Below are 72,089 nucleotides of genomic sequence, written 5' to 3'. Positions count from 1 at the left end.
ATATACATACAATATTGCATTGCTGACTACTGTTTGCTTCAGTTACACAATTTTAAGTTGGAAATCACAGGTTGGGGACATTTTGAATTTTCATTTTTCAAGAATTAAAATGCTTTGTCAATTGCTCATTAATGAATATTTGAAAACAATTGTCATGGCAGCTTTCATTAGCTAAATTAAAATATGTTTATTAATGAATATGCCACTTTCATAACTAATCAAAGTAGCATAAAACTTAGTAGCCTCTAATGATCAATGTTCTATACAATGAAAGATGTCTAGCAGTAATTAAATCTGGAGTCCTATATTACCTTGTATTACAAAAATGTTATGCTAGCATAGGAAAACATATTTTTAACTAAATACAAGGCCCTCAAAGACAAGATACTTGTTCCTTAATTCTTTCTGACTACATAACGTATAGTAAAGGGGATTCCAGGGTGGCTCAGTGGTAAAGAAACCATCTGCCAATACAGGAGATGCAGAAGACACAGGTTCAATCTCTGGGTTGGGAAGATCCCCTGGAGGAGGAAATGAAAACCCACTTCAATATTCTTGCCTGGAAAATCTCATGGACAGAGTAGCCTGGTGGGCTAGAGTCCATGGAGTTGCAAAGGGTTAGACACGACTGAGCACAATGAATAATAAACTCTTACTTTTAGTAGACTGCTCAGTCTGTCTATGGAGCCAAAGATATTGAACTCTCTCCTGAAGCACAATCCAAAATAGATCGTTACACGGAACAGGGATTTGGAAATTTGCCCATCTGCATGGCAAAGACCCACCTCTCCCTGTCTCACCAACCTGACAAGAAAGGCGTACCCAAGGGTTTCATTCTACCCATTAGTGACTTCCGGGCCAGCATAGGCGCTGGATTCATTTACCCATTGGTTGGAACGATGAGCACCATGCCAGGACTGCCGACGCGGCCCTGCTTCTACGACATAGATCTTGATACAGAAACGAAGCAGGTTAAAGGCTTGTTCTGAATGAACAAGAATTTCACAGGACCCGATTTAGGCTCCACAAATGCAAACTAGTCCTTGACTTTTTGCTGCAGTTGGAGAAGAAAGTGAATTTGAAATATGCTGTTACGCAATGCTGGGGAAATGGTGAAATAGGCCAAAGATTTATTCTTCTTTCAAGACAGATTCTGTTTGCAACAGAGTCTAGCGTTCAGGCGGAGAAGGCAATGGCGACCCACTCCAGTACTCTTGCCTGGAGAATCCCATGGATGGAGGAGCCTGGTGGGCTGCAGTCCGTCAGGTCGCTAAGAGTCAGACACGACTGAGCAACTTCACTTTCACTTGATAAATTTTGCTGGAATTTAACAAATATCTTGAATTTTCACATGAACCTAAATAAGGCTTGTATTTGCCTCAATTTCTAATTAACATTTGTAAGAAAAATATTTTGAAATGAGAAAAAAAATCTCAAAACACTTTTTGCTAAGTTTTGAGTGCAAAAATAGCAATTTCATTGAGAATATGCATTTTTGGTGGATTAGATAATAGTGTAATTCGAGTTCTTTAATATTCCTTCACTTGTGACACTTTCTCTTTCACATACATTGACTGAACCTCCAACTCCAGCCAGATATTTAAAAGCAATTCAAGTTAAAAATGTGGATAGATGATCACCATCCTTCCCCACCGCTTAAATCATCAATTCAAAAGGCAGATTTCCTGAATGTATTTTTTTAAACTCATACCTTTCCCCAGATACAACCTACTTATCTCTTGGATCTTCTTGTATTACACCTAACTTTCATTCTGATTAAATTATTTGGGGAATGCATGACAATGTGACAGTGTAAACTGATTTGATATATGTGGTCAATATGCTTTCAGCAATAAGTTTAGTGAATATGGAATTAGACAGAACAGGAAAGCTAATTTTTATCAGTATGCCTTCTTGAATTCTTGTGGCTCAGCTGGTAAACAATCTGCACATAATGTGAGAGATCTGGGTTTGATCCCTGGGTTGAGAAGATCCCCTGGAGAAGGGAATGGCTACTGACTCTAGTATTCTGGCCTGGAGAATTCGAAGGACTTTACAGTCCATGGGGTTGCAAAAAGTCAACTGAGCGACTTTCATTTCACTTCACTTCTTGAACTCGGATCAGTGAAAATTTATGGTAGGTGAGAACTCCACATACATATTGTAAAGTATTTCTCCTCAGAATGGCAGATGGATATTCACATACCATCAAGTTATGAGAGACCATGGTGGGGAAAAACAGTGAAAACACAATCATCCTTAATTTAAGCATGGTGTATGTTGTAGAAAGTGCTTCCCAGCTAGTGGTAAAGAACCCGCCTGCCAGTGCAGGAGACCTAAGAGACACAGGTTCAATCTCTGGGTCAGGGAGATCCCCTGGAGAAGGGCATGGCTGTGACTCCAGTATTCTTGCCTGGAGAATCCTGTGGACAGAGGAGCCTGATGGTCTACAGTCAATATGGTCTCAAAGCGTGATTTAACACACATATGTTGTAAAAATTTCACGTTTTCTGTGTATGTTAGCTACCAATCCTAATCCAGGACAAAGTTGGATGGCCCTTAGACACTGTTTATATGGTAAATTTATATATACACAAGTTTTAAAAAAAAATCTTAATTGAATACGCTAATAGTTCATGTATACGCATGGAGGGCAATACAAATAAAAAGTATACAGCAGCAGATGTATCATGAAACTAAGGAAATACAGCCATTCAAGGCCTTACCCTGTCCTCTGACTTCCCTTCCATCACAATTCTCCTAGGATCTGATGAAATGGAGAGACTTGAAGGACTTTTTGGCAATCTAGCTGAGACTTAGCTGAGCTGGAACAATGCAATTTTTACAGTAAATCTGAAAAATGTCTTCTTATATTGATAAAACAAGTGAGGAACAGTTAAAATCCCCTAACATATAAGTATAGGAAGTGTACCTTCTTCTACTAACAAACATGCACATATAGGAAGTGTATCTTCTTTTACTAACATTAGACTTACGTACTTTAAAAAAGATCCTTGAGAGTCCCTTGGACTGCGAGGAGATCCAACCAGTTCATCCTAAAGGACATCAGTCCTGAGTGTTCATTGAAAGGACTGATGTTGTAGCTGAAACTCCAATATTTTGGCCCCCTGATATGAAGAGCTGACTCATCTGAAAATATCCTGATGCTGGGCAAGATTGAAGGCAGGAGGAGAAGGGGATGACAGAGGATGAGATGGTTGGATGGTATTACCGACTCAATGGACGTGAGTTTCTGTAAACTCAGGGAGTTGGTGATGGACAGGGAGGCCTGGTGTGCTGCGGTCAATTGGGTCACAAAGAGTCAGACACGACTGAGTGACTGAACTGAAGTGAACTGAATTGAAGCTGAAAGAGGTTTATAAACCATTGAAAAAGAAAATAAGTTTCTATACGCCGTTCTAGAAGAAATTTTATATGCTCTCTTTAGTCTATCCAAGAATCCATTAAATATCCCTTGTTTTAAAATATTGTGCTTTATAAAATACTGTTCTTTATAGAATTTAGCTGAAATTTGATAAGAGCAAACAAAATAACTAAATGTGATTATACAAGTTTATTTTAGTTAGTTTCTCCCTTCTCAATTTTAGACAAGATTTTAACGTCTATAGACTTGACGGAAGTGAAAACAGTGAAGGTATTAGTTGCTCAGGTGTGTCCAACTTCTTACAACCCTATGGACTATAACCCAGCAGGCTCCTCTGTCCATGTAATTTCCTAGGCAAGAATACTGGAGTGGGTAGTTATTCCCTTTCCCATGGGATCTTCCTGAACCATTATCAAACTTGGGTCTCCCTCACTACATGCAGATTAAAAGCAGTATCCTAAAATGCATAAGATTCTCTGAAACACAAACTTATTTGTAACTTCTTTCTCCAGTATTTTCATAAGATTTCATTTACTCAGGAACTCTTATGTTCTTATCTGCATAACAGGGTGTGTTATACAGATACTGATATTATACAGAACTATTAAACACTGCCCTCAAAACTATCAATCTAATGCCAGTAATATATGTAAGCAAATAATTAGTACAGTGTGATTTTATAGTATATGTATCAATGTAGTGCTTCTTAAAAACAAAAAATATTGGAAGTGACTTCCTAGAGAAGTCGTGGTTGACTTGAATCTTAATGAATGAGAAGGAAATCACTGTATGCGTGAATTTTATAGAATTTGCTGATAGCCAAGTGCAGAATTACACACAACGGACTCTGGGAGATCATGGCATTCAGGGAAGCATGTGAAATTCGATATCAGTGGTCTTCATGCCTATTTGGTTCCAAATAGATCCCTTAAATTTTGTAAAACCATAAGCCACATTGGTCACTTTTCAGTTGATATCTAGAACTCCATCATATCTTTTCAATGTAAACATTTTTAAGTTAAATTATATCACTCATTTAAATATGTATGATCAAATCTAAATACCTTATATTAATAAATTTGGCACCACTATCTTCCATTTAAAAAAATAAAACATAAACCATTTCACAGTAGGCATTATTCCATCACTCTTTTTACTGATTTACCAAACACATCTTTTCCATTTCTTCCATAGGCTGGTATCTTAAAGCAATACACATTTATGCTTTAAAGTCCTTTATTAGTTACCATGTTAAAATGACATTCAATATAATTTTCATATAAAGTAAAATTTAACTCAATTTTGTGTGATCACAGGAATCTAAGTTTTAAAATGTTCCATGGAATTGAGCTGTCATAATAATTATTAGTCCACTTCAGTTCAACCGTGTCCAATTCTTTGTGACCCCATGGAACTACAGCACGCCAGGCCTCCCTGTCCATTACCAACTCCTGGAGTTTACTCAAACTCATGTCCATTGAGTCAGTGATGCCATCTAACCACTCTCTGTCATCCCCTTCTCCTCCAGCCTTCAATCTTTCCCAGTATCAGGGTCTTTTCAAATGAGTCAGCTCTTCGCATCAGGTGGCCAAAATATTGGAGTTTCAGCTTCAACATCAGTCCTTCCAGTGAATATTCACGACTGATCTCCTTTAGGATGGACTGGTTGGATCTCCTTGCAGTCCAAGGGACTCTCAAGAGTCTTCTCCAACACCACAGTTCAAAAGCATCAATTTTTCGGCGCTCAGCTTTCTTTATAGTCCAACTCTCACATCCATGCATGACTACTGGAAAAACCACAGCCCTCTGGGGCAAGCCACCATAGACAGTGTGACCATATACTTTATCATCCAAATTGCATATACCCATGGGCAATACTAATAAGTAAGTAATATAAACAAGCATAATCCTGACACTGGCAAATCAGCATGTAACTGTCTGCTAATGATAAAAAATAAATATAAAAACCAGATGGGGGCATGTCATTCTCTGAATAAAAAGTTACAGAAATGATTCTGTAGAGGGAGAAATGAGAAACTGTGGACTTATTTTCTTAGGTACATATATTTTTAAATAGACATATTTTACTTTGAGAAATTTGCATATTTTAAAGTTGAGATTGTAAAACTTCTGGTCATATACATCTCTTTTGAGGACACAATCTAGTGTTTTAAGAATATAAGAAGGAGTAGAAAAACATGTGAATTCACTGCAAAGGACCTTTGCTATAATGCTGATCTATTTTGAACTTCTTTTACTAATATAAAATTATGTCCTAGAGCAACTGAGATCTCTCACTGTAGCTCTACATCATAAGCTAGGGTAGCATGTATTATTAAAGTGTCTGCAAGGATTGTACTGATCTCACACCTCAAATTAATGGAACAAGTTAATGCCCCAATCTTATTTTCACTCACAGAGAAAAGTTTGCACAAGCAGCTTATACAGTCCTAAATGTGTGTGATATACCTCTCATATATTGCTGTGCTCAGCACAAACTATCCACATGGCAAAGATAAAGTGAGGCAGGGGTAGGGAAAACCCTAGAGAAATAAGTGTATCTGAAGATGAATCTCCCTGTTGCAAATGCCTCCCCTATTTTTTTTTTCCTGGAAACTTTTTTCTTTTAAATCTTGGTTGATTTTTAATCTTTTTAATCATTTAATAATTTGTCCCATCATTTGGTATTTAAAGGAGAACATGAAAAATTTCTTTGATACCCACATGCATGCTAAGTCACTTAAGTCATGTCCTGACGCTTACTGACCCCATGGACTGACTGTAGCCCACCAGGCTTCCTGCCCATGGGATTTCCCAACAAGAATACTGGAGTGGGTTGCCACTTCCTTCTCTGGGGTATCTTCCAGACCCAGGGATCAAACCCATATCTCTTAAGTCTCCTGCATTTGCATGAGGGTTCCTTACCAATAGCACCATCTGGGAAGTGTTGTTAGCCAAATGCCAAACCAGAGGAATCTAGGTACTTACATTACTTAAATCCAAACATATAGTCTCCATTATTCTGATTTATCTATACCCTTCTTAACCAGTGTATTCAATAAATCTGTATCCAGATGTCAGCAGAAACATTCAATTCAGCTTGCTGAGAGGTAAATAGAAGAAAGAAAAATAAGGAAGCCAACTTTGGGAACTTTTAAAACATGCTGCTTAAAATGAAAGTCCTGTTCTCTTCCTCTCTTGCTGGGACTTCACTACACCTATCTACTGGATCACAATTTTACTCCTTTTCCTAGAATATTTCCTAGTACTCTCCATGTGTAAGAAGACATGAACTCCCCCTTGACCTTGTATTTCTGATCCAGAGAGAGTCATGTGATGGAATCTCTTCTATTTAGACAGCCTTTCCTTTCCCTGACTATTCATTCCTTTTCCATCTACTGTATTAATATATAGGGAGGGTACCAAGAATCTGCAAATTCAGTTTTCCTCCTCTCCTTTACTTGGCTTATGTATGTTGACAGATACTTTGGCCACTGTTTCTGCAAAAAAACTCATTGTTAGCTGGTATGTTTTCTTGTTAATTTGATTTTTATATTTGTCTGATGGATATATATTTGCTTTTTAACAGTTCATTTTCTGGATTTTTTTGATTTTATTTATTGTTTTGACTGTAAAGTTTCTTAAAGTAAGGACTATTTCTTGTTTTATATTCACTGGTGTAGAGGAGATAATAAATATTGAATGAATAACAGAAAAATATTCTTTATGAAATGGTTTCATTGAATACATAGAATCTGGAGATTTATACCTGATGCAATAACACAAGCTTAAGTGGTGGAGCTCACTTAAGCAATTGTCAGAAGGAAACAAGTTTAGGTTTTATTTTTCTCAATTGTAACTACCTTACCTGTTTTGCTGATCTTTGGCCTTTTCTTGATTATCACTCATTTATTTTGATTTATTTTGCTTCCCTTTTTAAAATAGAACAAGATTTGTTCTATTTTAAAATAAATGCACTTAAGTCTGTGTGTTTTTCCCTATGTTCTATCTACATGCAACATCTCCATCATATCACATTTTTATTATTATTTAGTTCAAAATGTACCTACTTCTTTGTGATTTTTCACAAACCTCTTAATAGAGGGATTATTTAGAAGTACATAGGAAATATCCAAACAAATGAACTTTTATTGTAATCTTTTTAAAATAATTGATTTGTAATTTAATTTATCGCGAGTCAAATAACATACTGGAGGTTTATATTTGTAATTCAATTTTGAAAAAAAGTGATTCATGTGTACATTTGGTATCACCTTTGTGTAACCTCAAGTCAGCAGCTGTAACTTCTTTTTGTTCCTATCCTTGCCCCTAGCATTACCCCTTACTGCCTCCAAATTGCAGCTTTTAATTTTCTGTGTGCTAGGAAATCAAAATAAGCAAGCACTTAAAAACAAAACAAAGCAAAAAAATTGTCTAAAATAAGCCTGTATAGGACTTGAGGGACTTTTCTATGAAGAAAGTGTTTGGCTTTTAGTTCACAATCCATGTCACATTTATATCTATTGAGACTACTAAGAAACACGTGTTTGTTGATTTTTCAGGTTCACGACTGTGTCATCTGATTAGCTGAGATTATCAAATTTATAATGAGTGTGCACTAAATGGCAAGCACTGGACTTGAACTGAGTCTACAGATGTGAAAAAGACAGTATTCACTCTCAAGAATACTTAAGTATTCGCTCTTAGGATTCAGTAAGGTAGAAAGTCACAGGAACATGCATGCACACACACACAAAACACACACAGAAAATGTTGATGCTGCTGCTGCTAAGTCACTTCAGTCATGTCCAACTCTGTGCAACCCCACAGACAGCAGCCCACCAGACTCCTCTGTCCCTGGGATTCTCCAGTCAATACTGGAGTGGGTTGCCATTTCCTTCTCCAATGTATGCATGCACGCTAAGTTGCTTCAGTTGTGTCCGACCCTGTGCGACCCTATGGACAGCAGCCCACCAGGCTCCTCCATCCACAGGATTCTCTAGGCAAGAATACTGGAGTGGGTTACCATTTCCTTCTCCAGAAAATGTCGATATATCCCAACAATTCCTATGTGAGAGGCTCATGTATGAGAGTCCAGGGTAGGCACTCAATCCATTCTGGAGTGTGTGTGGAGTTTGGGCTGGTGAGAGGGGATAAGAAAAGGCACTGTGGTAGAGAGGATGCTCAAAAGGCATTCCAAAACTCATAGGCAGACGGGAAAACAAACAAAGGAACAGCAGAGTAGGGAAGGTCACTACAGGGCACAATACTGGAATGTAAGGTGCACAGCAGAAAAGTATCAGAGACAGTGCTTTGGCTGAGATATGATCTGTGGTTAAAAGGTTTTGCATACATGGAAAAAAATAAGAGAGTTACTAATAGATATTATGATATAATTTAAATCATTTTGTTAAAACAACTTTTTTTTTTTTTTTTCGTCTGCCACTAAGCAAGTTCTGGTTATACCAAGTTTGTGGAGCTGTTCTCACCACAGCTTTCATCCATATGATCCTTAATAGGTTCAGAAAAATCAAATGAAATTGGAGGTTCATAGCTTTTTAGTTTAAATATGTATGAGTTTTATATTTTGTGGAGGATTGAACTAAAATACTATTGTGTATTTTTCATTCTCAGTAGCTAACTCATCTCAAACAATGCATTTTTTCCTCCAAGTTTGTATTTAATATCTCCAACTAATCATGAACATGTTTTCTTTCTTTTTTTGGTGTTTGGTGGTAATCTAAGTGCCATTATGGCCTTATGTCTGAATGATAGGCAATATTCACATCTGCTGCTGCTACTGCTGCTAAGTCGCTTCAGTCGTGTCCGACTCTGTGCGACCCCACAGACGGCAGCCCACCAAGCTCCGCCATCCCTGGGATTCTCCAGGCAAGAATACTGGAGTGGGTTGCCATTTCCTTCTCCAGTGCATGAAAGGGAAAAGTGAAAGTGAAGTCGCTCAGTCATGTCCGACTCTCAGCGACCCCATGGACTGTAGCCCACCAGGCTCCTCCATCCATGGGATTCTCCAGGCAAGAGTACTGGAGTGGGGTGCCATTGCATTCTCCATATTCACATCACTGCACCTCACATTTTGATGTGCTCAGTAATTGCCTTGTTAAGATACAGAATACCAGACTCCATTCTCAAAGATTCTGATCCCATTGGCCTGGAGTAGAGTCAGATAACATAATTAACAAGTTCCCAAATGATGCTAACGCTATGGCCCATGGTTCACTTGACATAACACTGCTTCACACCATAATTTCAACAAAAAGCTGACATGCTTGTAAAAGCACGTTAGTAGTAACAGTCTTGCCTGGAAAATCCCATGGACGGAGGAGCCTGGTAGGCTGCAGTCCATGGGGTCGCAAGAGTTGGACATGACTGAGCAACTTCACTTTCAATTTTCCCTTTCATGCATTGGAGAAGGAAATGGCAACCCACTCCAGTGTTCTTGCCTGGAGAATCCCAGGGACAGGGGAGTCTGGTGGGCTGCCACCTATGGGGTTGCTCTGAGTCAGACACGACTGAAGTGACTTAGCAGCAGCAGCAGCAGTAACTGTCGTATAAGGCTTTCAAGTCCCTAAAGCTTGTACCAGAGGTTCTCCTGGCTACATGTGGCTAGCTTAGTGTGTGGAAATAACTTGGTGTAGGGTACTGAATCATAGGTAAAAAAAATCTAAGAACCACCCCTTCAGCATTCCACCTTGAGCCCAACTCTTCCTCTCTCTCTCTCTCTCTCTCTCTCTCGTGTGTGTGTGTGTGTGTGTGTGTGTGTGTGTGTGTATGTGTATGCGCTAAGTTGCTTCAGTCATGTCCAACCCTTTGCGATCCCATGGACCAAAGCCCACCAATCTCCTCTGTCCATGGGATTCTCCAGGCAAGAATATTGGAGTGGGTTGCATGCCCTCCTCCAGGGGATCTTCCAGACATTGGGAGGTAGTTCTTTACCAGTAGCACCACCTGGGAAGCCCTTGAGTTGAAGTAAACATCAAATACAGTATAACTTTCAAAGAAATATAAGTCTAAAACCAAAAGTAATGAGTTCAATTTAAATCTTTACTGGAACCTTTCCAAAAAGCCGAGGTGAAAGTTTATTTATAAAAAGATTGTTTACAGCTCATTTTTTCCCCTCATCTCTCTTTAGATCAATATAAACAACAACTGCATAAATAACCAACATTTTTCTCCTACTTGTAGCTAATATCCCCCAATTCCCCAAACAAATCTGACCCCTTGAGCCCTTGATTTTTCTACCCGTGCCATTTTTATTGATCTTAACTTATGATCTGTTCCTCTGTTTCTATCTTGTTTTTCCTTCCCTATTGTGTTTTATGAATCACACACTCTAGAGCTAGACTGACTGAGTTTGAAACCTGGCTCAGAACTCAGGACATGTGTGAATGTGAGAAAGCTTCTTAAAATCCCTGTGCCTCAGTTTCCTCATCCTTAAGTTGAAGATTCTGATAAAACCTACTCACAGGGTCATGTAGAATTAAGTCAGTTAATTCTTATAAAAGTCTTAGAATAGAGCCTTGGAACTCAGGAGGGGCTTTGTAATTATTCACTATTATCACAAGGCCTGTCTACCACATTCTGTGCATATATGTTATGCATATCGGTGATTTTCTAAAAAGTAAGGACAAACCTATGCATTTCCTACTGACTTAACTAGAAACTAAGAGGTGATTTCAGAGATAACAGAATTACCAACTTATCTAAATATAATGAGAATGAATGATTTAATATAAATTATTATAAACACAAAATTATCTTTTTCTCAATTATTAAGATAGCTTGCAAGGACCAGAACTCTTATCCTCACTGTTCATGTCAGATGATGCACATATGCTTCCTTCTTCACCAAGAATCTCTCTTCTTTAAATAATCACCAATATGAAGATTCAACTATGATATCACAATGTAGTAATATCCAGTCCTAATCTGCACACAATTAAATCCTTGTACTCATTTTTCCTAACGATTTCTTCTCAGAATTGTCTGTGTGGCCTGCTGCCTGGCTGCAGAGAGTCAATAAAGCTCACATTCCTTTATTCATAAACAGATTTCTTTACTTCAGAAGGGGATCTTAAACACTGGCAACAGCTAAGAATTATAGCCAATATGTCCATAACTAAGTCGATACCATTCTGTATGAGAAAAATTTAAAAATTGTCTAAAGATAATTATAAAAAGAGTTTCAAGAAAAGATTTAGTTTGCAGATAAGGTGTTCATAGCTGATATGCGATCAAGAAAATCTTAGTTAAGACTAGTCCTGCTAAATGAAGAGAGACAGGCAGTGTCCTTTAACAAGAAAATAATGCAGCAATTTCAATGACACAGATCTGTAGGTCCTTTCCAAAGAAAGAAAGTGAAAGTGAAAGTTGCTAAGGTCTGTCTGACTCTTAGTGACTCTTTGGAATTCTCCAAGCCAGAATATTGGAGTGGGTAACCTTTTCATTCTCCAGGGGAGTTTCCCAACCCAGGGATCAAACCCAGGTCTCCTGCATTGCAGGTGGATTCTTTACCAGTTGAGCCACAAGGGAAACCCAAGAATACTGGAGTGGGTAGCCTATCCCTTTTCCAGCAGATCTTCCCAACCCAGGTATCCAACTGGGGTAATACACCCTAAAACAAAAACCTCAAAAAATCCAGAATGTGTTTTGAAGAGTGAAGCTCTGTAATTCAACCTTCTAATCAATATTGTAGATAGAGGGAAATAAGAATTTTTTCTACAGCTACAGTATTTGGAGCCAAGACTCCTCTAGGGAGGATTTTTACTTCAAGCATATAAAACCATGGAAAGCAAAAACACATATTAAAAGTATTTGTGACCATCTCTGTTATTTTATTAGGAAGAATTTTATGCTGACTCAACTAAAATCCAAATTGGTTATTTAGTATTTCAGTATTTAAGATTTTTTTCTGTGGGAAAATACTTCAGAAAAAACTATTTTGAGTTAAAAGAAGAAAAATTTGAATGATTTGAATTTAACCTTCTCTTCAGGTGGACAAAAGTCACTATTCTTAAGTTGAAAATATAAATACATATCAAACAAATGTCCTTTATATGATCATACTGTTATACTCAAACTGATACAACTCTAATTTTTTGAGGAATGTATGTGTCATAAGAAGTTGGGGAATGAACTGTTTGTATAAATTGCAAGTAAATTTTTTCCAAAATAAATTTTACATACACAATAAAAATATCTAAGTAGTTGTGTTTTATCTTGGAGAATTTACTATTTTATTAATTATAAATATAATAATATCCCAAAAGTTCAGTTTTATTTTTCCATCTGAATTTCACACATTAAAGGATACCTCTGTAATTTTCAAAGATCAATTTATTAAATCAAAATGGATTTTCATGGAGTTAACCTTTCATTTTAAAACCTGTCACTTAATTAGAGTTGCTTTTTCTTTTCTTATAATGGTAAAAATATCTTATGATTACTGGTTTTATATAAACTTCCCCTACTTACACATGACAAAACAAAGAAAAAAGATTTGCTTATACTGCAAAGTTATGTGTCCATTTTGCAAATGAAAAGTGAAAACACATTAAAGTACTGAAAGCTATATTGTATTCTGTATACGATAGGGCAATATGCAATTTTCAGTAGCTGATACCATATAATATTGACTAGGACTTACTATGTAAATGATGAAATCAAATGATACATATATGAAAATTAATAAGAAACCAGTTTTAGGCATATTATCAACAGCCCAGAAAATTATCTACATTCTTATTAAATATATTCATTTGTGTGACAACCTTAAGAAAATACACACTGTTATCTGTCTCAGTAACTCCATTAAAAGAATAAATTTAAAAGTATTTTATTAATATAAAATGTGGATACTAATTAATACCAAAGGTTAATATGTGGCAATAGTATTTTAATACTTAAAAGATAAGATGTAAAAAACAAAAGCATGGAAATGATACTACATTTATTTTTAATACTATATTCATTTGAAAATATTTCATGGCATTATACTACTATTTTAAAAATATTCAACAACACGGGAATTTTCTGTACAAAAGACTAAGAAAATACATCATAAGGCAAAACTGTATGTTGGGTATGTTATAGTTTGTGTATAGGTAGGGTCACAGCAGAAATTTTAAACAAAATCTTGAAAGCAAGACACATCCACAGTGTTTAATTTTTGGCAATGTGCTTTTTTAACGATGTGCTTTTTTTTTCTATGTAATTTCCATATGACTCAGTCTTTATATTTGACATAGCTAATTGCCTATTCAGTTAAAAATAAATTGTGTTTCAGAATACAGAATTATTTTTACTAAGAAATTATTCTTATGGAATATTTCCTATAAATACTTTTATTAATGGGTCTTTTACTACTGTCAAGCTATAGACCTTGAACTAACTAGAAGGAAAACAAAATGAAGTGAAATTAAGGAAAAGAAATAGTACTCAAAATGAAAACCGATTATGTCTTCTGAAAATATTATATTATTGAAATTTTTCTTAAGATAAATCAGATCATTGTTCCCTTCCATGTGAAAAAACTTGTGAAAAAAAGAAAATGATGAAACCTGGTTACTATCAATAATTCTGTGCTACAAAATGATGGCATAGAAGAATGTGATTTTGCTTTTTTTTAAAGCATGTTAACAGATCATGTTAATATGCAGATGTTGGGATTTGCAAACAATTGGCGAAATAAACAGTTGGGGAAATAAACAATTAAAGGGCTCTGAAGGGTCAAATGAGAGGAAAAAGAATTGAAGAAGGTATGCAGAAGGAAATGGTATCACTTGCACTGAATGAAGAAATATGTAGAATGAATAAAAAGATATGCACTTTGAAGCATCCTAAAGCCACAAGAGGGACTGGTGGTAAGATACATCTTAAACTGTGACTGGTGTATGAGAACATGGGAAGATTCTGGTTTCTCTACAGCTAAGCTGCCAGATGACTCTATCTCTTCATTTCTTGTTATGGTACTTTATGTCCTTCCTTTCATTTAAGCCAACAGAGCTGACACTGTAACTTGTTCTCAAGTCAAAGGCATTCTGTGTGTGTGCATGCTAAGTTGCTTCAGTCGTGTCTGACTCTTTGCGATCCCATGGACTGTAGCCTGTCAGGCTTCTCTGTCCATTAGATTCTCCAGGCAAGAAAACTGCAGTGGGTTGTCATTTCCTTCCCAACCCATGGATCAAACCCACATCTCTTATGTCTCCTGTATTGGCAGACAGGTTATTTACCAGTAGTGCCACCTGGGAAGCCTTATTCTCAAGTCAAAGGAATTCTAACTGATATATTATCTTTAAGTAACCTCAGATGACAATTGGGTTTTGCAGGAACATAGGGATATCTTCCCTGGTGGCTCAGATGGTAAACAAGCCACTTGCCCATGCAGGAGACATAGGTTTGATCCCTGGGTTGGGAAGATCCTTTGGAGAAGGGAATGGCTACCCAGTCTAGTATTCTTGCCTGGAGAATTTCATGGACAGAGGAGCCTGGCGGGCTACAGTCCATGGTGTCACAAAGTTGAACACAACTGAGCAACGAACACTGTCACTTTCTCAGTGGCATCAAGATATGCAGTTGAACCAGAAACAGAAAATCAACTAGAAAAAAAAAAAACAACAAAACAACACCATCATAGTCTGTGTGTTTCTTTATCTCTTCTCCTGTATCTTTCTTCATATGTTTAACATATAATATGTTGCATCTGATTTTCAGCACAAGACAAAGTCTGGTAGAGATTTAGGTTTTCAATTTCAAATCCCCAAGAGATAAATTACTGACATTTTCTGAATCAATATTTACATCTTGCAAAGGGAAATTTTTCTTAATATTTTGTACGGAGGAAACAAAATAACTATTGACAATGTTAATATCAGTTTCTCAAATCTATATCTCCAAGTGATAAATTCAATTCAACCTTTGACAGGGGCAAATCTTGCTTATGTTTTTAGTGAAAACTTCTATGCTACTTAGATGCTTCTTTGGTGGCAATTTAACTAATAAAACTTTTGGAGTGAAAATAATATATTTAATGATCTTCCCTTGAATAAAGCAGGGCTTGATATAAAAATTTTTTAAACAAATTTAGGAAACATAATTAGGAATTTTCTATCTGAAGAATAGTACTAATATGGAGATGAGTAGTTAGTATCTATCTTGTTACCCAATACTGCATATTAATTTACCATATGTAGAAGCATAACAATCATTTCATTGTGTTCTGGTACCGTGAAGCTTAAAATTCAAAACCAGAGCAGTGGTGACTTGCTCTATTCATTGATGTCTTGGGCCTCAGCAGAAAAACACTAAGTCTGATGGGACTTAACAGATATGGACTGGTAACATCTGGATATATCCTAACTTGCATGTCTGGCAATTGGTGACAGCAGGCAGTGGAACACTAGCAGCTATCATCTGAGATATGGCTTCTCCATTTGGTTTTTCACTGTGTGTTGGTTTGGGCTTCTTTGCAAGATGGCCACAGCTGAGTTCCAGAAGGAAGTGTGCCCAAAAGGCAAAGAGCCTATGCTATGTTGATGACTGAGTCTCAGGAATTACAGTGTTACTTCTACCATACTCTGTTACCTGAGACATATAGTCCACAAGATCCAAAGGACAGAACCCTTGGGAGGAATGTCAAGGTTACGTGGTTAGAAAAGTATGTGGTATAGAAGATATTATTGTGGTCATCTATGGAAACAATGAATACATGAAAAGAAGAGGGTAACAGAGGATGAGATGGTTGGAAGGCATCACCAACTCAGTGGACATGAGTTTGAGCAAACTCTGGGAGATAGTGAAGGACAGGGAAGCCTGGTGTGCTGCAGTCCATGGGGTTGCAACGAGTTGGACAGAACTTAGGGAGTGAATGACAACAACAATGGGAAATGCAATATGCCACAGGGCTTATGTTCATTTTAACCATCTTTAATGGTACACATTTGAGTATTCTAAAAATCAAAGGGCACTATCAGAATATGCAAGCTGGGCACAGCAGTCTCCCTATCTAACAAATCAACAATATGAGATTTGATGCCACACACATGAACTCTGATTGAACACAAGCTAATCTGTAGATACAAGCACTGTCTGAAGAGATGTCAGTAAGTTTCAAATGACAAGGATATAATTTTAAAAGGTTTGGACTTGATATACTTTCACCCTCAATTAAGAAGACATTACATAAAGCCATATATCACAAATAACTAAAAGGGCAATGAGATTTTTGTGAAAACACTGGTCTTGAATTACCCCTTTTCTCCACCCATTCTTTAATAGTTCTTGAGCAGCTAAGCATGGAACTGTGTTAATGATCTGTTTATGTCAAAGCTTCACATAATTGCTATGAAATTTGCCATTTGTTCTACCACCTTAGGAGTAAAAAAGTTTTCTTAATACTAGCACTGCAACTTCTATTTATTTTTATAATAAACTAGATTGTTCCTGACATTTTACCTCTTTTCCTTGGATCTAGATGAAAAGTTTCTATTGTTTTGCATCCCTGCGTCTCTGTAGAGACACACTGTGGACTTAAAGGAGATTTAAAGGTTTTTAACAGTTGGAAGGCCAGTGCTCAATATTTATCCTGAAGTTGCCATGGCTACTAATGCAGACAAAATTTGCTGAACAAGTTCAAGTTAGAGGTAGCCGGAAAAGCACAAGGGGTCTCATTAATGGTTTCAGCAATTAACCACAGTGAAAATTAGCAGTGAATGCGCTGTCTTGATTTCCTACTCTGTTGATCTCACTAACAATAAAGTGAGACTATTTAGGGGGGAAAATACATATAGTTTGATAGTGTGACTTGTATTATTGATGAGATGACAAAGAGAAAATTAATCTTACTCCATTATCACCTAAAATCATTAACGTAAACAACATCTGGTAATGTTCTTTACCTAAAATCAGAGGCCAGTAGGCCTCTGCTATTTGTTAAATATTTGTGTTACACTTTAAACTACAATAAAATATTAGCAGAAAAACACATAAGAGATATTATGTGTGTGTGTGTGTGTGTGTGTGTGTGTGTGTGTATGAACCAAATATAGGCTTATTTATTAATAGGATAAAAGAGATTTCTTGGGATTAACTTATCTTGGCTTTGTTTTTGCCATTAAAATTATATTTATTTATACTATAAATGTTACATTACTAGCAAGGTTGAAGTTTTTTTTAAAGTTGATTGAGCTTCAAAAATATGGTTATATAAGTAAATTCTTTTTCAGTTTTATTCAAAGATTTTGCTATGTACGTCACTAATGATTTTACTATAGAATTAGTTTATTCAGTTAGTACATACTCAGTTGCTAGGACAGAATATCCAAATACTTAGCACTTGAAAACATAAAGAGAACACTTCTGAAGAGGTTAGAGGTATCTGGATCTAGAGTGTAGGCACTATTTTGTTTGATTTATTGAGGAATTAATGGGTCCATGTCTTCCTATTTTTCCCACCCTTTCTTAAACTCTGTGTATTATTGATGTTCCTGTTCATGATTTAAAAAGACTACAGTCACAGCTTTAAATATCACATCATTGCTTTTTAGCAATATCATAAAATTGCTTTCCAATCAGCAAGTTTATAAATTGGGGAACAAATCTTTCTTAGAAGTATTATTGTTACATTAAAAGTGCCATGAACCGTCCGATGCAGCATCTGGCAAAAGGAAATATGAGTACCATATTACTTCATATTAATCATGGTTTATTTATTGTCATTCACATAACAAAAAATGAGCAATACAGCCACGGGATGCATGCAGGCATGCTCGGTTTCCAAGTCACGTCCAACTCTTTGTGATCTCATGGACTGTAGCCTGACTATAGCCTACCAGGCTTCTTTGTTCATGGGATTTCTCAGGCAAGACATCTGGAGTGGGCTTCCATTTCCTTCTCCAAGGGGATCTTCCCAACCCAGGGTTCGAACCCAAGTCTCCTGCATCTTCTGCACTGGCAGGTGGGTTCTTCACCGCTGCTCCACCAGAAAAGCCATGGCAATCAAAATTGTGTGCCAAACACCAGGTCAAGCAACAGTAAGATAAGTAGGCCAATGTAATTTTAATAAAATGTCAGCCTCTAACTCACCTCAGGATTCCTAGCCCTTCTTAATTTACTTCTGAATTATTATATTTAATTGGGGGAAGAAGTAAAGGCAAGAATTCCATTCCTCTACTTCCAAAGCCTGTTTACTCTCAGAAACAGTCATCTCTCTTCAAACATAATGCCGAGTCATTTTTATCAATCCATAAACACTAAAGAATCACTGATCATATTTCAGCTATAGTCTTTATTCCAGGCTCAGTTTTAAGTAGGTAAACAGTTGCTCAAAAATCCAAATAATGTATGATTACCTGGGTGAAAAGTGAAACTTCAGGAGGCTCCTGTTTGTTGGCTTAGATAATGTAGTTTTTGTAAACTATTTTACCTAATCCTATAGCATCTGTAGTTTTAATACACCAGTGTTTATGCAGAAAGCCCAGGATGGTCTATTAGCATCATCCTAATAGTGTGAGTTCCCTAGAGTGTGATAGCAGCATTAATTATAAGATGTCTACACTTTCTTAAAAAATAAAAATTCTTTTATAATTATTTTTCAGTTATTATGTTTTTTTGGTGTCCAAAAGTATACAGACATTTGTATGGTTACTATACAATTTGGATAGCTCAGTGCTTACAAGGGAAGAATTTCAAATATAAACGTGTCATGTAACTCATTATCAATGCCTGGGGTAGACTCCAGGGCACCTGCAGGTTTTCTTTCCTCCTTTATAAGCTAAATGAATTTGCACATTTACTTTCACCTTTCTGAGGTCATATTTTCTCTTCCATAAAATGCAGATTCTGCTACAAAATCACTAACCATTGAGCTAGGTATCTTCAATCACCTTTCTGAGATTCTAGTCTTGGTGGAGGGAGAAGAAAGGGCAAGTGGGTCTTGATAGAACCAGAAAGAAGGAAGTATTTAAATAGTGCTACAAAAACCATTTTCTGGTGTGGGAAAGGAACCATTAACCTTGACTTGGAGATAGGAAGAATTCTCTGAGGAGAAAATATTTAAGCAGAGTCATGGAGTTTGAGTAGCTTCACGATAGTAGAAAAAGAAAAGGCTATTGAGACAATATAAGTAGAGTTCTCTCTACAAAATCCTATGTTTTGAAAGTATATGTATTATGTAGGCTAACCAATTAGGAATTTCCCAGGATGGGGGACTTTAGTGCTAAAACTGAGACAGTCACAGTCAAACTGAGGAAACTGTTCACCATAATAATGAATTGTAAATTTTAAGAAAAAGATATATCACGGTGTCATAGGACAGTCTCTAATTATGGCATCCAATTATTACCAACCCTTGTTATTCATACCCTTGTGTAATCCTGGCCCTTGAGTATGGGCTAAACCTAGTAATTTGCATCTTACAAATCAGTTAAGTTAGGTTCAGTCATTCAGTCTTGTTTGACTCTTTGAGACCCCATGGGCTGCATCACACCAGGCTTCCCTGTCCATCACCGACTCCCGGAGCACACTCAAACTCATGTCCACTGAGTCGGAGATGCCATCCAACCATCTCATCATCTGTCGTCCCCTTCTCCTCCTGCCTTCAATCTTGCCCAGCATCAGGGACTTTACCAATGAATCAGTTCTTCACATCAGGTGGCCAGACTATTGGAGTTCCAGCTTTATCATCAGTCCTTCCAATGAATATTCAGCACTGATTTCCTTTAGGATGGACGGGTTGGATCTCCTTGCAGTCCAACGGACTTGCAAGAGTCTTCTCCAACAGCACAGTTCCAAAGCATCAATTCTTGGCTTTCTTAAGAGTCCAAATCTCACATCCATACATGACTATCGGAAAAACCATAGCTTTGACTAGATGGACCTTTGTCAGCAAAGTAATTTCTCTGCTTATTAAAAAGACCTATGCAGTCTAGGTGGTCATTGCTTTTCTTCCAAGAAGTAAGCATCTCTTAATTTCATGGCTGCAGTCACCATCTGCAGTGATTTTGGAGCCCAAGTAAATAAAGTCTCTCACTATTTCCATTGTTTCCCCATCTATTTGCCATGCAGGGATGGGACTGGATGCCATGATCTCACTTCTTTGAATGTTGAGTTTTAAGCCAGCTCTTTCACTCTCCTCTTTCATCTTCATCAAGAGTTTCTTTAGCTCCTCTTCACTTTCTGCCATAAGAGTGCTGTCATCTGAGTATCTGATATCATTGATATTTCTACCAGCAATCTTGATTCCAGCTTGTGCTTCATCCAGTCCAGCATTTTGTGTGATGTACTCTGCATATAAGTTAAATAAGCAGGGTGACAATATACAGCCTTGACGTACTCCTTTCCCAATTTGAAACCAGTCTGTTGTTCCATGTCCGTTTCTAACTGTTGCTTCTTGACCTGTATACAGATTTCTCAGAAGGGAGGTAATATGGTCTGGTGTTCCCATCTCTTGAAGAATTTTTCACAGTTTGTTGTGATCTACACAGTCAAAACGTTTGGCATATTCAATAAGCAGCAGTAGATGTTTTTCTGGAATTCTCTTGCTTTTTTGATGATCCAACATATGTTGGCAATTTGATCTCTGGTTCCTCTGCCTTTTCTAAATCCAGCTTGAACATCTGGAAGTCCATACTTTACATACTGTTGAAGCCTGGCTTGGAGAATTTTGAACATTTCTTTGCTAGCATGTGAGATGATTGCAACTGTGCAGTAGTTTGAACATTCTTTGGCATTGCCCTTCTTTGTGATTGGAATGAAAACTGATCTTTTCCAGTCCAGTGGCCACTGCTGAATTTTCCAAATTTGCTGGCCTATTGAGTGCAGGACTCTCAAAGCATCATCTTTGATGATTTGAAATAGCTCAACTGGAATTCCACCACCTCCACTACCTTTGTTCTTACAAATAAAAAAATCTCAAAAATGATAAGATGTTACTTCTGAGATTAGACTACAAAAAAAAAAAAAATCCCTGTTCTTTTTTCTTACTTGCTTTCTTTCACTCTCACTGTGAGGGAAGCCAGCCACCATATGTGAGCTTACCTACTGAACGGCCAACAAAGAGAGTCCTCCAGTCAACAGTCATCAAGGAATTAAATTCTTACAACCTCCATGAGTAAGCTTGGAGTAGAACCTCCCTCAGTTGAGACCACAGACTTGGACCACATCTTGCCTACAACCTGGTGGGAGAAGCTAAGCTGGAGTTACCCAGCAAAGTCATATCCAGATTTCTGACTCATAGGATAATAGATATATTTAAAGTTTCTAATTGTTGTTGGGGTCTTTTTTTTTACAGAGTAAAAGATAACTAATACATATACTATGGTCAGAGTAGTGGGATCAACTGGAGCACTGGGATTGATGAAATTATGAGTGGTGGAAATGGAGTTTAAGCAAGATTTTAAACTGATTTAACATCCATATTTAAAGGGACCTGCATTTCTACCTTTCTTTTAATGATGAATGCTTCTGGGGCTACTATTCTCTTCTTTTTCTCTTGATTTTCTACTTCCACTTTTCTTATACTGTGCAATACATTCTCTGAAAATAAAAATTTTATTTAAAAAATATTGTGTGACCCTCCTACTCATGCATTCTAAAGTAAGTCACCATTATTATTCCTCTTACATTACCCTACCTCTTTACTTTGTAGGGCTGTGAAATTTATATGGATAAATTCGATTGTATGTTTTCTTTTAAACTGCTTATCTCTACATGACTGCTTCTGTTTGGTTTCACAATGTGTGTGGCAGCTAGACCTTGACTGTCAGAGCATGCATGCATCCATATTATGTTCCTTCAGTCGTGTCCAATTCTGTGCAATCCTATGGACCATAGCTCCTCGGTCCATGGGAATCTCAAGGTAAGAATACTGGAGAGGGTTGCCAAGCCTTCCTGCAGGGGATCTTCCTGACCCAGAAATCGAGCCCACGTCTCTTATATTTCCTGAATTGGCAGGAATGTTCTTCACCACTAGCACCACCTGAGAAATGCTGACTGTCATGGAGTGGGCAATTAGCAGTTTTGTTAACATGAATGAATTGATTAATTAATCCTGAGTTTCCCTAGAAATGCTACATGAAAGAGTTCAAGCACTACCTGGATATTCCATGTATCTTCTCATTCCCTAGGAAACACTAGAAACATAAAATATAATGGATAGGAGATAGAAAGTATTGATCATAACAAAGAAATATGTTTAGAAAAGGAAAGAATATACTCCTCCAGTTTATTTTCTTCCATGGGGAAGACTTTGTCATACTCACAGTGCAACTGTCATATTAAAAAACTAAAAGAGTAGGTACACAGCAAGAATAGATTTTAATCTAAAGAAAAAAAGTACAAACTGAGATTTAACTATGGTAGAATGAAACGTATGCAATATATCTGAAAACAATAGAATGTTTATATCATATCTGTATAAAGAAATTCTAGTATAATTTCTATAAAAGTTATTTTCAAAACAAATCCTGAACATGTACAAATTTGAAAACTTTCCTGTCCACCTCCTATTTTTTTCATTCTTTATCTATTCATCAAGACACAAGCATTTATTTCTTACTTTTTTGTACTATGTTCTGAACTGACTTTCTGCAGATCTGAAAATGAGAATCCACAGACCATGTCCTCTAAGATACGATACACTAAAAAAGCAATTGTAAGTGTAATGGATCTATCCAAAGATGGGCACACACAGCTATTAGTTTCCCCATCAGTGCTCTTTTTGAATGTCCTCCAAAAAAGTTCACTATAACTTTTCATGCTTCAGCTCCTATAACATGTTGATATGGTCAATGGGATCTGGAAAATAGCATCACCAAGTTGTTGAGGTTGTCAGTCATCCTAATCTTTAGGTTAAACTAGAAAGAGAAGGTAGAAGATGGAACGGGAGAATTCATAAATTGCTTTACTATAGGAGAAGGCAAATTGATCCCATGCATGCTGCTAAGTCGCTTCAGTCGTGTCCCACTCTGTGCAACCCCATAGACGGCAGCCCACCAGGCTCTCCCGTCCCTGGGATTCTCCAGGCAAGAACACTGGAGTGGGTTGCCATTTCCTTTTCAATGCATGAAAGTGAAAAGTGAAAGTGAAGTCGCTCAGTCATGTCCAACTCTTCGCGACCCCATGGACTGCAGCCTACCAGGCTCTTCTGTCCATGGGATTTTCCAGGATACTGGAGTGGGGTGCCATTGCCTTCTCCGGATCCCATGCATACCTAGGTGCTATATCCAGCCTGAAATTCTAGTGGATGATTGATATCCCTTCTAAATGTAAGGTGTTTTTTGTTTTTTGGTTTTTTTTAGTTAGGTGAGGGAGAAAGAAAAATTTGGATTAAGGTTACTTCAAATTGCATTCATCTAATTTGAGCCCACTGAAGGCAGACCCATGTTTTGTGGGACTCAAAAGCTAAACACACTCAACATGAGTTTAAGAAAAGAATATATCAAAATAACAAAGATAAAACTTCACTTTTCCTTGTAATATTTACTTAGATTACTATAAGGGAAACCTTCTAATAAACTGTACATTTTAAAGATGGAAAATAGCACAAAACCTATGAAATACTGGCAAAGATATGCTTATGAATTAACTGCCCCTCACACTACTATTATCTTTCTTAAATCTTTGGAACTCATTCTCTTTGTATTTTCTACAGAGGTAACTGAATGATAATTTAGTTTCCTCACCAGAAAGTTTGATCAATTGGTTTTTTATTTTTGATGGTTAAATATATATTTTTACTTTTGAACTAATTTTGCAAATGTTCTATGTATGTCTAGAGGTTTCTTTTCAAGTTAGGATAAATTATTTTCAAGCTTTGTGGCTTTTTATTTTCATAGATGAGCATTAATATCTGAGGACATTTCAAGTATTCTGCTGCAGTACAAATGTTGGATAATCTTTGCATTGACAACATCCACTAACTATAGTTCTAGGGCCCTTCCTAGGATCTTGGAAGGAAACTGTGTGTGAGCAAACTTAATGCTTAAACTTCACTAGCTGAACAATAATATGTCTCCTGATACTTTTTGATAAATATTATTAGCCTCTGTGGCAATTCTTCATTGCAAACTTGCAAAGGTAATCTTATTTTCTGTTAACATAAATATTTGATCATCTTGACTCCACATGTTAAAAAAAAAACAAAAACAGACCTTTACCTCTTGAAAGAATGTACATTAACAAAACTACAATATGGAATATATAGAATTTGATTTATAGAAAGTCCCTCAGCAGCTGAGGGAATAATGTCTATTATTTTTACATAAAGTACATACTTCAGTTCAGTTCAGTCTCTCAGTTGTGTCCAACTCTTTGTGACCCCATGGACTGCAGCACATCAGGCTTCCCTATCCATCACCAACTCCTGGAGCCTACTCAAACTCATGTCCATCGAGTTGGTGATGCCATCCAGCCATCTCATCCTCTGTTGTCCCCTTCTTCTGACTTCACTCTATCTCAGCATCAGGGCGTTTTCCAATGAGTCGGTTCTTCACGTCAGGTGGCCATAGTACTGGAGCTTCAACTTCAGCATCAATTCTTCCAATGAATATTCAGGACTGATTCCCTTTAGGATTGACAGATTGGATCCCCTTGCAGTCCAAGGGACTCTCAAGAGTCTTCTCCAGCACCACAGTTCAAAAGCATCAATTCTTCGCTGCTCAACTTTCTTTATAGTCCAACTCTCACATCCAAACTTGACTAATGGAAAAACCATAGCTTTGACTAGACAGACCTTTGTTCGTAAAGTATTGTCTCTGCTTTTTAATATGCTGTCTAAGTTGGTCATAGCTATTTTTCCAAGGAGCATGCATCTTTTAATTTCATGGCTGCAGTCACCATCTGCAGTGATTTTGGAGCCCAAGAAAATAAAGTCTGACACTGTTTCCATTGTTTCCCCATCTATTTGTCATGAAGTGATGGGACCAGATTCCACGATCTTAAGTTTTCTGAATCTTGAGGTTTAAGCCAACTTTTTCACTCTCCTCTTTCACTTTCATCAAGAGGCTTTTTAGTTCTTCTTTGCTTTGTGCCATCAGGGTGGTGGCATCTGCATATCTGAGGTTATTGATATTTCTCCCGGCAACCTTGATTCCAGCTTGTGCTTCATCCAGCCCACCATTTTGTATGATGTAATCTGCATATAAGTTAAATTAGCAGGGTGACAATACACAGCCTTGACATACACCTTTTTCTATTTGGAACCAGTCTGTTGTTCGTGTCTGGTTCTAACTGTTGTTTCTTGACCTGTATACAGATTTCTCAGGAAGCAGGTCAGGTACTCCCATCTCTTAAATAATTTTCCACATTTTGTTTTGATCCACACACTCAAAGGCTTTGGTATAGTCAATAAAGCAGAAGTAGATGTTTTTCTGGAATTCTCTTGCTTTTTCTATGCTCACCAGCAGATGTTGGCAATTTGCTCTCTGGTTCCTCTGCCTTTTATAAATCCAGCTTGAACATCTGGAAATTCACAGTTCACATACTGTTGAACTCTGGCTTGGAGTATATACTATATAACACTAAATATAATATATAGTTACATACGTATAAATATTTAAAGAAATAATATACATGTATGAAAATGCAAAAATGAGTATAAAGATTTTAAAAATTATGATCCAAAATATAAAACCTTTAATATAAAATGTAGCCCTTTTTATATGGCAAGGTATTTCTATAAAATAGACCATATTGCTCAAGTTGGTTTGTTATGAAACTGTTACATTTCACTACTTAAAATATTAATTTTTTTATTTCTGACTACATTTCTATTCTCACCCAGCTACTTGTAAATCAGTGTTACCTAAAATACTGTTTACTGTTGAACAACATGGATTTGAGCTTCAGGTCTCTTTAAACATGGATTTATTTTCAGTAAATATGTACCATAGTATTACAAGATTTGTGAGTGGTGGAATTCATGGGTACAGAAACAAAGATAAGGAGGACTGTCTATAAAGTTATCAGTAATTTTTCAAACATGGAGGGGCTTGATGCCCCAACCTCAATGTTGTTCAAAGGTCAACTGTATTGCCTAATGCTACACTATCCTAAATTAAAATCATTAAATCAGGTTTCAAAAATGGGTCCTCAATATCTACCCATTTTCAATTGTAAAGTTTACTAAAAACTTTGCGACTGTGGCCATCTCACCAGATTCTCTATAAATTCCAGATGATTCTATTTGTCCTCCCTCTTCTTTTGTACATTTTCTAGGTGTATTCTTTCATTCAATGTTCACATTAATTTTAGTTGATATTTATTGAGCAGAAAGAGAGTCAAATCATTAATGCATTTTTGTGCTGCCCTTTGGACTACTCATGTATAAAGTAGAAAGATACAAACACCATATACATGTCTAAGTGTGTCTTTGAACATTGAGGAATGACATTTTTCCCCTCAAAAATGTATATTTAAAGCAAATTTCACCAAATAAAATATACTTTTTGAATTGAATTCCACTACTGTATCTCTATAGGGGTCTAAGGTCTAAAGGAAACATGAGACAGGAGCCCAAGTTTCCCCTTTATCTTCTACCATGCTTGCCTCTGTTCCTTCTACCTTTCCCTCCTGAGGAATCAACACAAGGCTCTTGGGAACAGAGAGCAGTGTTGTGATGGTTACCAGGATCACACTAACCGCCAAGAGCAAGAAGCACCAGGCCGAGCAACCTTCAATCCGAAGTTGCAGATAAAGAGCAAAAACAGCTGCCTGAGCCCCAATGACACATACCCAACCTTCCTCCATCCAACATACTTTCATCAGGGCAATTCCTGATCTCCCATGCTCCCTGAGAGGCATCAGCTGAAGAAAGCTTTTAATTGCAATCAAGTCTGTTAAACAGTCTTCTTTGCACAGAGAAATGTAATACCCTAACTAAAATACAGCAGTTTAATAAGGAAGAACTGCTGATGGGCAATGCTTCTGATTCTATAACAAGTTCATCCCATGTACAAATTTATCTATAATTTTATTTATTGGATGATCTTTTTTTTTAAGTCAAGACAATTCTAAAAGCCAAACCTGTAGTTTTCATGTATGTCCCTTCCCTGAAGTCTCTGGAAATCTATGAAAGGAGTGAAGTCTGGAGTTGTGCAGTTGGCAAGAGAGTGTGGGACTTTCTGAAGATTGATAAAAGCACTCTCTTCGAGTGTTGGTCAAGAATTGTTGCTTCTGTTCAGTCATAAGTCATCTCCAACTCTGTTGCAGCCTCATGGACTCTAGCCCACCAGGCTCCTCTCTCTATGGTATTTCCCAGCCAAGAATATTGGAGTGCATTGCCATTTCCTTCCTAAAGGATCTTTCCCACCCAGTGATGAACCCGGGTCTCCAGCATTGGCAGGTGGATTCTTTACCAGTGAGCCCTCCAGGGAAACCCTGCTGAAGGACAGAGGGACTCAAAGCAGGCACAAGTGCAAAGGCACTTCCTGGTTAATTGAGCTTTACCTGATGTTAAGAATGAGGTAAGGGATGGAAGCTCACAATGAGAGGTCCATTTAAAATTTCTTTATTATGTCATTAAAATTATATTTAGGCTCAAGTTTAAGGCACTCTACGTCAATTTTGTTTTTTCAATTTCTGTTGAACACTGACCGAGTTCTCATTAAAATTTCCAGCCTGGTGTGAGTTCTTTGGACACGGGGATGTTTCGAACAAGTTAAGTCGTCTATAGATGAAGCAACACAAGGGCAAGGGTCATAGATCCCAATGGCAAAAAATATAATTTCAGAGAGAAATTTCCACAGACTAAACTGGGTGGCAGATAAAACTGTAGCCACCAGGCTCAGAAAATGTATAAACATTAACTGGAAATCAAAAGAAAAACACCGTGTGAAGAAAATATGGGAAATAAAGGTCTTGCAGTAAAGTCCAGGGAGGTGAAACACAAACTAAAGTGACTGAGGCATTAAGCATTGCTAAATAAACTCTTAATATTTTGGTTATCTGAATTATACCATTTAAGGGAAAAAAAGATTACCTTCAGTTTACTATCCTATACATGTTAATAACCTACGTAATTGTTTCTACTAAAAGCAAAATATGTTTTAGTACATCTAAAATATGTCAAGGGATAGGTTTGTAAAATATTTTTATACTTCTCCAAATACAGCAGTTCACTTTATAATGACTGCTTACTTTTCTGGGTTGCAATATAGTCATTATTTCTTGGCCAAAATATTAATCCCATGATAGTGACTGTTAGTACAGCTAATGTAAAGAAAATTGTCAAATATTAGAATGAGATAACTTTTATCAGTTACATGATTTCTATGAAGTAGAATGAAATTATACTGACAATAAACATCTTTTAGAAAGGAAAAGAGAAATAGCTAGAAAAACATTTTTTTTTTTAATAGAGGCTTAGTATATAGCACACGGAACTCTACTCAATGGTGACCTAAATGGGAAGGAAATCTAAAAAGGAATAAATAGGTTGACTGATTCATTTTGCTGTACAGTAAGAAATCAACACAACATTGTAAAGCAATTGAACACCAATAAAAATCTGAAAGAAAGCAGCTTAAATATAGTTCTTTTAGAGCCACCTGATGTTCTTAATAAAAAAAACTTGAAAAATATATTGCATATGCAAATGATACATAAAATAAAGTGTTAAATTGTCAATAATATGTCAAAAATGAATTTTACTGATAAGTTTGATGTCCTTTTCTGTCCTTCCTTTAATATAACTCTCTATAACTTTAGATATAACTTTAGCATTTCTTCGTCTGCTAGGTATGGTCATGAGACTAAATTCTGTCCAGTGAGTTTTAAGGGGAATTGTAGGGTGGGACAACTGAAATAGTCCTCAAAGGGACAAATTATGTTCTTTATTTGCCACATCCTCTTTTCTACTGGCTGAAATGCTGGCATGATTGACATCCCATGATACATGTACTGAAGTAAGGGAAAATCAGAGCAACAATGAATGCAGAAGTAGCTAGGTCCCAAATAAAGGTGAAGAGTCAAACCAATTATGAACCGATTTCTTCTGGACAAAGCATATGAATGAGAAATAAGCTTCTATTTTGCTGATAGATCTACTAGTTTTGTATTCTGTCACTCTCAGGTTTATTTAATCCTAATATACACATGCCAAAAACATTTTTTTTTCCTAGACCACTGCATAGCACTTAGCTTAATCATGCATTTCTTTTTCAATGTTTTAAATGTTTTTGATAGAGAAAAATTAATCAACATTAAATTTAACTCCATTTTCATTAGACTTTCCTCTCCCAAGTTAATATATGTACACATGTATTTATAGTGTTCTTTAATAGTGTCATTTCTGAGGCTTTAGTCAAACTATATCTATCTGTCATAAAATAGAACATTATTCAAAGACCTTGACACTATTTGGCAGTATCATTTCAATCAATGATTTGCTTGTTTAATCACTAAAGATGAAGAAGGTTTACAGCAAACAAGAAGATATCATATGTTATTCAAAGTGCCAATAATGCCATCAATCACGTTACAGACTTTTTGAGGTTTGTGAGAAGATAATTACATACTGGTGAATAAAAAAAATAATAATCAGTGTACCCATATTTGGAAGGGCATATAACTTTGGTGTGTATGTAAATGACTCAACCATCTAAAAGTATCATAAACCCTGTGACTTTCATTAATACATTATTTTATATGATTTTTGGCATGAATGAGACGAAGACTTTATTATAGTACTCAGTGTTTCTTAGGCAAATAGAGACCTCCTCAATTAAGCTAATAGTGATGTGAAACAATTTTTGGAAGTTATTCAATATATGCATTGATAATTTATATTATGCCCTAACAGCCTTCAACGGAGAAGGCAATGGCACCCCACTCCAGTACACTTGCCTGGAAAATCCCACGGACGGAGGAGCCTGGTAGGCTGCAGTCCATGGGGTTGCGAATAGACAGACATGACTGAACGACTTTACTTTCACATTTCACTTTCGTGCATTGGAGAAGGAAATGGCAACCCACTCAAGTATTCTTGCCTGGAGAACCTCAGGGACGGGGGAGCCTGGTGGGCTGCCGTCTATGGGGTCGCACAGAGTCAGACACTACTGAAGCGACTTAGCAGCAGCAGCAGCAACAGCCTTCAAAAACATTCACTTTTAAATTCATGTCATTGGCTATATTTTCTGTGTTTAAACTTAAGAAATCAAAATATCTAATTGTTAAGGATATTTGAACATGATTTATTTTACAGTGTTCAAGATATTCAACTAACAAATCTCAAGGCTGATAATGTCTCCTGCAGTTGAGTAGCATTTCATTTTTTTAACTGACTATAATTGTTAATAACAATCTGGGCAATGATTATTAAATATTAAGAAGAATGGAAATTTGACAGATTTTAAGCAGTATAACCCCATGGCTATTAAGTTATGGAACTGTAATTTCCTCTTTCAGCTGCACCTTCATGAAAATAGCAAAGCAAACAATAAAAAGACAGTCTATGAAATTGGCACTAGTACCTTTACGAAAGCTTTATAAGAATTCCACTGTTTAATTTGTCTAAAAGCAAACAGTAAGTGATATGATAAATATGCTCAAATGGGAATTTATATTTAGAAAGCATTCAACTAAATGGATTTCAGCTGAGTTCTGTAATTCAGAGAACAAAAATAGCAAAACAGAACTATATGTTTAAGGCCAAAGAATATGGGATGTTATTTAAGTTTTGCTCCTTCAGTTTCATACATTAGTATGTTATATTAAACAGTGTGTTGTTGAAATTCAGTGAATTTCATTTTTAAACTAAGCTTGGATGTCCTCATTTTAGACAGCTTAGGTGATTAAAGAAATTAGACTCTTTTAATGCCGCTTCATGTTACGAAATAGAATTAATATATATGGATATGCTAAGAGATACAATTAATAATATCTGGGGCTATGTAAGTCACAGTAGTCATTTAATCAGCTTTTAATTATAAATATACAAATAAATATTCAAAAAAACAGGGTACTATGATCAAGGATTTGGATATGTTTGCTTACTTACTCTTGTTTCAAATTTTGCTTATGCTACAAGTAAAAATCACACAATAGGTTCCTGTGGAGATCAGAGTTGTTTGCAAATACCATTTATCGAGATCAAAAGAGATATTTTGATACTAAGAAAGAAGATTTAACAGATTCTTGGAATTTCTTGCATAATAAAGATTAAACAAGAAAGTGGTACTATGGTGGAAAACAGAAAGAAATAATTCGAAGTACAGTAAAGCAGAATTTGATTATAGCTGGTGGAAAAATCATGACAACATACTCTTTTCCAGTTTGAAAATTCAATAATTCAAAAATTAAATATATCTTAAGCAAAAAAATTTTGGCAAAATACATTTTAAGTGGTTTAAATGACTGAAATGATCACAGTTTGTGTTCATGAATCTATCAATACTTACAATTAATGAATATAAATAATTCATTATTCTCAACATGTATATATCTTTACTGCTGTTGAAAAACATCATTTTAATAAGATAGTTCAGTTAAGTTGCTCAGTCGCGTACGACTCTTTGCGACCCCATGAACCGCAGCATGCCAGGCCTCCCTGTACATCACCAACTCCCTGAGTCCACCCAAACCCATGTCCATCGAGTCGGTGATGCCATCCAGCCATCACATCCTCTGTCGTCCCCTTCTCCTCCTGCCCTCAGTCTTTTCCATCATCAGGGTCTTTACCAATGAGTCAGCTCTTCACATCAGGTGGCCAAAGTATTGGAGTTTCAGTTTCAACATCAGTCCTTACAATGAACACCCAGGACTGATCTCTTTTAGGATGGACTGGTTGAATCTCCTTGCAGTCCAAGGGACTCTCAAGAGTTTTCTCCAACACCACAGTTCAAAAGCATCAACTCTTTGGCGCTCAGCTTTCTTTATAGTCCAACTCTCACATCCATACGTGACCACTGCAAAAACCATAGCCTTGACTAGACGGACCTTTCTTGGCAAAGTAATGTCTCTGCTTTTTACTATGCTATCTAGGTTGGTCATAACTTTCCTTCCAAGGAGTAAGCGTCTTTTAATTTCAAGGCTGCAGTCACCATCTGCAGTGATTTTGGAACCCAAAAAAATAAAGTCAGCCACTGTTTCCACTGTTTCCCCATCTATTTGCCATGAAGTGATGGGATCGGATGCCATGATCTTAGTTTTCTGAATGTTGAGCTTTAAGCCAACTTTTTCACTCTCCTCTTTCACTTTCATCAAGAGGCTCTAGTTCTTCTTTCTGCCATGAGGGTGGTGTCATCTGCATATCTGAGGTTATTGATATTTCTCCCGGCCATCTTGATTCCAGCTTGTGCTTCCTCCAGCCCAGCGTTTCTCATGATGGACTCTGCATAAAAGTTATATAAGCAGGGTGACAATATACAGCCTTGACGTACTCCTTTTCCTATTTGGAACCAGTCTGTTGTTCCATGTCCAGTTCTAACTGTTGCTTCCTGACCTGCATACAGGTTTCTCAAGAGGCAGGTCAGGTGATCTGGTATTCTCATCTCTTTCAGAATTTTCCACAGTTTATTGTGATCCACACAGTCAAAGGCTTTCGCATAGTCAATCAAGCAGAAATAGATTTTCTCTGGAACTCTCTTGCTTTTTCGATGATCCATCGGATGTTAGCAATTTGATCTCTGGTTCCTCTGCCTTTTCTAAATCCAGCTTGAATATCTGGAAGTTCACGGTTCACGTATTGCTGAAGCCTGGCTTGGAGAATTTTAAGCATTACTTTACTAGCTTGTGAGATGAGTGCTGTTGTGCGGCAGTTAGCGCATTCTTTGGCATTGCCTTTCTTTGGGATTGGAATGAAAACTGACCTTTTCCAGTCCTGTGGCCACTGCTGAGTTTTCCAGATTTGTTGGCATATTGAGTGCTGCACTTTCACAGCATCATCTTTTAGGATTTGAAATAGCTCAACTGGAATTCCATCACCTCCACTAGTTTTGTTCATAGTGATGCTTCCTAAGGCCCACTTGACTTCGCATTCCAGGATGTCTGGCTCTAGGTGAGTGATCACATCATGATTACATGGGTCATGAAGATCTTTTTTGTATATTTCTTCTGTGTAGTCTTGCCACCTCTTCTTAATATCTTCTGCTTCTGTTAGGTCCATACCATTTCTGTCCTTTCTTGAGCCCATCTTTGCATGAGATATTCCCTTGTATCTCTAATTTTCTTGCCAAGATCTCTAATCTTTCCTATCGTATCGTTTTCCTCTGTTTCTTTGCATTGATCACTGAGGAAGGCTTTCTTATCTCTCCTTGCTATTCTTTGGAACTCTGCCTTAAATTAAATTTTAATTAATTAAAATTTAAATTGAGAAATTAAGGACTACAAAAACTAGTCACTCTCATTTTAAAAAATGAAATAAAAATGAGGAAATTTTTCTACTAAATATAAAATATGCAGACAATCTTCCCAAGTTCACACACAACATGTGCTCCTCAGTATACAAACAAATAAATGACCATGGAGGCCAGAATCATGCAAAACAGTGTAATCAAACAGAAAAATCACTATTGTTCCAAGGGTGTATCTTTAAAAATATATCTTTTCAAAATGTTAAATTCTCCTACTGTTAGTTATAAATGTATAGGGAAATGAAGAAAATAGTGAGAGGAATGATCAGTGTGTTGTAACGTAAAATATTAGAGATCAAGAATCAAAGTCTTCTATTTATTTGCAAAATTTTTATCAAGGGTATTTTGAATGTTGTCTGTCCTCTTTTCCCATTATATAAATTACAATATGAGTGAGCATCTTTTCAATACCTTGGAGATTGTCATACTTCTTTCCATGTACTGATAACTTCCAACATCCCAATCATTTGAAAGAAGTGATAGGATTACTCCCTGACCATTATATGCGCCTCTGCATTTATACAGTGTTAAGTGAATGAAATACTAACAGTGAAGTTTGTACTTTATGCACTCACAGTTAGTTTATCCTGGCTACTAAGTTTTGACTTGCTTTATTTAACTAAACCATGGTAAATAAAATTCATGCAAATCAGAAACAGGCAAGGTGAAGACTGCCTGCACTTCAAAGGCAAAATAATAAAACTGAATGTCAATGTGTCAAGAACAGAAAAACAACACTAGAGAGAAGCGAGAACGACAAAATAGCCTCAAATAAAGCTAGTTGGTGGAGGAGAAGCATTTATTTAGTAGGTGAATCTATTCACCTGACTCCCTTCATGAAGCAGCATACGACCAGATGTGTCCTATAACGAAAAGATGGAATCTAGGAAAATTAAATTTTAAATATTTAAGGTAAAACTATATAGTTAACATAAGAAAATACAAAGAATATCTTTCTGAATGTGGGTTGAGAGAAATAATATTTTAAATCCATTTTGTTTTTTCTTATCTTTTTAATTTTATTAAAATATTTTTGATTATATGAAATGTTAGCATAATTCTAAAAATCACATCCATGTATAAGATATTCTCAGAGAATCTCACTCTAAAAGTGCATCCCTTTTACTCCATCCCCAGCACTCCTATCATTGCTACTTTTTTGTTCTAAGTGAACATTAAAGGAACTTTAAAACATATCATAAACTGAGACAGAGAATATAAAATATATGTGACTGACCACATAAAGGATTTTTAGAAATAAATAAGAAAAAGTCAGTAAACTAGTAAAAAATGAGCATTTATCTGAAGTAAAATTTGAATATGCAATACTCAAATAAAAAGGGACTCTATCTTCATAATATTTAGCTTAATCACGTCTTAGGATATGTACATATGTTTAAAAATGTTTAAGTGAAGTACTGATTTTTGATGAGGCTGCTGCACAGTGGAAGTGCACATACAGTGTTCTTTGCTGCTGTGTACATTTATACAAAACATCTTCCATTTCCCATCATCCACAAAAGCTGAAAATGTTCATTCCTCCATAAATAGAAATTGCATGTTTGTTAAGAATGGTAAACACAAAATGAAGAATAATGGAAGCTGGAGCTGAGAAATGAGACAGATGATACTTTAAAGTTAAGAGAAATAATCTGTTTCATAAAGTGCTTAATAGACACACTGGTAGTCACCCTATCTCGAATGTTGTAAGGCAGATTGATTCCCAAAGACACGCACACCCGAATCCCTAGAACCCATGAACACATTATGTTACATGATAAAAAGAGCTTTGTAGATAATGAGGTTAAAAATTTCAACATAGGGAAATTATCCTGGATCATCTCAATGAAAGTGAAAAAGTGAAAGTGTGAGTCGCTCAGCTGTAGCCCGCCAGGTTCCTCTGTCCATGGAATACTCCAGGCAAGAATACTGGAGAGGGATGATATTCCCTTCTTCAGGGTCTTCTCAACATAGGGATTGAACCTAGGTCTCCTGCATTGCAGGCAGATTCTTTTTTTTTTTTTTAAGTTATTTTAATTGAAAGAGAGTGCCTGTCCAAGAAAGAAGACGGAATAAAAGAATGTGGAAATTTTCATGGGACTATATCCAACTACCTACAAAGTATTCCATAAATAGGTCAATAAGCTCTAGAATTTCCTATTGCTCATATTTAATGTTTTTGGTCTTGTGAAATCCCCCTTCTCTTTTTAAAACAAATTATTGGCCCTTCATTTGTTTCATTAGCAGTTGTCTCAATTACATATAAGAATGGCTAATTTTCTTACATAAAATAAATTCAAAACAGTGAAACAATTACAATTTAACAAATATGTAGCTTTATTCTTTAAGGTATGGAAGGAAAAATAATTTTGAAGCTTATTTTTTCTCCTAGAATAAGAAATCATGAATTGATTTCTCTGGAATGGAAAAAAAAGTGAAGGTTGAAATTGGAATCATATTATAAGAGAAGTATAATTAGATAAAGTTAATGTTCCAAGCAGGATCTATATGTTCTATTTCTAATTTCTAATCTTCACAGAGCTTCTAAATCTTTTCTGCCTCTTGGCATAGATTTAATCATCACTCTCCCTGAAAGTGATTTAAAATGAATTCATTATGTGACTTATTTAACAGTTGAACAAGGAAACCCTCCAAACCTAATCATAGCCTAAAACAAATGCATTATTAATATATAAATAAGCAAGAGTCACAGTATAGTATATATAATTAGAATTGTATTTATATATATTTTTTCATGGGTCACCATCATCTGAAGAAATGCACTTAAATATTATGATTCCCTTCTGCTGAGTTTTTAATGTTTTTGCTGTGCTAAAAGTAGCTAAATATATAGAATAATTGATTTTTCTCTCCTAAAAAAAAATAGAAGATTAAATTGTGGCATGGTCTTTAAATATTCACCTCTGGAACAGTTCCTAAACTCTCCCCTGGATGGTCAGAGAAGGAGGATATTGACATAGGCAAACAGATACTGTTGGTGTGATTAAAATAGTGGTTTGACCAATTTGTGATGGAAGTAGAAGTGGTTTGAGAGGAGAACAGGAAGATTAGAACATTTTACTCAGGAAAGTTTGAAAGTTATTATTATTTTTTCCTTTGTTGGTTCTTAAAATGTGACTTGCTGTTCTGCACTTTCATGAAGTTAAATTTTTTTTCATGTTTAGGAACAAATTGTCCTTGTAAAAAATTATTAAGAATGGAGCGAGTTAATGAGGAAAGAGCGATATGCATTCTGTCATTTATTCAATAAACAGTAAAAACTTTATCAAGGTGCCAAGTACTGACATTTCTTGGAATGGGTAGTCTCTAACTTTTTATACTACCCCATTTGAAACCTATGAATTGAGTCATCGAAGCATATAAGGCTGCATCTTCTCATAGCAGTTTAGCAATACTTGGTTATAGGAAGTTAGCATCTAACCTAACAGAAAATCTAGAATCAGTCCTGGCTGAAGACTTGTGGACATATTTACTGCTGAAGAAATGTTACTGTACCTTCCTGGAAAAAGGCGGTACAAGTGACAGTTGTGCATATATGCTTTGGATAACTGATTCAAGTAAAACAATCAAATCGTTTTGAATCTAAATGTCTTCATCTGCAAAATGGGGGCACACTTTTTTTTTTTCCAAGTTTCAAGAGGGGACTGTGAGAATTAATGAAAATCTTTAAATTGCCATTCTCATTTATGTTCCTGTAGCCTTTATGTACTTTCCTAACTAGTCATTTTCTTTGAGATTTACATATTATAGATCTTCACAATGCTATTAAAACAACCTATCAAAGTGTAAATGTAATTATACTACACTCCTCCTAGATATTCCATGAGTGAATACCTCCTCATGGCTTGGACTCAATTTTTTTATTTTTGTAACAGTATATTAAAAAAAAATAAATCCATGAGCTGGTCCTGGGTACTTCCAAACTTTTTTGTTTTGTTTATGTGCGTGCTAAGTCACCTCAGTCATGTCTGACTCTTTGTGACCTCATGGACTGCAGCCCACCAGGCTCCTCAGTCCATGGGATTCTCCAGGCAAGAATACTGGAGTGGGTCTCCATGCCCTAAAATGCTAAATCCCTTGCTTTTCTAAGTAGACACTATTTCTTACACCAGTGTCTTTCCACTTACACTAACTAGGCCTCATGCTCCTCATTCTCTGACACATATGTCTGTAGAGGGTGGGGAGGAGTGGAGGGATGAGGGGAGGTAGAGATGGAGGTGTTCCCAGTTCTAGTCATCGGTAATCTAATTATTCTAATTCTTTAGGAGACCTCAGCTTTCTTGCCCTTAGTAAATTTCCCCTGATAAAATCATCTAACACCAATCACCCTTCACCAAAAACACGAATGACCAGATTATGTGTTGTTCTTCTGGAATTTAATCCAAGCTCCAATGATGATATTTTAATAGGTCAGGAACTTTATAGTGATTTTAAGAATTTTGAGGGCAGGCAATTAAAAGATAATTAGTCATATTTATAAATCTAAGTAGTAGTGACTAGCTTAATAAATCTGTATTGAATTAAATAGAAAACACAGTATTCTGAGGAGCCAACAGTAGTTACTACTCAATACATGTGAGTTAATTAAATATCAACATTTTAAAGACAACAGAGAAGTGGTATAAAATAAAATAAATTTCAAAATTATCTCAAAAAATTCAAATGTATATGTTTAGGGATTTTTGATTGAATTTATTCTTAATTCTGGGCTTCCCAGGTGGCGCTAGTAGTAAATGACCTGTCTGCCAAGGCAGGAGACATTCCATCCCTGGGTCGGGAAGATCCCCTGAAGGAGGAAATGGCAACCCACTCCAGTATTCTTGCCTGGAGAATTCCATGGACAGAGCAGCCTAGCAGGCCACAGTCCATATGGTTGCACAGAGTCAGACACAACTGAAGCAACTTAACATGTGTGGATGCATTATTAATTCTACTAATGTTTATTAAGATTATACTTGGTCAAAGAATGTGCTAGGCATTGAGAAAATAAAAATGATTGGACATAATCTATGCAGTGAATGGAAGTTATCAAACATTGGGGAAAGTACAATATGTAAAACAATAAGCATATGTTTATTTAGGTCCAGAATGTTCAACAAAGAAAGGTGATATGGAACTGGCTGTGACTATGTGGATTCATGAAGAATTTTTACCAGGACAAGCAAAGTTACTAAGTCTATTGATATCATGTTACTAATTTTGGAAGCCATCAGTCATGCCTACACACTAGTGGGGATACTACCTACTAAAAATGAACAGAAAGACAGGGTTTCCCCAAATACCACTGCATGTTTACTTTCATAAAATATTTCTGGCATTCTTCTGAGAAGAATCACCTTTTTCATAAGCAAATGCATTCAGAGGTGAGTTGACCATGAATCTAAAGTTAAATATTCACAGTTCTACACTGAATCATTTCTTCGTCACTAAGCTGAGTCTGATTCTTTTGCGACTCCATGGACTGTAGCCTGCCAGGCTCCTTTGTACATGGAATTTCCCAGGCAAGAATACTGGAGTGTGTTGCCATTCAACGAATGGCATTCATTCATCAGAAGATTCTCCAGGGAATCTTCCCGACCCAGAGATAGAATCCATATCTCCTGCATTGGCAGGCTTACCACTGAGCCACCTGGGGCTCCCTCCACATTGAATATAGCCCTTCAAAGAGCTTTAGCAATGTGTTCACTTGACTTTAAAAGCTTGTGTAAAATTTCGAAATTAAGATGATGCCCGCTTTTACTTTGTCCCTCTCCTCCATCAGTTAGTCTAGAGTCTACAAGTATGAGTCTGGATCCAGGTAATATTTGTGGAATAAAGATATGGTCAAGGGGAGTAGGGAGTACATTTAACTTTATTATCACATGAGATATTCAAATGGTCACAGTCCTCTCTTAATGTTACTCATAGTTAATATACCGTTAGAACCCTCAGTTTGTAAATAACTTCTAGGAACCAGAATGGAATCGTTCCAGACCTGTTTATTCATGAACTTTTAAATTTATTCAACAATTACTTACTGAGAACCTTTCATGGGCAGGTGACTATGCTAGGAACTAGAAATACAAGGATGGACAAAAGAGACATAACGCCACACTGAGGTTCTAACTTCAATCTTTTCTAACAGTACCTGTGCTCATTCTGCTATAGGATTATGAATTTTGCTTCTTATTCTCATTCAAGGGTTACTGTGACAATGTTCCTGGCATCATGATGCAAGTCAAATGATATATTCACTCTCTGAATGCTATTCATAGTGGAAGCAATGGAAATATATAGAGAAACATGCAAAGAGAAAAGACCTATCCAAACTGTTATCACCATAGACTACATTTTAAATTATTTTTATAAAAAGAGGTGATCAATGAGTATTTACCTAAATAATATTTAAGGAAATTATTATAGAGATGTCAGAAAGTAAATTATAAAGAGTAAAATCATATTTTTTCTAGCTTTTGTAGTATTTGTGGCAATTTTAAATTTATTAGCTTCACAATTTACGATGATTTCTCCTCATTCTAGGTAAATATTAATGTGTTTATCCAATACTATTTATAATACATGTCATTTATATTATATAAGCTTCAGGGCTTGTAAAACCTGAATTTACGAATGATTATAGCAATGTAGAAATTCATTCTTTATATAGCTTTTTACACATAGTTCTCAACTACTGCTCTTCCAAAGTATATTTTACATCTGCATTTTTACTTCTGAATAAGAAATTATGGTTCAGAGACTTAAAAACATTTATTTCCAAGGCCATTCAAGGGAACTGAAAGTGAAAGTCACTTAGTCATGTCCAATCTTTGCGACCCCATGGACTATATATAGTCCATGGAATTCTCCAGGCCAGAATACTAGAGTGGGTAGCCGTTCCCTTCTCCAGGGGATCTTCTCAACCCAGGAATCAAACCCAGGTCTCCCACACTGCAGGCAGATTCTTTACCAGCCGAGCTACCAGGGAAGTCCTGTGAACTGAGGCTCTTCCTACTCCAATCCCAGGACTTCCCCATGTACAAAAATTTTCCCTATTCACACTGAGAAAAGAAGCAAGTGAGTTTGCTAAATTTTGCAGAGCTTTGCTACTTATTTTTTGAATACATTCTTACTTAATGATGAAAATGTTTTTTATACATTACCTTGACTCTCCCAACACATTTCTGACAGAGTGCATAAAGCATACTCTTATTATAGTATGTTTTATGACTTGCCTAAGGTCATGGCTATGCTTAATTTCAGCTAGAATCTTGGTACATTTTTTTTTTAAATGTGTACAGAGTCCTTTCATAAAATAATCATGTACTCCTTGAGAAAGTAAAACAATAATGCATATCCAAAGAATTTTCAAGGGTTTGCCAGTATGCAATTAGAATTTACCCACAAAACATTCATTCATTTTTATAATATTTATGACACTGTATCTTTGTATTTCTAAAGTAAGATTTTAATGTTTTTAATCACTAAGGGAGGGAGTAAGGATTAAGTCAGTGAACTGGAAAATCAGAAAGCTCATTGTACATTCAAGAATATATCCTAGACAAGCTTTTTATGAAAACTTGTTCTAGTAAAATTCAAAGTAAGATGATAACATGCATGAAAAATATTACACATTCAATAGTTCAGAAAGATTGAAAAACTGTAGTGGTTTTTAGTACAATACTGATAAAATAAGGCAAATTTAAAGTTACATATATTATACAGATTATACATCTTTAAATATGACTATTGTAACAAAGTGTCTTGTTAATCACGAAACACCAAAGGAATGTTATTTGATGTAAAATGCAAATGATAGATGAGAAATAACCCAAGTAAATAATCAATAATTAATTAAGAAACAAAGTGCAAATAACCCCAAGCCTGTTTTAGTATAAGAATTTAGTGATAATTATTAGCATATACCAAGCTTTATCCCTCTGCATAGCATAGAATACACTACACTAAAATTAAACAGCAATTATATTCTATGCTTTCTGGTATTATATATAACCTCTATATGATATTATCAAAAATGATTATAACTCAGAATTTCAATTAAAACTTAATTTTTCAGGTTTTGTAGGATGCACCATGATAGATGAAACAATTATAGTATGTGCTTAGTTTCCATCACACCACGAAAGCAGGAAAAATGGATTATGAATACATGGAAAATACAAGCTATTATTTACAGTGTGCAGGTGTTTCTTTGACAGAAAACAAAAGCCTATCATAATTCATATTTATTAGTTCCCTCCTATTTCTTTAGTTCTAGATTTCTTCACCCTGAACTTACACTGGATTAGGATTCTTGTCTGCTACAGTGCCAGAGATTTTTGTCTCTATAAAGTATGAGCCCATTGTGGCCTTACCTCTGTCAGGCTAAGGTTCCTGTGATACACTAGTTATAGGCACAAAGCATCAGAAGACACTCTAGACAGCCTCTTTAGTGCATGACTTTCCAAGACATCAGAATCAATAACTAGCTAGTGGAGTAAATCTTCTATTTATCTCTGACCAACTGATTGGCTAGCAGAGCCCCAATGGCCAGATAGTGTCCCTCCTCTAGGAACCAGGCCTTTATGCTGGGCAAAGCCTACCAGAGAAACAACAAGGAACACACACTTCACAGGTTGGGTGACTTTTGCAAAGGATACAAGAGGGCCAATACTATGCTCACTCCATGGTTTGGTTCTAAGCCCTCGAGATTTTGAGGGTGTAGGGTAGAAGCATATATTCTTGGGTATAAAAATCTAATTGACAGGGCATCATGAGTGTTTGCTAAGTCTAATAAGCAAAATGTCATCAATACAATAGAGACTACTAAGTTCAGATAACTTAGTTTCCTGCAGTCTACATGCCTAATGGAGCATAGGGAGTGAATGTGAATTACACTCGATTCTTCTTACAGAGGGAATTGAAGAGACAACAATTGCCAGATTAGTAGCCCATAACACATTTTACATCGTTACCAATAAAAATACCACATCTAGACAGCAATCGTGAGTAGGGTTATGATTTCTTGGTATAAGATGTATTTATCTAGTGTGATTCACCACACTCCAGGTGTTGTTGATTTCTTACAAGGACACACCAGAGTGTCAAATGGGGAAATGGCAGGCACCAACAGCCCAGAATCCTTTAAGTTTTTCAAAGAGTTCCTTCCTATTTTCTGCATTTTCACTGGAATATGTGTGTGTGTGTGTGTGTGTGTGCACACACGTGTGTGTGTGTGTGCACATGCGCATGTACACACTCAGTCACATCTGACTCTTTGCAACTATGGACTGTAGCCCACCAGGCTCCTCTGTCCATGGGATGTCCCAGGCAAGAATACTGGAGTAGGTTACCATTTTGTACTCTAAGGATAAAACTTGTGTCCTTTGAGTCTCCTTGCATTGGCAGGAGGATTCTTTACCAACTGTGCCACCTCGGAAACCTGGGGTATGGTATTGCTTATAACTTCTGATTTACTTCTTGGCTGAATTGGGTTTCAGCCCAATTGTTTAGGGATTATAAAACTCTTCTGTTGTGCCCAACTTTCTGTGGCCTCATGGACTGTAGACTGCCAGGCTCCTCTGTCCATGAGATTCTCCAGGCAAGAACACTTGAGTGGGTTGCCATTCCTTTCTCCAGGGGATCTTCCTGACCCAGGGAGTAAACCTGCATCTCTTATGTTTCCTCCACTGGCAGGTGGATTCTTTACCACTAGCGCATGGCGCTAAATGCACACACAGTATTGAGGGATTACCAATTAGCCCTTCCTACCATGACGGGTCTTAACTCCAGTCAGAAAACATATGGAACTGGAGCCTATTATACAGAGTGAAGTAAGTCAGAAAAAAAAAACACCATTACAGCATATTAATGCATATATATGGAATTTAGAAAGATGGTAAACGATGACCATATATGTGAGACAGCAAAAGAGACACAGATGTAAATAACAGACTTTTGGACTTTGTGGGAGAAGGCTAGGGTAGGATGCTTTGAGAGAATAGCATTGAAACATGTATATTATCATATGTGAAATAGATCACCAGTCCAGGTTTGATGCATGAGACAGGGTGCTCAGGGCTGGTGTACTGGGATGACCCTGAGGGATGGGATGGGGAGGGAGGTGGGAGGGGGGTTCTGGATGGGGAACATATCACACTCAGGGCTGATTCATGTCAATGTATGGCAAAACCACTACAATATTGTAAAGTAATTAGCCTCCAATTAAAATAAATAAATTAAAAAAAAAGAAAACAGATTTGGACATTCCATTAGATATTATGCACATCTATCCCAGTTATGTACTCTAGAACTAAAGAAATAACAGTGTGGGTGCATAAATCCACTGGTCTCAGGTATGGCAAACTTCTTTTAGGACATCATAGGATGGATGGATGCATAAATGAATAGATATATAGATACACAAATCTTCACCTTGCCAAAATAAACCCTCTCTCTTATGGACTATGCTATCATTTGATCCCCTAATATTATCAGATCCTATTTAAAAGCCTTCACATGGTTTCATAATTTCTATTTCTCCAAAGCATTGTTCCCTGGTAAATGCCTACACGTTGCTTAAAAATTACTGGAGAAATATTTATTTCATATTATGGAGGAGCTACTGCAGAGGTCTTCCTTAAGAGAACAGAGCATCCTTTTCTGTCTGTGAACTGACTTATAGCCAGAAACTGGTGAGAGCTGAGAACTTTCCATTGTAGCTTCTGACATCATGTACTTTTGCTTGCCACCTCTTGATATTTTCAGGAAAATAAATATATTTACAGTAAAATAAAGTACCATGAAGTTAAACTGTATTTGTCCACTCATACGGTCTGATTATCTACTTCTGTTCAACAAATTAGTCCAAAACTTACTGGCTTAAAACAAATGTTTAATTTTGCTCACAATATTGTGGGTCAGAAATTCAGGAAAAGCTCAGCTGGCTGATCTGTGTCTGATCCATGTGCCATCTGGGCTTGAAAAATTGGCAGCCAAGATGGCTTTAACTCACATTTCTAATAAATGCCGCTCACTGACTTTTCTGTCTCTCCGTGTCTCTCTCCTCACATAGCATGTCGTTTCCTGGCCTCTCTACATGGTTTAAACTTCTCATATCAGATTTCTTATATGTCAGCTAAGGCACCACGAACACCACCTCCTCTCACACACATATTTCTATAGCAAATTTTTCAAGAAATAGGAGAGAAGAAGCTGCCAGTCTCTTAATTAAGACCTAGACCTGGAGATTTGCACAGTGACACATCTACCATATTCTGTTGCTCACGGAGAGAGAAAGGCCACCCAAATACAAGAGGAGGAGGTTTAGATTCCCTCATTAGGAGGAAGGTCAATTTGGGTCTGTCTTGAATCTATGACACAATGTTGCCATGGGAAACCCACAGATTAAGGCACTTTGTTTGCCACTACAACTCTCCTGTCCATTATAATAATTATAATTCTGCCGTGTCAGAATATGGCTTCTGCCATCTTAAAGGATATGATTTCCATGGATTGCAAGGACTTCAGCTAAATGGAAGCATCTTTTAAATTCAACCTAAGCCTACATATTATATCAAACATTGGCTTGCTGAAAAATTTCAAGGTCCCATTGCCAGTGCACCTCTTAAAGATTTAGTGAATGGTGTGTCACACAGAAGTAGGAGGCATTCTCTACCCTAACATAATCAATCGATTCTTACCATCTCATTATTGTTGTAGCCTTATGTGTCCTTCTTCAGTACCCTACTGTGATAATCCCAGCACATCACCTTGTCTAGGTAAGGCCAGTATCATGTTCATAAACTTAACAACCATCCTAGAAGAGCGTTATGATTAGCTCCATTTTTCCCAGGTAAGAAAATTAAACACAATTCATGAAGATGTATCCTCATGTCAATACATTTCTCCCTATGAAGTCTTTCATTCTGTTCATTCTGATCACAAGTCCAATATCACTAAGTTCTATTCCCTCATGTGTTCCTCTGTTTTCCTTCTAGTCTTTATTAACTAGGAACTCCAGTAATTCTACAAGTAAGGCCTTTCCTTACAGCAGGAATTATCTTGTCCTGATGGTATGTGCTGAGAGGTGACTCTAATTATTGGTCCAGGAGGCAATAGGTAGAAGCAGACGGGATTTTCCAGGCAAGAGTACTGGAGTGGGGTGCCATTGCCTTATCCGGAAGCAGACATGGATCCTGACAAAGGCAAGCCTTATCTTGCACTGCTTTCTTCCAACAAGTGGCAAGGGTTAAAGTCCTTCACCCTGTTCAGGGGATTACTGAGAATTTGAAGGTTTTCTCACAGTCATCTAGTAGAATGACCCAACCACAGTCCTCTGACTTTTACTATTTTCCTTAGAGGCCTGAGGACTTGACATAAAATGCCTTCAAAAACTATGTGTTCAGTATTTTTTGAGCCCTCCCACTCATATTAAATCCATGACTCAGTTTTCTCCACAGTATTCTTATCCTATATTCAAGAAATATGAATATCTTTAACTCAGCCATGGAAGCTCCTAGTTTGTTCCGTATGACTTGAGTTGGCAGATTTAAGGAACTTAGTTATCTAACACTTCAACTTCCACATGTACCTTATCACAATCCTCCACTCATGACAGCCTGGGAAAGCATAAGCACTTCGTATGCCTGGTCTAATCACCACTTCACCACAACGCAGTCCTTCTGTCCATCAGATAGGTAAGTGGTCCACTTCCAAAACGCTATGTTATGTAGGGTGGAAATGTTCTTTTCACCATGGTTTGAGTCTGTTTTCTCTTCCAAGGACTCAAGTTTGAGTTCAGGTCTTTCTATTTGACTAGAATCTTGATTCCAGAGAGAAGGAATGAGAGTAGAGTAAAACAGAGAAGGGGAAAAGGCTGATACGAAAAGAAAATTTTGATTGGCATCCTCTGTGGGGGTCTAGTATTTTAACCCTCCAGAAACTTCTGAGGATTCCTATGAATGCATCTCGGCATAGTCCATGATGGAGGGAATGGAGATGCCTTAACGTTCTGTTTCTACTCTGACTGGTTGAAGGCTTCTCCAGGGCACGGGCTCTGCTACACTTGCAGATGCACATGTATGAGTCACACAGACATCACAAGTGACACCATCAGAGAAGTTCCAGTTCCAGGCAGAAGCCAGAGGAATGTGTACCTGCTATGGTGAGATCTTTTCAGTGTGAAGTTTGTTGATGCTTGTGTAGAACTCTTTTCTCTGTGATATGAATCAAACATGAGGTCAGTAGGATCTCAGCTATTGCTCAAGAATCCATCTGAGAAAGAGTCTAAGAGAGACATGATATGAGATGGAAAAAAAAGTTGACAGACCTTAAACATGAAGTAAATATAACATAATTAGGGGATGTCTTTAGATACTTGGTGTAAATGGCAAAAGGGTCAACCTCAAGTACCTGTCTAAAATTTTAAACTTCATCCAGGATTTTTATGTAATGAATCACAATAAGATAAAAGAGGGTTGAATTTTCCACATTTTTTTTTGTTTTGAAATTAGATGAGAGATGCATGTGAATATCAGAGACTTCAAGTAACTTCATCAGACTTCACCAGAAAAACACTGACGGGGACAAAATGAAAAGACACAGGCAGCTTCCAGGCTGGTATCAGAGAACAATTTGCCAGATTAAGAGGCATTGCCTTAGCTAATCCATAATGAGAACAAAGAGCATAATTATCTCCTCAATGCCAGAGCAAACTGGAAAGAAGCTCAAAGAATGACAAAGTTAAAGTGCCCTGCCAAAAACTCTTCTAGATTTGGCTTTCTCCCAGTTCTCCATAGGCCATTTTTTGAAATGGTGAATTTAAGTCTTTGTTGGGTCTTACAACATTTAGACAGGGAAAGCTACACTGTTCTCTAAATCAAAGTTCCACTTCCAATTGTAGACAAAAAAAAAAAAAAAAGAATCCTCCACAAACAGAAGCAGAGGAAGAAGTCACAGGCACTGAGCACAAAATATACTAGTACAGACGAGTTGAACAATGCTCTGTGGGCTTATAAATTTCTTTTCTTTAAGTAAAATCAATTCAAGAACTAGGCCCAAGATAATTTTAAAGGAGTGAACTTGTGTGTGCAAAGTTCCAAAATATTACACAACTAAGAAGCTAGTTGAGAGGTGAAGAGAAAATGGGGAATTGAGATAAACCGCTTTAAATAAAATAAATATATATATATATATATATATATATACACATACACATATTTAATAAAGTAGTTTATATAATCCAAAACAATTTGGACTCAGAAACTATCTAGAAAATTGAAGTAGAAGCTTTTGAAATTCAATAGAATATATGAGAAAAGGAGAGAGAGATGAAGTAAGAATAAAAGATAGAAGCAAGAAAGTCTAGTTTATATAAATAAAAGTTAAGGACAGAAAATAAAAAAAGGATTGGAGAATAATGTAAAATTATGAAAATAAATTGTTAATGAATTAGAGAAATGAGTTGGAAAATTAAGAAAGATCAATTTCTTATCTTAGAGAAAGCTTAAAAATTATAAAGAAGAAAAGGCATAAAAACAATTGCTACAAACATCATTATAATTGAAACAAGTTAATTGCAATTGCAAAATCAAATAAAATAATTTATGCTCATCTAGATTTCATCTGTAACAGTAAATAAGAAAATGAAACAAAAGGACAATATATACAGTGACTTCCAGAAGACACAGCAAAAATCAAACTAATTTCAATTTTTAATTCATCTAGGTAAACAGCACTGGTGCTTTCGAACTGTGGTGTTGGAGAAGACTCTTAAGAGTCCCTCGGATTGCAAGGAGATCCAACCAGTCAATCCTAAAGGAAATCAGCCCTGAATATTCACTGGAATGACTGATGCTGAAGCTGAAGCTCCAATATTTTGGCCACATGATGGGAAGAACTGACTCATTGGAAAAGACCCTGATGCTGGGAAAGATTGAAGGCTGGAGAAGAAGAGGATGAGATGGTTGGATGGCATCACCGACTTGATGGACATGAGTTTGAGCAAGCTCCAGGAGGTGGTGATGGATAGGGAAGCCTGGCGTGCTGCATTCCATGGGGTCGCAAAGAGTCAGACACGACTGAGAGACTGAACTGTACTGAAGCAGCAGTAACACATTTTCACATAAGTAAAAACACAGGAAATATACAGCCCACAGCTTCACTAATCTGTCTCTCACATGCATATTCATGCATATACACAGCTCCAAAACATCACATCCGCTTATCAGAGGGAATGTAAAGACAGACTCAAAATCTTTTGACAATATTGATGAGTTTATATGCTAATTCTATAAATGAATGCATGGAAGTGCCCCAAATCAGATACTTTAAAGCATTGCCTGCCTATCCTTAAAATGAAATCAATTAATAAATGTGAAATTCAGTAATATGCAATGTGAAAAGCAAAATGGTTTGTTAAATTAAAAAAAAAAAATCCAGCAAAGAGGTATTTTATCTCTTCTAAGTGCCTGTAGAGGTGAATGAAGTACAGTCATTCCTGTGGAGCTTCAAAGAGGAAAGCTTTACACAACTTTCAAAAATGAGTTGTCAGTATAAATATTATGAATGCAGCAAATTAAATGTAAGCAAATCAATCTAAATTCTTTAACTGTGGAGAAAAATTTTATTTCTCAAGAGAAGATTCTTGTTAGAAATAACTTGTGAGTTGATTTTTAAAATTCAGAATATTTATTTATTTGCTATAAAAGAGAAAGGCCTTTTTTTTTTCCCTAATCTTGTTGAGATGCCTTTACTATTAGAAAATTCTGCAGTTTCAAGGCTAAATACTGGAATTCCTTTACCTAGCTCCAACAGTGGTGGGGGGAGGGGAAGTCTGAGGTCCTCTAAACATATAATATGGAGGAGAAAATAAGGGAAAATTTTAACAAGTGGATTATGAAACTTGTAATATTTTGTCTCTGCTTCTGTTCTCTGTCGGTTATTAAGCAATGCTTTTTTAAAATGCTCATCTTTCTAAGATCCTTTATCTAATATATATATAAACAAAATTTTAAAATATTATATCTGACACTTCAGAGTATATTCTTTAGTGTACTTTGTTAATTTTCAGATTGTGTTACAGCATGTGGCATTTTTAATGCTTAAATTTATGACACAGTTTAGAAGAGTTACTGCTTTATATGATTCATTATTTCCAGCATCACTAATATAGATTGTAAGGTTTCACCCCTTCATTCCTGCAAAGGTGACCTACCAATGTGAATACATACTGGATATCCATCTTGTGAAACACAGAATCTTCATTTTGGACGTGGTTTGAGAATTCATGAACATATTCGTATTTGTTTGAGAATGGAGGCAGCATTCCTTATTATTAAGGATACACCTTCCATTGCTTTGAAAGGTGAGCAAACAAAGGTAGATGATTCTATAGGTCTCTAGTTCTAATGAAAATCCTCAGTTATAAGAGGGTGAAAGACTATAAAGAAAAGTGATCCCATATTACTGACCTGTTCTAAAACATTTCTTAAGTGTTTGATCTCTTGAATAGACTGCAACACCATAAAAAGAGAGTGTTATTTGCCCAGACTTGGTGCTTTGCCCAAGTTCAGTGTAGCACCATCACACGGGTGCTTCTTCTTACAGAAGGCTGGAGGTCAATACAAAATAGAAGTAAAAACAGCATACATATCAAGAGCCTGCCCAAACATAGAGAAGTCCACAAATGACATATATGTCATCATATCTTCCTTCTTAAGTCTGAAAGTCACACTCAGAAGCAAAGCAGCAATGTACTTTCTAAAAACTGGGTTTTCAGTATAGCCTATTCGGGTGACTACATACACCAAATTCCTTCAACAGGATATCATAACCAATAAAGTATGATATTCCAGGGACTTTAGATGCTAAATAAAGGCAGGCTTATCACTTGCATTTTGGGAGACACACAAAGAAACACAGAAAATTGGAAAAGCTTTAAAACGGAAAAAGGGAAGCTTCTGGTGTGCCTTTTTTGGAGGCTGTTAACATGAGGAAGCTGTGGGGTGTCTAGAAGCAGGACATCTATGCGATTCATTAGTGATGCACATTTAGCTTTCTATACTAGGTCCTAAACTGGACGTGAAGGCAAAAGTTAGGGAAGCTGTCAGTTATTGATAGTGAAAGTCACTCAGTCGTGTCCGACTCTGCAATCCCACGGACTATCCAGTCCATGGAATTCTCTAGGCCAGAATACTGGAGTGGGTAGCCTTTCCCTTCTCCAGGGGATCTTCCCAACCCAGGGATCGAACACAGGTCTCCCTCATTGCAAGTGGATTCTTTACCAGCTGAGCCACAAGGGAAGGCCAAATCCTGGTCATTTTGAGCTGACTGTTGTGGAGGTTATCATTTGGCTTCCTGAAATGGTCATTAAAGATAGTAGTTTACCTTCTTGTAATGATTATTGCAAATAGTAGGTTGGCTTTCTGGTCTGGTTACTGCAGATTGTGGATCAGAGTTCTATTATACATGGTCTGGTCATTGTAAATTCAGCTTCTCAATTTATTAGTCACTTTGCAAGGGATTTTCTGTGTAGTGGTTTATTCTGGTAAAAATCCTATAATAAAGGCACTGCTGCTGTTCTTATTCTAAACATGGAAAAATTGAAGCCTAGAAATGTTACAAAATTAAGTTCAAGGTCACTCAGGTAAGAAATGATGGTGATATGATTTTAATTCTTTAATGTATTATTAACCTGTATAGAAGTGCTGATCAAATAGAACTTTCTATGATGATAGAAATACATAAAATCTCAGCTGTCTAATATGATAATCCCTGGACACATGTGTCTACTGACCACTTGTGTGACTGAAGAACTCAATCTTTAAATGTGCTTAATTTTAATTGCTTTAAATGCATACTCAAATAGCCACAGTGGCCAATAGTGGCTCATGGGTTCTGTATGAAAGAACAGAGCTCTATACAACACTGATTGTCTGAAAATAGGGTTTCTGAGGGAAATGTGTTAGTCAGTTCAGGCTATTTTAACAAAAACATGTAGACCAGGTGGCTTAAAAGCAGAATTTTATTCTTCATGGAGGATGGGGAGTCTGGGATCAAGGTGTCAGTATAGTCAGTGTCCAGTGAGAACCCTCTTCCTAGTTTTTAGACAGCTGGTCTGGCTGTTTCCTCACATGTCAGAAAGATCATTACTCTCATGCCTCTTCTTACAAGAGCAATAATTCCATTTATGAGGGATCTACTCTCATCACCTAATTATCTCCCAAGCACCCCACCTCTCTTCACTGGGCTCAGGGTTCAATATATGAATTTTGAGGAACACAAACGTTCAGCCCACTATTTTTATATCTAAGTTATATAGAATGGAAAAAAAAAAAAGGGAACAGAGTGGAAGAAGATAGAATGAACTATAATTGCATTGCATCATATGTATATGTGTTTATATTATATACTCTCTCTATAAACATATGTGTATGCTCTATTATTCTATATTCCATATATATGCTAGTATATAAGTTGCATACCAAAACAGAGTTACAGTATTTATAGCTAGAATAGAATGAACTAGCAGTTGTATCAACAACAGTAAGTAGGAATGAAGCTGATTCACTCTAATATTGAAAGATTAAAAATTCCAGTTGTTGAAAGATAAAGAGGTTACTAAACTGTCAAAATCTTTCTACATCTCAACTGTGCTATAGTTTCCAAAAGAACAGTTGCCAGTGGGTTTATATGGCATTTTTATTACCTTATTTCTATACTCTATTAGTTGATATTACTTGACATTCTCAGTTTCTAAAAATCAAATGAGCCAAATACATTATACTTAATGTTTGTAATTTTGCCTTGAAACTAAACACTAACTTCCTTTTTAATCCTATATGCTTTTTATGATACACCATACCTAATGATAAGACTTAACATTCTTTCTCCCTATACAGGCATTTAGCATACAAGAATGGTAATCAGATACATAAAATAAAAATGTAAAGGCATAACTTCAGAAATAAGGATCTTAACTTTGTTATGTATGGATATACACTATATTAAGTTAATGTTATACACTCCCATCAACCCTAACAAATTCTTAATGAAATATACATTCTCCTATTATGGACAAATGCTAAGTAGCAACTCACCCAACTTTTTAAATAGTGATAGATATTTTCCAGTTAAAGTTATAGTCAAAAGTATATTGTTTAAATGACAGCATTACTTACACCTCCATAATGGCTAATCATACTTTTGAATCCACTGCTATGGGAACAATTAACTTTGTTTATCATGTTTGATGCACTTCTAGAATCATATCTTTTTTAAAAATCAAAACAGATAATACTTTAAATTCTTCTTTGTGCATTACCGGTTGTAAGTTTAGCTCCTCAGAATTTGTAACAATTTTGCATACATTTAGTTACAGAAAACAATGTTTTTAATTTTGTTCCACAACTTCAATTCAATCAAATTTGCTGAGTGACTACTGTTCTCAGGGAATGAAGATAACTGTAGTCTAAATCTTGAAGTTAATTTATAGGTTTGGGGAAAATAAACACCTAAGTTATTTATTTATTTATTTATTTGTTTATTTCAATAAAATATTAGTATTATATTTAAGGATAATGGTAACTTCGTGTACAGAATGCTATGAGAAGACAGACATGGAGCATTTTAGCAAACTCTGAAGTCTAAGGGAAGTTTCTTGAAGGAGGTACTATCATACAATAAAGTTAATGACAAGTCAACTATAGTATTACCACCAAATGAAATAAAACATCATCATTTTTATTCACTCTTTCTTGCTCCTTCTTAATTATTCTGAGTGTAGAAACTGAAAGAAAATTAGGCTATCAATGAAAGTTTTGAAGCATTAATATGCATTTGTTCCCATAATAAGGTTTCAATGATGGCTAATAAATCCAGATGTACATTTCTGACAGTGTAGAAACAAAATGTAACAAAACAAATTTAATATAAACCAAGACATGATAAACTACTTGTGGATAATTCTCATTTCAGCATTTCTAAATGCCGTTTCCTTGTCAATTCATAAACAATAAACGCAAATGTATTAGTAAAGCGATTGCTGTGCTGTGCTTTGTCACTCAGTCCTGTCTGACCCTTTGCAACCCGTGGACTGTAGCCCACCAGGCTCCTCTGTCCATGGGATTCTCCAGGCAAGAATTCTGGAGCGGGTTGCCATGCCCTCCTCCAGGAGATCTTCCCAAGCCAAGGATCAAACCTAGGTCTCCCGCATTGCAGGCAGATTCTTGACCATCTTAGCCACCAGGGAAGCCCCAGTAAAGTGATTGCTTAGTGTCTATTTTTCTGGATGGGAGACTCTGGGTCATCAAATCAGGTTAGAATTACACTTTAAAATGTTAATTGACCCAATACAGTAAGAGTCTATTAAGTATAAAATAGGCTTAGAAGTTAGGATTCATTCATTAATTGAGTCATTATTGCAGCAAATATTTTCTGAGCACCTTCCACATATGACACTGGATGAGAGCATAACTTCTCTAGAGATACAGATCTGGATACTGGTTTAACAATGCAATGCATTACATATTCAATATAATCCACAGTTCATAAAGACAATATTTACTATATAGAGTTAATATTATACAGAGGGGATTGTCATCTGTGTAAGTTCTAGTAATAAAGAAGCTTAGTGAATACTGGTATATATATGTTTTTTGGTCGCTAAGTAATGTCCAACTCTTTGTAAGTATGTGTGTGCATTTGTGTGTATATACATACATGTACCTTAATAATATTGGCATGTTAGCTATTTGAACCATATATTAGTTCTAAATTGCTCAAATAAATTTCTTTCAGATTTTATCAATACTCCCTGTCAATTTAGCCTGTCAGTTTATTTTACCTTCTATTCTCTAAATACAACTACTTTTTCTTTGATCTGGGGAATATATCAATTCTTTCATTTCATGAAATCCACCTACAAATGAAGTCAAACCAGGCTTGTGAATATTAAGCAGGTGTGTCCTTTAACTCAGGTGTGAGAAGCAAGATTTCTCCATGGCCTTTTGATTTGAGTCAAGTATGATCTGTTAAACACTCAACAAACTGCTTTTTTTTAGCAATAAAAACTCCAGAAGAATTTCAAGGGCTTATTTCCAATTCTGTTTTGGCTCTCAACTCACAGATTCATACAATCCCACTAACCCTTTCATTAATGCATTTACTAGATTGTCTGAATTTTATTTCTGCTGGCCTTGGAGGACTGTGAGGCATCCAATTACCCAGAATCTTCACTCTTCATCTACTCTAAACCAGAATACAGACTATAAAGGAATAGCAAAACTTGCTATGACTAGTGAGTAAAAAGCCTTTATCCTCAATTTGTCTGTCTTTGTAAATGCCTGTTAACCAACTCTTTTCCAGAATTCACATTTATTTATAACTATATTCCCAATTCACTTAACACTCCATTTTAGATATTAGCATTCTGATATTTGACAAGGCCATTGACTTATTTGTGAAACCACAGGCAATGCTGAAAAATTAGTGGCTGATTTTTGACACCATTCACATTTTAGTCTCAAACTGGATCTCAGAACTACCTTAGAGAACTAAGTAACAAAAGACAGGAACTTAACATCTGAGGAATGTAATCACTATGCTTGTACATGTCTCACTCCAAATAGGAGATTTAGAACGGACATTTCCAATTTTACTTTTATTTAATTTTCTTTAAATCTAATGACCATCTTCTGATACACATACAATTGGCTATAAGTCTTCTAGTCATGCCTTAGTGGGCATGTGGACTAATTATGGATCTTGCTATTGTTGTTCAGTTGCCCAGTCGTGTTGGACTCTTTGCGACCACCATGGACTGCAGCACACCAGGCCTCCCTGTACCTCACATCTCACAAAGTTTGCCCAAGTTCACATTCATTATATCAGTGATGCCATCCAGCCATCTTATTCTCTGACGCCCTCTTCTCCTTCTGCCCTCAGTCTTTCCCAGCACTGGGGACTTTCCAAAGAGTCAGTTGTTCGCATCAGGTGAGCAAAAAACTGGACTTTCAGCTTTAGCTTCAGTCCCTCCAATGAGTATTCAGCGTTGATCTCCCTTTAGATTGGTTTGATCTGCTTGCTGTCCAAGGAATTCTCAGGAGTCTTCTCTAGCACCACAGTTCAAATAGTCACATCGGCTGCGATACTTTGTAATGTTATGGGCTACCACATTCTCACGCCAAAGAGAAAGAACCTCATTACCAGGCACCATGTCTGAACTTTACAGTCAATGAGAATTTGCTGCTAGTAAATCCATTCAAAAACATTAACGTAGACTCTAGGCAAGATGCTTTTAAAAGAGAAACTGATTCCAAACTAGTTCAAGATGTGAGTGTGTCTATATATGCTGGTATGTAAATACACATGATGTATGTATGTAAACAAAATAAATAGTATCCACAGCATTAATGGTTATTATTTTCAACACTAACCAAAACTAGCCCCTGAGCTGATAATTTAACAACAATTCTCTTTCTGAATCTGCACAAAACCATATTTCTGTGCTCATTTTATAGTTGCTTCCTCTGGTAAAAATTCCACAATCTGACTGTGTCTAATTTAATTGGTTTGCATATCTCATTTAAAAACTACAAAGAGATAACTAATGGTCTGAAATAGGTTTACAAGACATTTTTTACCCATGTAGATTTTTAATCCTATGAAACTGGTGAATAGGTCAATTAAAAAAAAAACACAAATGTTCCTTAAGCTTTGATTGATGATATAACTTTACATAATGAGATATTTTAGACCTATACTTTAATGGAAAACCTTAAATAAATCAGTCAAATATCTTTACGTAAATCATTTATTCCAAGTGTTCTGAAATTTCAAAATCTCTTGTAAATCTTTAAATCTATTACTTACATCTGGGGGCTTCCCTAGTAGCTCAGACAGTAAAGCATCTGCCTGCAATGCAGGAGACCCAGGTTCAACTACAGGTATACAATGGTAAATGTGATAATGATTTTGAACATCACTTCAAGATGGTGGTGGCTCAGATAGTAAAGAATCTGCCTACAATGTGGGAGACCTCAGTTCAATCTCTGGGTCAGGAAGATCCTCTGGAGAAGGGAATGGCAACCCACTCCAGTATTCTTACTTGTGAAATCTCATGGACAGAGGGGCCTGGAGGGCTACAGTCCTTGAGGGTCCCAAAAGTCAGACACAACTGAGCTACTAACACTTTCACACTTTTAATACTGTTAGTTAGCTATCCATGTTCAATTTCTCTTTCACCTTCCCTACAAACACTATTCTCTTCTTTCAAGTACATCTGTGTCTATGCTTTATTCACTTGCCCTGTGTGGCATTTAGAATGTAATAGAGACAAGGCTGACACCCTTGTCTATTCTGGCTATATTCAATTTAGCAGTGGTTAGCAATTCCATAGAAGAGCCTGTTATTACTCTGAATACATTTCATGTAAAAACTTGAGAAATTCATCTCAGGCTGTTTATTTCAAAGACAAACAGCCTATCCTGGGACTGGGATATGCATGTTCACTTTTATTCAATATTCTTCTGGCACATGCTATGACAAGTAAATTTTCATTCTGAAATTGATGTTATGCAGTCTCTAAGCACGTAGCAGTAGTATTAGGAGCATAAGGCAAATGCAATAATCCCATTATCAATCCCTTTGCTTCCAGTTTACTCCCTACCAAAATCAATCATTTTAACTGTTGCTATATACTCTCCCAAAGTATCACTTCCATCATGTCATAATATTGGCCAAAACACTACAGTTGTCAAGATTCATTGTCTCAAAGAGAAAGAATAATTTCCTTTCTACATTTTCCACAGTTCCCAAAATACCTTTTAATGTTATGTACTCAACATTCTAATACCAATGTTTTCTATGCTGATTAAAATGTTCTATTAAGACTTTAAGCCTCCACACTGCATTCCCCTGATTTCCTAACACTCACTGAAATAACACTTAAGTTGTGCTTCTTTATCAGTCATAATCCTCTGTACTTTCAGATGTAAATTTCAGAATACACATATGATCCTATCTCCTCCCAAAATTTGAAGTTGATTAGGTCACAAATTCTCTAACCACTACTAACTTGCATGTTAAATGATGATACTATACATTATATTTGTCTTTAACTGTCCCACTTTCCCCTTATTTATGATATAGAATTTGTGTAATTTAGTATGTTTGCTAAACTATGTTAAATATGTGAATATACCCAAACTTCAATCAATCTAGTACACACTAATTATGTTGTAATTATTGGTGATGTTACAATAGATCTAAAGATGAAAAGAAAAAAATACAAATTAAGGAGCTAAAGGACATTGTAAACTTCTTCAAAATAGTTCTTATAATGTACCCCTCTCTCTGTGCTTGTGGTCACACCCTCAGTTGTGTCTGACTCTCTGAGACCCCAAGGACTGTAGTCCACCAGGCTCCTCTGTCCATGGGATTCTTTTAGCAAGAATACTGGAGAGGGGTGCCGTTTCCTCCTCCAAGGGATCATTCTATTATGTTATTACATCCTGTCAGAATTACAGGGTATCTTTATTATGGGCTTCTCTGGTGGCTCAGATGGTAAAGCATCTGCCTGCAACACAGTAGGCCTGGGTTTGATCCCCGTGTCAGGAAGATCCCCTGGAGAAGGAAATGGCAACTCACTCTGGTACTCGTACCAGGAAAATTCCATGGACAGAGGAGCCTGGTAGGCTACAGTCCATGGGGTCACAAAGAGTTGGACACAACTGAGCGACTTCACTTTTGTTCAAAGACCAGAGGCAAATGGAGCATAATGCATTCTTGGAAAACAACAAAAAAGTTTTTCAGGATCAGTTGAATAAAGCTTAGAGTGAGATATACTCTAGTCTAGATCTCAGGTGTCATGTAATTACATATTAAATTTAAAGATAATGTTAAGAAAGCAGTGAAAGTGATATGAAGTTAGTAGAGATTTTAAGACAAGGATATGATATGGTTTGTAGGAAGGCATAAGGAAAGATCTTTCTTACTGCGACGTGAAAAATAAATGGCAGCAAGTTCTAGTTCTAACAAGAACAGGTCAAATTACTTGCACTAAACTTGAGTTGAGAAAAATTCCACCTAAATTTTGAAAGAGATAGTCTAGGGGCTTCCATGGTGGCTCTGTGGTAAAGAATCCATCTGCCAATGCAGGAGACACGGGTTTGATCCCTGATCCTGGAAGACCCCACCTGCCATGGCGTAACTAAGCTCATGAGCCGCAGCTGTTGAGACTGTGCTCTAGAGCCCGGGAGCTGCAACTACGGAAGCCCTGAGCCTTAGAGTCTGGGTTCCACAACCAAAGAAACCAGGGCAATAAGAAGATTAAGCACCACAGCTAGGGATCAGCCCCCACTCGCCACAACTAGACAAATATTCCATGCAGCAATGAAACCCCAGCACGGCCAAAAATAAAATAAATAAAAGTATTTAAAAAGAGTCCAAACATGCTGAATAAATTAAAAAAACAACTTGAAATTTCCATGCCAAATTATGGAGAAGTCCAAATTTACAAAGGTAAACACAGTATTGAATTAACGAGGTTTTTCCTATTCTGATGGCATTTGTGGATACCCTCCATTTAGACTTTAGTTTCAGAACTTTCCAGGGTAAGAAGAAAAAAATCAAAGCTGAAAAAACACTCTATGAGACCTTCCCCTGAACTGTGGTGCTAGCACAAATTTCTGCTCACCTTTAGAAAGTGAAAGTCACTCGGTCTTGTTGGACTCTTTGTGACCCCATGGACTGTATAGTCCATGGAATTCTCCAGGCCAGAATACTGGAGTAGGTAGCCTATCCCTTCTCCAGGGGATCTTCCTGACCCAGGAATCAAACCAAGGTCTCCTGTATTGCAGGCAGATTCTTTATCAGCTGAGCTACCAGGGAAGTCCCTGCAACTTTAGGATAACAGCAAAAAAGAAATAACCCCTCCTCACCCCACCCACAATAAAACTGAGTTGGTGATCATCAGGGTAAAACAATAATAGCAACAACAATGATAAAGTTGAGAGAGGGGAGGGATTTCTGATAAACCATGGCAACAGACTGTGAACATACAAATTCCTGCCTTAGACGCACATGGCTGTATTGATCAGGGAACCTCAACTAAATAATCTATGTTTTACTGGTTTCAATCTAGTTACACACCAAAACAAACACAAAACATTTTAAAATATTTTTTTGTTAGAAAATGATCTGTACACAAAGAAACCAGTGAACAGGAGGCAGAGCCACTCGACAACAAGTAATTATGACAACAGTTCTATATATACGTTGCATACATGCATTATCAAAGTACACAGTCTTCTTAAACAACCAATGTGAAAAAAGTGTAGCCAAGTTGATTGTTTAAGAAATATCATGAGTCTTTACTTAGAAAGGCTGAAGAAGACTCAGAGATACATACTAGGCTTATTAATTAGAATATTCAACATGAAAAGCTACAGTTTTTAATAGATTTTAATAGATTCAGTGCAATATCGAGTAAAATTTCAACATTTTTCATGAAAATGCATGATCTAAAATTGATATGAAAATCCTTGGAAAATTAGGACTCTCTTGAAGAACACTATATGGAGAGAGGAACTACTTTATCAGATACAGAGGTTTACTACAAAGCAATGTGAATAATTTTTCTTTTGTTTGATCAAAGGCACAGATGAATAAATTGGTGAAAGTGAAAAGAGAGTCCCAAAACAAACCTATGCATATATGGTAATTTGATGTATAACAGGCTTGCCACTGTAAATCAGTGGGGGAAACAGAGTCTTTTTAAATAAATGGAGCTTGGCAATACTCTAAAGACCTTGTAAGATAAGACAGATTACCTTTGTGACTTTAGATAGCATGTCAATAAATTTAAGACTTAGGCAGGAAGAAAAACGTACAAAAAAACTTAAAACTTAAAAGTGGCTTCACGGGGCCAAAAGCAAAGCAACAAAAACTGAACACCACTGGTGAAACAAAAGGCAGGGGGTGGGTGGGGTGGTAATCAATTATCCAGGAAGTAAACACGGTAACATTTTTGTAACTATCCTATGGAAACATCATCACACATGATATTAAGAAAAGTTTTATTGGTGCCTTTTTTTTTTTTTTTACAGATTTGAAGAACCAATATACTCTGAAGCACTGCTGGAGGTTACAAAGTCAATTGTAACTTATTCTGGTGGGCTTAGTGCTGTGTGTGACATCTATTCAGGAAGAGAGTTTTGAAGTTGTGCTTTCTTTTCTCTGTTGCATTCCTCTGATATGATTATCGTATCAGAGTGAGCAGGATGTCATAACTGTGCGGGCACATGTAGGATGCAATCAAGAACAGAGAGCAGCTGGTTCCTCCCTACAGAATAAAGAACCAAGAGGGAGAAAAGCTAATGGAACAGGTGAAGACAATCTTCCTGAGAACCAGAATTTTCTGAAGAGAAAATTCCTGATCTGTGTGTCCAAGCTTCACCATAGCAATTCAGCCTCTACAATGAAGGATGCAACTCCACATTTTAAACCTACCATACGCACCAAGGAAGGCTTTGACTTTGTTCCTTTCACCTTACATACTCTACAAGCCAAGTACAAGGCAATGCTAGGAAAAATTACGTTAAAAATCTAAAATAATAAATATTTAAGCATTAGACTCCAATAAAGAGACATCATAATGAAAAACCTATACAATAAAACCCAGATATGATGCAACAAATACCTGAAAATATTAAGAATACTTCAAAGAGATGATACAACACAGTAACATCATGAAGACAAAGAACTAGTTTTAAAGAAGACTGAGTAAAGTATTAGGTAAAAATATAATGAATTGAACTAATTCAATAGGTGGAGGAATACTAGAATAAATACAATTTAAGAACATGTATTAAACTGGTAATTCAATAAAGGATCTCTTACAAAAGCACATGAAAAACAAAGAAAAAGATGGCATACAATTAAAATTATTAAATGTGCAGGATTACTGTTGAGTCCAGATGTATAAGGAATAAAATACTAATATGAAGAAATAAAAATAAAAATTCTAAAAACATAGAAGACCTCTGAATGAAAGGAAAAAATCATATTTTCAAATAGAATAGTTAAAATAAAATCCACATGTAGAATAATAATAAGATCATCAAAGATACAGTCATTTTCAAAAGTTGTTGAAGTTAATAAATTCTTATGGAATAAAAAAATCAGATTTTGATCAGTGGTCATAGTAATGACAAGGGAATAAGAAAAAAGTGAATAACCTTTTCCAAGATTTTATAGAAAATAATTTTGTACTACTGATTCTACATCTGACTAATATATTAATAAAGCATGATAGTATAATACATATATTATCCATATATATAAAGCTTAAAAAGCTTACCAAATTCATCTTTGGTAAAAAAAAAAAAAAAAAAAAAAACAACTCTTGGTAGAAATACCCAAAAAGAGAGAAACAAAATTCTTCAAAGGAAGGATAAAAATTTTAAATGGGAAGTAAAGATGAGTGAATATTCAATAGAGATTGGAAAGTTGGAAAACCTTTCCATACCAATCAAGTAATACCTTAAACAGAATGAAAGAAAACAGAATTTAAATGAAAAAACAAACCTACACACAGAAAAAAAAATGAATGAAAAAAGAATATAAGAAGAAAGATTCACTAAATTTGGTGAAATTTTGTTTATGAATTAAAGGTACTTGAAAAATAAAAATCATGAGTTTCAAACTCTGGCAGACAGACTTTATGACAGTCACCATGATTTCTGCCTCTAGTGTTCAAATGAGAGAGGAACCAAAAAGGCTAAAAAGAAAAATCAAATCACAAAAAAAGAAGATAGTGATGGAGAAAATGATGAACAAAAAAAATATCAGACATTCAGAAAAAAATTAATTAAAATTACAGAAGTAAGTCTTTTTCATGTGTAATTATTTTAAATGCAAACAGTTTAAACTCTCCAATCAAAAGCTAAAATCTGTAAAACTGTTATAAGAAACATGGAAGAAAATCTTTATGACCTTAGGTTTGGCAGTGGATTCTTAGATATGACACCAAATACATGATCCAAAACAAAAGATTAAAAACCGATAAATTGGACTTCATCAAAATTAAAAATATTTGTGCATAAAAGGGTATTATTAAGAAAGTGAATACACAACATAATTCATGGGAGAAAATACTCAAAATCATAAGTGTGATAGGAGTCTAATATCCAGAACAATGCATTTAAATTCAATAATAAAAGCACAAAAGTCCAATTTAAAAATGGACAAAACTTGAATAGATGTTTCTCCAGAAAGATAACAAAAATTTCCAATGAATACATAAAAACTACTCTCAACTTTAGTTATTAGGAAAATACAAACCAAAACCACAACAATACACCATTTACATTCATGAGGATGACTATAATGTTTCCAAAAAAGAAAACAGTGTTGAGGATGTGGCTAAATCAGAAACCATTTGATCATGAGAATGTAAAGAGATTCATTTTGTGAACTGATTTGGCAGTACCTCAAATAGTTAAACATCTAAAGACCTTCTTGATGAACATGAAAGAGGAGAGTGGAAAAGCTGGCTTAAAACTCAACATTCAAAAAACTAAGATCATGACATCCAGTCCCAACACTTCATGGCAAAAAAATGGGGAAAAAATGAGAACAGAGACATATTTCACTTTTTTTGGGCTCCAAAATCACTGTAGAAGGTCACTTCATCCATGAAATTAAGACTCTTGCCTCTTGGGAAAAAAGTTATGACAAAGCTAGATAGCATATTATAATTCAGAGACATCACTTTGCTGACACAGGTCTGTCAAGTCAAAGCTGTGGTTTTTGTAGTCATGTACAGATGTGAGAGTCACACCATAAGGAAGGCTGAGTGCCTAAGAATTGATGCTTTCAAACTATGGTGCTGGAGAAGACTCTTGAGAGTCCCTTGGACAGCAAGGAGATCAAACCAGTCAATCTCAAAGGAAATATACCTTGAATAGTCTTTGGAAGGACTGATGCTGAAGCTGAAGCTCCAATATTTTGGCCACCTGATGCGAAGAGCCAACTCACTGGAAAAGACCCTTATGCTGGGAAAGATGGAAGGCAGGAGGAGAAGGGGACAACGGAGGATGAGACGGTTGGATAGCATCCTGACTCAATGGACATGAGTTTGAGCAAGCTCCAGGAGATGGTGAAGGACAGGGAAACCTGGCATGCTGCAGTCCATGGGGTCGCAGAGAATCAGACATGACTGAGTGACTGAGCAACAACAATAACAATATTTACGATATGAACTAACAATTCCTTTTCTATGTGTATAGACAAAAGTAACTGAAAACAAGTACTCAAAAAATACACGTGCTCAGAGCATCAGAATGTAGAATCAACCCATAAGCTTATCAACAGATGAACAGATAAGTTGTAGTATATACCTTCAATGGAATATTTTTCAGTCATATAAAGTAGTGGCATACTAATACATGATATACAACATGGATGAACCTGGAAATATAATGTTTAGTGAAAGAAGTCACACGCAATGGGTCTATTATAATTGCAGTTACTTGAATTATCAATAATAGGCAAAGGCATAAAGCTGATTGGTGGTTCCCAGAGTTTGGGGAAAGGTGATGGAAAGTAACTGCTTTAGTAAGTATGGGATTTCTTTTGGGACTGACAAAACAATTTTGTATGTAGGCAAACCTTGTTATTACAACTCATTGTGAATGTGAATGTACTGCATACCACTAAATGGTTCACTTTAAAATAGTTAATTTTATTATGTGAATTTCATCTTAAAAAAGAAATCATAAAGAAGGAATGAAAATTATATACTATAAAAATAGAAAAATACCAAGCCATGAAAGCAATTTTTGAAAACATACACATATACAATGAAAATTAATAATTTGATAAATACTGAAGAGGAATTCAATAATGTACGAAAGTACCAAATGAATAAAATACAAAAATCACAAATATACATGTATCTAACAACCTGATCTCAAAGTACATAAGGCAACAACTGGAAGAACTAGAAATAAAGTTAGATAAATCAATAAATAAAATTATATACTATTTATTAAATAGTAAGAGAATGTTAAGTATATATCCCAGAAAAAGAATAAAAAAATACAGGGAGAGGGAGAGAGTGAGGAAGGGCGTGGGGGAAAGAAGAGAGAAGGTAAGAATAAAAGAAAAAAGGGAGAGAGAAAGAAAGAAGGAAAGAAAGGTACAGAAAATTTGAAAAAAACACAGTACTGAAATGTGATTATACATAAACATTTTAATCTCAATTTTTTCAATTTCAGTTTTAAGTGACTGTCTATGTTTTGCTGGTATACACTATGATTAAATATAAATTAGGTGGTGGTTTAGTCCTTAAGTCGTGTCCAACTCATGTGACCCCATGGACTGTAGCCCACCAGGCTTCTCTGTCCATGGGCTTCTCCAGGCAAGAATACTGGAGCAGATTGCCATTTCCTTCTCCAGGGGATCTTCCTGACCCAGGGATTGAAACTTGGTCTCCTGCACTGCAGGTAGATTCTCTACCAACGGAGCTAACAGGGATTTAGACAAATATAAATTTATTTAATCACAAGTCAAAAACTTGCAAAATTAATTACTTCTAAGTTGACAGTTAAATTCTCAATGAATTTGACAGGATCAACATAGTGTTATTTGACACATTGAATTGGTATTTGATCACAACTGATTAATTTATAAATCAAAATTGGAAACATAGTTAATACTAATCCATTACATTTGGAATCAAAATTGTATTCTACAGAAATTTTAGGCAAAAAAAGTTAATACTCAAAAAAGAGCAGTAATATGTATATTTTAATATAAAATTAATAATAAAATAACAAAATCCAATAATAAAAATATGGCCCATGGAACACAGTTTATGAAGTACTTAAAGTATATTTTCAATTACCTTTATCCAAAGAGGATAATGACTGATTTAATGAAATGCTTTTGGTTTAAGAAGTTGGAATAAGGAAATTTAACACACTAATTGAAACTAATAAAAAAAGGAATAATAACGTTAAGCCAATTAAAATAACTGCCTTTCCAGGAAGTGATGGGCTTCCCGGGTGGCTTAGTGGTAAAGAATTCTCCTGCCAATGCAGGTGGCACAAGAAATGTGGGTTTGATCCTTGGGTGGGAAAGATTCCCTGGAGTAGGAAATGGCAACCCACTCCAGTATTCTTGCCTGAATAATCCCATGGACAGAGCAGCCTGGTGGGCTACAGTCCATGCCTCATAGTCAGACAGGGCTGAGGGACTGAGCTCACACAAACAGAGAAGTGAGGGGAAAGATTGGGAATAAGGCCACAGGGTAAAGACAAAACACAGGAGAGGGAGGAGTTTGCATTTTGACTGATATGCCAATGATGCATGAAACAAGGAATAAAACTGAATGTTGTGATCCAGTCAAAACTGAGCACAGAATGTGAAAGTCTTATCAGCAAAACCAGCCGACAGAAACACAAGGTGTAGGAAACAGAATGTGATTCAAAATCATTAACAAATGAGAGCATTTTTGAATTACAAATACTGATTGTGATCCTATATATATATATATTTAAAACTGTTTTATATGTATAATTTATATACTACATTTTTTATAGGCAGTATTCTTGTTACATTTCAATGCTAAAAAGTGTTTCTAATTTCCCTTTTGATTAATTATCCATCTATAGTCACTTATTAATTTGTAATATAGTCTTTTTTTGGTAACACAGTATTAATCTTTTTGATATTTATAGTATAAATCCTTTATAGTCAAAATATGTTGCCTGTGTAATCCAATTTATTACAAATTTCTTTAAACTTAATTGGCAAAAAGTTTTGCCAATGGATTGAATTGTTTCAGGTGTCTTTGAGTGGGCATTTACTGTCTCTTACTGTTGGGTAATCAGTATTATACATGCCCACTGAAGCTTGTTAATTGCATTATTAAATGTTTCTATATTTTTACTGATTTTCTGCTTGATTAATTAATGACTGGAAGAGTATGTTAAAAATCACATTCTATTATGGTGAATGTATTGATTTCTTCTTGTAGTTCCAATAATTTGAAAGGATTTTATTAGGCACACAATTAAAAATGATTATATCTTACAGTGAACTACATCTTAAATCTTACCATATCTAGCCTATTCAAATTTAGAAATAAAATATGCCCTAAAGTCTTGCATTCTTTTGTTATTCAGGAGCACTTTTGTTATACAACAGAAGAACTCATTTTGATTAATATTCGTGTAATATATCTTTTTTCATCTCTTATGGGCTGACTCGTCTTACGCCCCCCAAATTCACCCAAATTCATATGTTACCATTCTAATCCCCAGCACAGAATGTGACTCTATTTCAAAACAGGGTCTTTAAAGAGATATATGACTGGTGTGTATTAGAGGAGGAAATTAAGACAGGGACATGTACAGACAAAAGACGATGTGGAGACAACCAGGGAGAAGGTATCCATCTACAAAGCCAAAGAGAAAGGTGTGAGACATCATTTCCTGTTAGCTCTCATAAGGAACCAACCCTGTCAACACCTTGATTTCAGACTTCTAACCTGTATAATTGTGAGAAAATAAATTTCTGTTGCTTAGGACACACAGTCTGTAGTAGTTTATTTTGGCAGACCTAGCCAACCAAAACACCATCCTTTTTCTTTCATTCTTTTACACGGGTGTTTCTTCTGAAAACTTTCCTTTGTATTTTTAATCCAAGGTTCAGTTCAGTTCAGTCGTTCAGTATGTCCAACTCTCTGTGACCCAATGGACTGCAGCATGTCAGGCTTGCCTGTCCACCACCAACACCTGGAGCTTGCTCAAACTCATGTCCATTGAGTCGGTGATGCCATCCAACCATCTCATCCTCTTCTCCTCCTGCCCTCAATCTTTCCCAGCAAAAGGTCTTTTCTAATGAATCAGTTCTTTGCATCAGGTGGCCAAAGTATTGGAGTTTCAGCTTCAACATCAGTCCTTCCAATGAACATTCAGGACTGATTTCCTTTAGGACTGCCTGGCTGGATCTCCTTGCAGTCCAAGGTACTCTCAAGAGTCTCCTCCAATACCACAGCTCAAACACATCAATTCTTTGGCACTCGGCTTTCTTTGGAGAAGGAAATGGCAACCCACTCCAGTACTCTTGCCTGGAAAATCCCATGGGCGGAAGAGCCTGGTAGGCTACAGTCCATGGGGTCGCGAAGAGTCAGACATCACTGAGCGACTTCACTTTCACTTTTCACTTTCATGCATTGGAGAAGGAAATGGCAACCCACTCCAGTGTTCTTGCCTGGAGAATCCCAGGGATGGGAGAGCCTAGCGGGCTGCCATCTGTGGGGTTGCACAGAGTCGGACACGACTGAAGTGACTTAGCAGCAGCAGCAGCTTTCTTTATAGTCCAACTCTCACATCCATAATATGACTACTGGAGAAACTATAGCTTTGACTAAACGGACTTTGTCAGCAAAGTAATGTCTTTGCTTTATAATATGCTCTCTAGGTTGGTCATAGTTTTTCTTTCAAGGAGCAAGTGTCTTTTAATTTCATGGCTGCAGTCACCATCTGCAGTGATTTTGGAGCCCCAAAATATAAAGTCTCTCACTGTTTCCATTGTTTTCCCATCTATTTGCCATGAAGTGATGGGACCAAATGCCATCATCTTAGTTTTCTGAATGTTGACTTTTAAGCCAGCTTTGACTCTCCTCTTTCATATTCATCAAGAGGCACTTTAGTTTCTCTTCACTTTCTGACATAGGGTGGTGTAATCTGCATATCTGAGATTTTTGATATTTCTCCTGGCAATCTTGATTCCAGCTTGTGCTTCAACCAGTCCAACATTTCTCATGATGTACTCAGGATGTAAGTTAAATAAGCAGGGTGACAATATACAGCCTTGACGTACTTCTTTCCCGATTTGGAATCAGTTTGTTGTTTCAGGTCCAATCCTAACTGTTGCTTCTTGTTCTGCATACAGATTTGTCAGGAGGCAGGTAAGGTGGTCTGGTATTCTCATCTCTTGAAGAAATTTCCAGTTTGTTGTGATCTATGCAGTCAAAGGCTTTGGCGTAATCAATAAAGCAGAAGTAGATGTTTTTCTGGAATTCTCTTGCTTTTTTGATGATCCAACAGATGTTGGCAATTTGATCTCTGGTTCCTCTGCCTTTTCTAAATCCAACTTGAACATCTAGAAGTTCATGGTTCACGTACTGTTGAATCCAGGCTTGGAGAGTTTTGACCATTCGTTTGCTAGCTTGTGAGCTGAGTGCAACTGTGAGGTAGTTTGAACATTCTTTGTCATTGCCCTTCTTTGGGACTGGAATGAAAACTGACCTTTTCCAGTCTTGTCGCCACTGCTGAGTTTTCCAAATTTGCTGGAATATTGAGTGCAGCACTTTCACAGCATCATTTTTTATGATTTGAAATAGCTCAACTGGAACACAAAGTCTAGTTAATCCCTTTTAATTATCTTATGAATACGACATATTTGTTTTTTTCTCCCACCCGATTCTCTTCTTTTTATTTATCCCATGTCTTCTGTACTCACTCCACACTGAACACAACTATTCTTCTTCCTTTTAACATTTTTCATTTTCTTTTGCCATTCCCACTGATTTAGAAGATACATAATCTGATTTGGTTATGTTAGTGTGTATCCTTGACACTTTAGCAAGTGTAGACAATATAGATTAAAATAAGTCAATGGTTTACTCTTCTGAATCATTAAAGAATCTAGAAGGCATTAATTCTAGGCAGATCTATTATGGTTTAAATGAAGTAAGCTATGTAGCTAATTTCAATCATGCTTTTGAAAAACTCTATTAATTGCAATTTATTAATTTTGCTTTATCTCCTCCATTTGAGTTCAGACTTTGTCCAGATCAAAAACCTATTCACCAGTTTGCTGCTAAGTAGCTTCAGTTGTGTCCGACTCTGTGCGACCCTATAGACGGCAGCCCACCAGGCTCCACCGTCCCTAGGATTCTCCAGGCAAGAATACTGGAGTGGGTTGCCATTTCCTTCTCCAGTGCATGAAAGGGAAAAGTTAAAGTGAAGTCGCTCAGTCGTGTCCGACTCTTAGCGACCCCATGGACTATAGCCTACCAGGCTCCTCTGTCCATGGGATTTTCCAGGCAAGAGTACTGGAGTGGGGTGCCAATTGCCTTCTCCATTCACCAGTTTACTAACACACAATCTCTTTTAGCATCACCACCTTCCTCCTAGGGATATTCTTCCTCTTTTTGTAATTGATTCACACTTTAGTGATGGTTTGGAAGTATATAACTTTCAATATTTCTCAGGAAGTATGTTCAGGTCATGCTCTAGAGAAATAGTTTTGCTAGTATTAAACCTTAGGATACAAATTATTTTCCATCAATAATTTGAAGGTCTTATTCCTTTGTTTTCTCACTGTCCTAATTACGAGATTTTAAAAAGCCAATATAGCTTTTCCTTTCCATAATCTCATACATATTTCATTTAATTTTTAAAAATGAATGTTGTACTTGTTTTCTTACATAATATAATGTGTTATTGTTTCCTTGGAAATCATCTGTAACATTCATTTAACAACTGGATGATGACAATCACTTTCATCTGGGGAATCTAATTATGATTAGCACTTTCTATTTCAAATATTTATATGAAAAATAGATTTTAATGATTTTTATCATTTCTTTTCTGAATTGTAACTTAATTTTATATTTTTTCTGTTGTTTTAATTATGGCCAGCTGATATTATCATCTCAAAACTTTGTTTTAATATTGAAACAATTTCAAATTTAAGCTTTTGTATTGAATTTCATAGGGTTTTCTGACTCTTATTTTACGTCCTTTTAATACACTAGAAAAGTTCTGTTTTAACTTTATTTGTAACAGGTTATTGACAGTTTCTTCACTGAAACATACGTGTTATGATTTAACACACATGAGTATATTCTCATTGTCCTTAACATATTTTAAACTCACTTTCTTGTCTCACATTTGCTGCAAAAGATATGACAGTAGTTATTATTCCAAGCTTTTCTTGGTTTATTACAAATTAAAGGCATTATAAAAGCATGACAACATTAAAGCTGAGTTTATTCACTCAACATATTTCTACTGTCTGACTATGGTCCAAACACTGTTAAAAGCACTGAGCTTATTTTGAAGAACAGTGCAAATGTGGGCATGAACACTGATATGGGGATACAGCTGCTGGGGTATCCAAAAAATTCCAAATGTTTAAAAAGTACAGATATAAATATGTTAAATCCTCTCTTTCATTAAGAAACATATTTCTCTTTTGTTACTTTACTCCAGCAAACATTGATTTTCCTCCAATGAAAATGAAGTTAATAAACTAATATAGAATCAGTATGATAAGTTATTAGGTTGATGAAAATACCAAAACGATTTGCCTCAGTCTTGATACCTTATAACTTAAGATGTCCTTTGCAATATTTCTTATTTTATTCTATAAAATAATAAACGTTTTAAGGATGCAGAAAGCTTATTATTTCTATCATTAAGCCTCTAGTCCTCCTTCAGGTTTTCTAAAAGATGAGACAGATGTTGGCAGTCTACATAGCTGAAGAGTAAATGTTTATGCACCATTTGCTGCCAAGGACACCAGAGATATCAGACCCATGCAAGCTTTCCAATCTGATACCCATGGAAAATTTAACACTAGAATACAGAAAGAGAAGAAACTGCATTTTAAAATTACCAAGAAGCTCCTTATTAAAAATCAATGGGTAATATTTACAAAGGTGTACAAAATATTTTATTTTACTGTTTTCTGATCAAAAATATTATTTTAAACATACAAATGTGACTGTTCCATTACTGTTTTATCCAGACATTTTTTTAAACCAAGCATTTAGAACTAAGTATAGTAGAGAAAAAACAGACATAATAAATAAGCCAATATATTGATGCCTACATTTATTTATATGGATAAGCAATGATTGTAGATTTTCATTGCAGCATAATTTTGATAAAAAATCATATAAATAATCAACATTAACAAAATCAGTAATTTTAATATGTTTAAATTTAATTTAAATTACTAATCAATAATTAGATTATTCTAAAATCTAAAATCATATCTATAGTCTCATATAGCATGAACAACATCCAATTTGTAAAATAAAATTCAAATAATGATTTTGGAGACTTTAAGAATTTTTATGATTCAGAATAGCTGCTTCTGGAGAAGGAAATGGCAACCCACTCCAGTATTCTTGCCTAGAGAATTCTGTGGATGGAGAAGCCTGATGGGCTGCTGTCTATGGGGTCGCACAGAGTCGGACACGACTGAAGCGATTTAGCATGCATGCATGCATTGGAGAAGGAAATGGTAACCCACTCCAG

This window comes from Giraffa tippelskirchi, chromosome 12 (genome assembly GCF_054371585.1).
Source record: "Giraffa tippelskirchi isolate mGirTip1 chromosome 12, T2T-mGirTip1v1.2.pri, whole genome shotgun sequence".
Taxonomy (NCBI): Eukaryota; Metazoa; Chordata; class Mammalia; order Artiodactyla; family Giraffidae; genus Giraffa; species Giraffa tippelskirchi.
The sequence above is the reverse complement of the archived record's forward strand: the minus strand, read 5'-3'. Positions refer to the sequence as shown.